Raw genomic sequence first — 72,089 nt, forward strand, 5'->3', positions numbered from 1 at the left:
AAAAAAACAACACTTTAAACGATTAAAAAGGGAAATAAATTATGACACTTTTATTAGATGAAATAATATGAAACACTTCCAAAATATAATGACATGATTAAATGCACAGGATATAATTATAAGTTTTAAAAAGTTAGAAAGCACTGCATAAGCAATATAAAATCAACTTTGTGTCTCTCTCCCCTCCTCTCTCTCTGTATATATATATATGACAGGAATTTGAATAGGACTCTTCCTGTTGTCTTAGAATTTTGGCTGAAGCCCCAAAACTTAGAACAATGGGTTATAAATAACTGCACATTCTAAAGAGAGATGCTAGACCCATCCATGGAGGTTCAGCGAAAAGAGTAGAACAGGTCCAGCAGCTAACTATTAACGCCCTCCACCACCACCTCTAACCTACTTAAGTGAAGTCAAAAGTGGATTAAAGAGCAACTTTGAGGAAAAAAAAAAAAAAGAGCAACTTTGAGACGATTAGTCAAACTCACATAGGGTATAATGGCATTTTCCCTTCCCTTCAAACTGTCTCTCAAATGCTCCAAAAAGAAACAACCATAGAGGAATAGGACAAAATAGAGAGATTGGCATCACTCATGAGCCCCACCCCGTGGAACGGTAGGTCCTATTGTTGCACAGAACTGAAATAAAGTGAGAGTTTTGACTGAGCTTGATGGGTATCTCTTGGAATTTGGGGAGACTGCAAACTGCTTCTCAATCTGAAAGAAGACAATGGATTGGAGTCATCTCAGTTAGCAAGGTAAGGACATAGTACAGTTGTATGGGGTACGTCAACCATTTAGCAAAGCAAGTACGCACAAGATTCCTGAGGGCTAAGTGGTATGAGGGATGTGACCCATCCGAGAGGGACAGTGGGAGCTTTTGGTGCAGTGAGGAAGGACATGTTAAGAAGTTAGAAATGTCTGTGGAAACAGTGTAGAGCACAACTTTGTATGTGTGTGTGCGCGCACATGTACATGTGTACATGCAAGTGCAAACTGCCTCTAAAGAGCTAGAAATCCATTCCAATCACTGCAAATATTTGGACACTTTTTAAAACGACGGACATGGCTAACGAGCAATATTAGGCAAGGGAGAACTAAACTAGTACTAAGACTTTGTCTCTTTTTCTCTAATTTCCCCTCCCTTGTTCAAACAGTGGAGAGTCCAAGCGCAGGCTGAGGAGGGAAGTTTGATAAAAAATCGTACTCACCTTCCTCGCTGTGGGCCCTTGCGCCACGTGGGTCAGAAATAGGTTGAATGGACGGGTGGCCTTGGCACATGCGCGAAGGAGACGAACCGCAGGAGGCGAACCGCAGGAGGCAGACAGGCGGCGAGGCGAGGGCTGAGCTCCAGGGCCCTTGGTCTTGACCCGTTGGACCGGGTTGCGCCGGGCGTCGGGTCCAGTCGGCTGTCTGGACGTGACAGTGCTCCGACCGGCTGGCTGACTCGTCGCCAGGAAATCCGGAGTTCCCTGACGTCAGCACATGGGCGGGCTATGGGGGGCGGAAATCGCCATCCCGGGCCGCTGATTGGCTGCCTCCACTCCCTTTCACCTTCCAGGCAGCAGAGTTCAGGTGTGAAGTGACTCCCTTGTAACACTTAACGTCTTTCTGGTGAAAGAAAAGAGCCATAGAATTCATCCATATTTTTCTTCTGCTGAATGGAACTTCTTGAGCAATGAAGCTATAGTATCCCTATATATTGAACTGAAAGCTCCTACATGGTAGATATAAATCTTGTTTTGTTTAAATCAGTATAGAGACTAAAAGTGATACAATTTTAAAATGGTTCTCAGTTGTGACAGAGAAATGCCACTGTGCCATCAATGCAAATGTTGTGTCTGTTTTAAGTATTTTAAACAGATGTGTGTGGAAGCCTGAATAAGTGTAGTGTCCTGGACTTACCCCATTACTTGATATTTATAATTATGAAGAGCATGGAGTTTGATTCCTGGTGATCCAGGAGGTCTACTCCACGTTTGTTCTTCCTCAGGGTAAGTAATGAAAACACAAGTAAATGTCTTTTTCACATGACCATTAGAATACTTGAAAACAAATTATTTTTAAGTAAAAGCAAAAGAGATATGTTTTCTATTTTAAAAATGCACACCCTGGGACTTCCTTGGTGATCCAGTGGTTAAGAATCCACCTTCCAATGCAGGGGACACGGGTTCAGTCCCTGGTCTGGGAACTAAGATCACACACACCGTGGGGCAACTAAGCCAAAAAAAAATACTGTGTGTCTGGGCTTCACCCAAAGATTCTGATTTACCTGGTAAGGGGTATAGCCTGGGTTTGGGGATTTTTTAAAGCTCTGGCTGCCCCTTAGAATCACATAAGGAGTTTTTAAAAACATGGTTGCCAAGGCCCCTCTCCAGACCAGGTAAATCAGAATGTCTGAAAGTGAGACCCATGCATGGGTTATTTTTAGGAAGCTCTCTGGGAGAGTCTAATGTTTAAACAGGTTGAGAACTACTAAATAAGAATATCCCTCTACAAATGTCAAATAATTATGTTGTACACCTGAAACAAATGTATGTCAATTATAGTTCAATTAAAAAAGATAAAGAAAAAAAGATAGGTTGAATGGAGAGAAGCAGCTTTGATTTGAATGGGAAATTGAGGTTTTGATTTAAATATTACTCAACTTTTAGGACCTGAATGTGAATTATTTTTCAAAAAGGAATATATTATTTTAATGTGCATAAAGATGTGGACTAGCCAAGAATATGCTTTGTATTCTTTTAATTTTATTCATTTAACAAAATGGTTGTATATGTGTTTGTGCATGTGCTCATGCACTGTATATTCATGTTGAGGAACAGACAGATGAATAGATGACAAATAGACAGGTAAAGGTAGAAAAGGCACATAGATCTCTACATCTTCAAAAAATAATTTGAAAGCAATATGTCACAACTTTAACAATTGTTGTCTGCAAGAGATGGGAATAAGAGATAACACTTTTTCATCTATCCTGTCCATCCTTATCTTTTCCTGTATTGTGCATTAACACTATGCATTAATTTTATACATAGTATAAAAACTTATCTAAAAAATTCTGATAAGGGGACATTGTACTGCTCTACCAAAGTCCACTACACTGAAAACTCCATAATGACAGGGACCACTATTGTCTTATTCACCACTCTATCTCCAGTACAGTATCTGGTACAGAACGTGCACTCAGTAAATGTACAATGAACCCATTAATGAATTAACTAAGTAGTTAGGTTCAAACACCTACCATTAAATTAAAATGGAAGAAATGCCTTTGACAAAGATTGTCAAAAGGAATGCTAAATATACTTTGAACCCAAGCCATGCATTTAACACAGCCCAGGGATTTTTTTTTTTTTTTTTCCCAGTACGAGGGCCTCTCACTGCTGTGGCCTCTCCCGTTGCAGAGCACAGGCTCCGGACGCGCAGGCTCAGCGGCCATGGCTCACGGGCCTAGCCGCTCCACGGCATGTGGGATCTTCGCGGACGGAGGCACGAACTCGTGTCCCCTGCATCGGCAGGCGGACTCTCAACCACTGCGCCACCAGGAAAGCCCCGCCCAAGGATATTTTTAATGGTTTCCTAACAATCAAACTTTCTGTACAGAAGCACGGATAATTATTTAAACAGCCATTATTCTCAATAAGAAAAATCATTTCCGTAAACTTAGAATCTGCATCATAAATATTTGCATCTCAATTTGTTTAAGATTCCAATTTTATTTTCATATTGGCTGATATGGCTTTTAATATTGCATTTTACCCAGTTCCAGAAGAGAAGCTTTCTAGCCACATTCTATCCCAAAATGTACTTTTACCACTATTGAGCTGATCAACATATTTAATCACCATACACCTTACCACCCCTTGTGTTTCTATCCATAGAGATTGCCTTGTTGACCTGTTTCAGTGCTGTTTCTGAGAAAAGGCTTTCTCTTCCCAAGGGAAAACTACGAACCGGATATAGTAGAAAAGGCTGTAGACAGACCCAGGAAGTTGCTCTTGATGTATCAAGAAATGAAACAAGACATGAAGCAAGGGCTTCCCTGGTGGTGCAGTGGTTGAGAGTCCGCCTGCCGATGCAGGGGACACAGGTTCGTGCCCCGGTCTGGGAAGATCCCACATGCCGCGAAGCGGCTGGGCCCGTGAGCCGTGGCCGCTAAGCCTGCGCGTCCGGAGCCTGTGTTCCGCAACAGGAGAGGCCACAAGAGTGAGAGGCCCGCATACCGCAAAAAAAAAAAAAAAAAAAAAAAAAAAAAAGACATGAAGCAAGAGCTGGGCTCTTGTTTCATGATGTCCCTTGTTCTCAGTTTCTTCATCTGAGTCTCCATTTCATTCTTTCACACACTCATCCCCTGAAATCCCACATTAGTAATATTACCCAGACATGCATTTTTGCTTGCTAAGCTTTCAATTTCCTCCATTTTATTGAGGCCTTTCCTCAGTGGACCTCCTCCCACCTTAGAATTTTACAGTAAACTTCAGTGCTGCCTCTCTGGCTGCAATTTCCATAGATGCTGACATTTCAACAGCAGGTTGAAAATGTAGGTCTTCTGGAGTCAACAGGCTTGTCCCTTTGGTCTCAGTCTGCTCTTGACACACTAATCTGTCTCCCAACGTGTTGCTAGACCCACTGTCCACTGGCAGAGCTCTTCATTGAATTACAAAATGGGATATCAGGTTTCATAAATAGAATCAATTTGAAGTTTAATCTATCAGCAGTAACTGGTGGCAATGCAATTGGTACACTTTTCATCAGTTTTCTCCAACCATAAAAGAAGAAACGTTTCGCCTTCCTCTAACATCAAATAACCTAGAACATTTTCCCCTTTTTCAAGTTCTTCACCTCTCTTTCACCAAAAATTAGAAAGGTCTCAACAGTTTCACACTGGGTATTATAAATTCCCAATTTAAGTTTGCATTATTTCTCAAGTGAAAACCTTGACTTTCTGGAATATTAATGGTGTCAAAAAACAAGTACCATCATTTGTATTCATCTGACAAACCTGTGCTTCCACCAAGTAGTGAAAACGTGATAGGCATTCCAGTGGCTACAAGTAAGATACAGGATTCCTTGAAAAGGACTTGTTGAAGTTGCTTCTTCCTAACCCAATGAAAACACGTATAACAGGTAATATGTGAAGGACATTTTTCACTTCAGGAAGATTTTTTAGAGCTAGCAGAACATGAAACACTCTAGAAACAGATCCTCTACCAATTTTCACTTAATTTTTTCTTCCCCGATTTTCAAGCTCTTTAAGGTTATCTCAAAAGAAATAGAAACGCACTCTCTTAGCCCAAGTCTTCACTATGTAAGAATTGTGTTTACACCTAAACAAATGTCATTGTTAGAACCTGTATACCTACTATGGGTGAAACCACTGTCGGCATAGTATACCTACACATTTACTGTAACAATAGCTAACATTTTATACTGCTTTTATTCCTGCAAAGTTATTTCATATGTACACTTAATTCCTAATGATCAGTCAGGGTTTCCTTAAAATGGCTGCATGGAATTCTATAGGACTTACAAACAGAGCATTTCATACAGGAATAACCCCAAATGAGAAAGAAAGAATCTTGAATCTTTGTAATTGTTTTAAAAATTCCTTAGGCTGTAATTTTTAAAATAAATTCAAATAATACAAAAGTATGTAGGTTGCAAAGTAAATACCATCTTTCACTTCGCCTGAGGCGCTTCTCTCCCTGCCTCTGAAAGGACATCAGTAACTTTTATCCATGCTTTAGCATATGCGTTTAAGTATAGAATTTGTATGTATACAACAAACTTTTTCGTAAAGAAAATTATACCATACACATTGTTCTGAAAACATCATTTTTTCTCACTCAAAAGTATGTCTTATAGATATTTTCTAAGTCTTTTTAACTGTGGCAGAATATCTGTTTCATAAAGCTGATGTTTAACCATTCCATTATTGATTTACATTTAGGCTAGTCTCAATTGTTTTTTTAAACACTCAACAATACATTTTATTTTATTTTTTAATTTATTTTATTTTTTGGCCGCGGTGCGACATGCAGAATCTTAGTTCCCCAACCAGGGTTGGAACCCTTGCCCCATGCAGTAGAAGCGTGGAGTCTTAACTGCTGGACCGCAAGGGAAATCCCTCAATTATTCTTAATTACAAACTCTGCTTAGGTGAATATCTAAGTACATAAATCTTTACCTATATGTATAAAGTTTAAACTTTAGCTCAAGTGTTAAATTTTTTTTTTAATTTTGATAAAGATGTTCAGAGGGTCTTCAAAGAGGCTTAACCAATTTGTATTGCCACAAATAGTATATTCAGTCACCATTTCCCAACAAATTCACCAAACCTGAATATTATCACTCTTTTTCACTTTTTTCTCATTTTAGGGAGATATATGTATATCATATATATATCTCATAATTGTTCTAATTTCATTTCCCTAATTTTCATGGAAGAGTTAGAATTACTTCAAAAGTTCATGCATTTATTTGTAATATTTCATATGCTTAGCCCTTCTTTTTATTGGGTGATTTAAATTCTTATTGGTTTTTATATATTCTTTGTTATATACACATATATACATTTTTTTGCTAAAGCAATAATTTTTATTATATACACATATATACATATTTTTATACTAGTCAAATACTTGCCTTTTAAATTTGTTTACCTTTTAACATACTCAGTGTTTTTGTTTGTTTCATTAGTTTATAAAAATCAAATCTCTCTGGTTTCTTTCCTTTTTAGATTCTAGATTTTCTGCCTTATTTAGGAAGGCATTTCTCAAATGAACTCGAAGGCCACCTTAATTATTATATTAAATTCTTACATATACATGAATTTATTTGGAGATTCTGTTTGAGTCCCATCAGTCTATTTGATTTTTTTTGCATCAATGGCATTATATTTATATTTATTATATATATGATATTTATATTATATATAATGATTTATATATTATTTATATTATCATGTGTTATATAAGTAATATGAAAATTATCACATCATATATAACAGCGGTCCCCAAACTTTTTGGCATCAGGGACTGGTTTCGTGGAAGACGATTTTTCCACAGACCTGGGGGGTTGGTTTCAGGATGATTCAAGCGCATTACACTTATTGTGCACTTTATTTCTATTATTATTATATTGTAATATATAATGAAATAATTATACAACTCACCATAGTGCAGAATCAGTGGGAGACCTGAGCTTGTTTTCCTGCAACTAGATGGTCCCATCTGGGGGTGATGGGAGACAGTGATATACAAAGCATGTTGCTTATGTCCAGTCTACTCTGTAATAGTGTTTTGGTTGCTGTCACTGCAGAAAACCCTGCTTCACAAAGATAGGATGTTGGAAATGGAAGCAGGCTTTTCAGTGCTTTTGTGGCAGTCTCAGGCTATTCCGCCTTTACTTTAACCCAGAATGTATGGAGATTTGAAGTTGTCTCAGACATACTTTTAAGGCCACAGTCATTTGCAATCTCAAGTGGTTGATCCTCTTCTAGCACAGGCAAAGTCTATTCAGCTGGGTTATTCACAAATGGGTTGTGGATCCATTCCTTCCCAGTTCGGGGGTCTTTTTTGGTTGGGAAGCAATGCTCAAACTCTCTTGAAAGCTGATATAGGTAATCATGCACCAGCTGGGAGAAAGAAGGCCCTGGCTCAGTCTCTTTCAAATCTCTGCTAATGTTTGAAACATGTCAAAAATCCCAATGTTCACTCGTCACCCCTATAATTCCAGTTTGGCTTTGAATGAAGGTACTTTAACTGCTGACTTGAACACAGTTGTTGTTCTCCCCTGAAGTGACACACTGAGCTCATTGAGCAGGTTGAATATGTCACACAAGTAAGCAAGTTTTGCAACCCATTCTGTGTCACTGAAATGTGCTGCCAGTGGTGACTGTTTTTCTAAAAGAAATCTCTGGAGCGTCTCTCTTGACTCAAAAACTCTGGCCAGTGATCTACCTTTAGAAAGCCATCTCACTCTGTGTATAAAAGAAGACGTGTGTGCTCTGCATCCCTCTCCTCACAGAGCTGCATGAACAGACATAAGTTAAGGGCATGTACTTTAATGGGGTTGATAATTTTAATTACATCCTCCAAAATGTTGTTGAGTTCAGGTGACATTTTTTGGCTAGCCAGCATTTCTCTATGGATGACATAGGGCATAGACACATTCAGATGTGACCTCTTTGACCCGAGTAGTGAGACCAGAAAGCCGTCCAGTCATGGCAGCCTCTCCGACTGTAATATACCTACACAAAATAACCAATTCAGTTTTCCTGATGTGTAATCATTCAAAGACTTGAATAGTTCTGCAGCTGTGCTTTTGGTTGGCAACAAAAGTGCACATAACATATCGTCATGCACATCCTCCTGAAAAATATATCGCACAAAAACAAGCATTGTTGGGCTTCCCTGGTGGCGCAGTGGTTGAGAGTCCGCCTGCCGATGCAGGGGACATGGGTTTGTGCCCCGGTCCGGGAAGATTCCACATGCCGCAGAGCGGCTAGGCCCGTGAGCCATGGCCGCTGAGCCTGCACGTCTGGAGCCTGTGCTCTGCAACAGGAGAGGCCACAACAGTGAGAGGCCCGCGTACCACACACAAAAAAACAAACAAACAAAAAAACAAGCATTGTTGCCTTGTTGTCAACATTGGTAGACTCGTCAACCTGGATTGCATACCACGGGGACTCATTAATCCTCTATAACAATTGTGCCTTAATATCCTCTGCTATTTCATCAATTTTTCTAGTTATGGTGCTAGATGACAGAGGAACACGTGCCACCTTTTGAACTGCAGCCTCTCCTAAAAGTTCACAACAAATGTCCTTAGCAGCAGGAAGGATCAACTCTTCACAAATAGTAAAGGGCTTCTTAGCTTTAGCAATGCAGTTAGCCACTAAGAATGTTGCTCTCAGTACAGACATATTTGATGAAGTTGTGGCCTTCAGTAATTGCCTCTGCTCTTCGTGTTCACGTTTTTTTCTTTTGAAAAACTCCAAAGGTTTGTGTTTTAATGCAGGGTGCTTGGTCTCCATGTGGCGAAGCAGTTTTGAAGGTTTCATGGCTTCATTGGATAGCCGGTCACCACATATTATACAAAGCATCTTGGAGAATGTGAATCACCTGTTGCAATGAACCCATAATTTAAGTAGCAGTCTTGGTATTTTCCTTTAAATGCAGCTTTCTTTCTGTTGGCAGTCTTAGAGTCTTCTGCTGTCTCATCATTGTGTCTTTCCCACTTTTCCAAGAAGCTCTCCAGCGACGTTTGTTTTTTACTCATTTTGGCTAGGGTTAGCTTGTAGGCTTACCAAAACTGTGACTGAGACAACTGCACAGTGCAGGAAAGAGGCACGGTTGGAAGTGGTAAATAAAATAATGGGCGGGCCATGTGCAGACTAAAATATGTGTTGGATTCTGACTTAAAACCTGCCACCAGATGCAGTTGTACAATTGAAGTACATCAACTCACTTGCCACTATAAAGCCTGCCACCAGATGCAACTTAACTGTCACTTGCCACTCACTGATAGGGTTTTGATATGAGTCTGCAAGCAATTGATTTATTATGGTCTCTGTGCAGTCAAACCTCTCTGCTAATGATAATCTGTATTTGCAGCTGCTCCCCAGCGCTAGCATCACAGCCTCAGCTCCACCTCAGATCATCAGGCATTAGATTATCATAAGGAGCACGCAACCTAGATCCCTCGCATGCACAGTTCACAGCAGGGTTTGTGCTCCTATGAGAACCTAATGCTGCCGCTGATCAGACAGGAGGCACAGCTCAGGTGGTAATGTGAACGATGGGGAGTGGCTGTAAATACAGATGAAGCTTCGCTCACTCGCCCACCGCTCACCTCCTGCTGTGTGGCCTGGTTCCAAACAGGCCACGGAGCAGTACCAGTCCATGACCCAGGGTTTGGGGACCCCTGATATATAGTATAATATAAACAGTATGATAAAAGGCTAACCTTATATGATTTCTACATAATATATATTTTTTTAATTTATTGAATTAAACAGGATTTCTCATCTAATGTGGAGTACTACCAGTTGTAGTGAACGTTCTTGCTTTGTGCTTGGCTCTAATGTGAATATTTCCAGTATTTTACTATTAAGTAAAGTTTGTGCTTAAGGTCTTTTATAAATACACTATGTTTGGTTAAAGGATTTTCTCTTTATTTCTATATTGCTAAGAGATTTTATCAAGAGTAGGAATTTTTCCGTATCTATTGAGTGGTCTCCTTCATACACACACTTTTAATTTATTGATAGAATGAATCACGCTGGTAACTTTCCTAATGTTGAACGATAGTTGCAAACCTGGAAATAAACCTTCTTGGTTATGAAGTATGGTTACTGCTTCAATTTGCTATTATTTTACTTAGGACTTTTGCATCTTTATCCATAAGTGAATTTGCCTTTAGTTATCATTTTGGGGTTTTCTTTTTTCTGGAATCAATAGTAGGATTTTGCTATCCTGTCTACATTGTAATGAGTTGGAAGGCTAACCAATTCTAAGCCCTGGAATAGATATTATAGAATAATAAAACTCAAAACATACTGAAAGCTGTAGAGTTCACTATGCATTTAATTTAAACACATAAAACAGATATTATATATTTAGGTTATGCTATTTACCATCCAATCCCACCTCTAAGGATTGACAAAAAGCATTAATTGGTGTGACTAGATGTTATGTCATGGATCCCAGATATTTATAAACAAATCCCTGACTACATAGTTTCTGGAATTAAGTGTTTACTCACTAGATTAGTGAAGATAATGTTCAGATGCGAACAACAGAAACCTAAAATAATAGTGGCTTAAATAAGTAAGAAGTTTATTTGTCTCTCAGGTAAAAAGAGGCAAACAATCCAGAGAGGGAGTAGGGCATCCCTGTTTCACAAAGTCCACAGGGATCCAAGTTCTTTCTAACTTTCCACTCTGCCATCCTCTGGGCATGGTCTTCATGCATGGACTGAGACAGAATTACAGCCATCACATATATCCTAAGCAGCATTTTAAGGCAAAGAGATAAGAAAGCTCACTGTGTCCATGCCAGTTGTCTCACATGGAAGGGTCCTAGAGGCTGCCACAGGGTATTTCTCCTTATGTCCCTTTGACCAGAACATAGCTATATTTCACGCTTCTCTACAAAGGAAGCTGGCTAATATATTCTATTATTCTAGGAAGCCATGTATCTAGCTAAAAACCCTACTGTAACAGGAGAAAAGTAGAAGTAGATATTGAAAGAAAACTAAACATCTCTCTCACTACCATTTCACACACACTTGCAAGAAGTCTGCGTGCTATTCCCTAATCTCCTCTGTCTCATGAATGCAAGCCCCTGGGGACAAATGTTTCTGCCCAGAGAGTAGAGAAAGATCAGTACAAATTAATCAGTACTGATGGAGAAAAGAACTTAAAGAGCATGACTTACTGCCAGTGGATCAGTGGTGCCATACTGATAAATAAAAAAAACAGAATATTCCTTGAAGGGAGAAATTGTACCCTAGTCTTTCAATCAGCCAGTATATTCTGGGCACCCGTTACGTTAACCCTGTTCAGGTGCCATGCAGATCACAGCAAAGTTGTTTTAGGGAGTTTATAATATAGTTGGAATGATGGCATATGCAAATAAAATGTTATACAACCCAATAATTATTAATAACAAAGTAAGAATTGTGACGTTTCCGTGTGATTGAGTGAAAGCCGTGATTCGAATAGACAAAAATGGGGATTTCTGCTTCAGGTATTATGGTGGCTAGGAATTTGGATGGATTGATTATCTTTCCAAAAACAACTAAAAATACTGGATTAAATATAAAAATGTCAGGTTAAAAATATTTATGATATAACAAAGTAGTAAATTACTGCCAATCAAAAGCTAAGTGGAAAAGAGAATCCAAAGAGTAAGCAGAGGACTAAACTGCTTTTGCCATGGGGGCATTTTCTAAACCCAGAAACTTGAATTTCATTTTTGCAGCCTCAGAGAGTCATGGGATTGAAAACAAAAACAAGGTTACCCCACGTTAGAAAGTCTATAAGAGACTTTTGCCAACCAATTATCCAGGACTTCAGGTGGCCACATGCTCAGTGAGAGTGAATCAGAAGTAATCTCATCCCTCCCTCCCCACCTCCAGGAGGCTACAAGAAAATTTGCCTTGGTATTAAAGAGAGCAAAGAGGATATATTTTCCCTGAGAAGTCATAATCTTAAACAAGTTTTGTATAGATTTGTAGCTCAAATCCATATTATTTGTGTGGTCAGTCCAAAAGACTTCAGACCATAAGTTTAGTTTGAAGCTGTCCCAGACATAATTCTTTCAAATATATGGCAGAAACAAACAAAAATACTCTCCAGGGCTTCCCTGGTGGTGCAGTGGTTGAGAGTCCACCTGCCGATGCAGGGGACACAGGTTCGTGCCCCGGTCCGGGAAGATCCCACATGCCGCGGAGCGGCTGGGCCCATGAACCATGGCCATTGAGCCTGCGCATCTGCAGCCTGTGCTCCGCAATGGGAGAGGCCACAGCACTGAGAGGCCCGCGTACCGCAAAACAAAAAAACAAAACAAACAAACAAAAATACTCTCCAGATATTTAGAGAAATTCATATTCACCCAGGGACTCAAAAATTCCCATAAATAATTTCCCAAAGAAAATAAGCAACTTAGGATTAAAACTTACTATGTACACATCAAATCAAGCATTATAAGAAGAACAGTAACGAAAAAGCCAAAACAGAATGAGAGTTCAGATATTTGAATAAATATCTCTAAGTTATAAAATGCCTAATAAAGAGAAGAACTAACTTATCAGTGGGCACTATGAAAAGTGACCCACAGGGCTTCCCTGGTGGCGCAGTGGTTGAGAGTCCGCCTGCCGATGCAGGGGACACGGGTTCGTGCCCGGGTCCAGGAAGATCCCACATGCCGCCGAGCGGCTGGGCCCGTGAGCCATGGCCGCTGAGCCTGCGCGTCCGGAGCCTGTGCTCTGCAATGGCAGAGGCCACAGCAGTGAGAGGCCCGCGTACCGCAAAAAAAAAAAAAAAAAAAAAAAAAAGAAAAGTGACCCACAGACCTAAAAAAGAATAAAAGAGATATTTTAGAAATAAAAAATCATTTACTTAAATTTAAGAACTCAGTTGATATGTTTGTGAGCAACTTAAACACAGCTGAAGAAAAAAATTAAGAACTGGAAGATAGGTCAGAAAAAAACTACCTACAATGCAATACTAAGAAATAAAGAAGTGGGGGGAAAATGAAAGGAAATTTAAGAGAGATTGAGGATAGAGTTAGCATGTTAACATATTTTCTATCAAAGCTTCAGAAGGAAGGAAAGCGAGAATGAGGCAGGTAAAATATTTGGGAAGATAATGGCCAAAAATATTCCAGAAATGATGAGACATCAATCCACAGATTTAAGAAGCCAAATACATCCCCATCAGAAGAAATTTCACATTATAGTAAAGCAGCACAACACCAAAGACAAAGACATGGTGTTAAAAGAAGCCGGGACGGTGGGGGGAATCTTTCAATAAAGCAACAGACTGACATCTCATTTCTCAACAGCTTCATTAAGACCAAAGCCAGTGAAATGATACATTCAATGGTCTGAAAACAAGTGACTGTCAATCTAGAATTCTATATCCAGGGAAAATATCATTTTTAAAATATGCATTTAAAAATAATTGCATTTTTCTTATAAACAAAAACTGAGAAAATTTGTCACTAGCAGACCTTCACTCATAAAATTCTAGAGGATATTCCTCATATATAAGGAAAGTGATCCCAAATGGATACACTTGGGATCAAGGTACAAGAAAGAATAAATAGCAAAGAAACTAGCAGGTGTTTGTGTAACTCCAAGTGAGCTTTGATTATATAAAATCAATAATAGTAACAATGTATTGTGGAGTATAAAAAATGATGTAATTAAATTTCCTAACAAAGTAATACAAATCAAAAGGAGAGTAAATGGAATTAAAGGTTTTTAAGATTTGTATTGTGTAGGAGAAAGGTAAAGGTTTTGTTTGACATTAGAACTTGATGTGTTAATTATTTACATTATAATTTCTAGGGAAACCACTAAAAGAAAGGAAACATAATACAGTATACAACTTCCAAAGTAGGAGAAGAGAATGATAAAAAATAATCAATTCTAAAAAAGCAAGAAAGGAGAGAAAACACAGGACAATTTGAAATGTTAGTAATTACACTAAATGCACTACATGTTCTAGTTAAAGGACAAAAGATTTTAGACTACTTTTTTTTAAATTCCAACTGTTTATTAAATATAAGAGATATAACATAACAGAAAAAACAGAAAGGTTGAAAACGAAAGCATGGATAAACATATATCATACAATGCTAATCAAAACAAAGTTGGTATATTTTCATCCATTATCTTCCCAAATACTGCCTCTGCCTCATTATCTCTTCTTTCTTCCTAAGAGCACTGATAAAAAAATAAATATATAATATAGAAACAAACAAAAAAGTAGAAATATACAGAAGACTTGAACAAAATGGACAAAAAATGGGGGATTCCCCCTTTTTACCTCCATGCACCACTATTGTTTCATTTTAAAATAAGCATATTTTATTCTTATAATTTGATTTTTGTTTAATTAAAAGAGCTGTCACCCGCTACTCAAGTACTTATTTGTTCAAGCAAATATTTAGTTCCTCCCTGTGTTGGAATACATAAGAAATGCTCTTATTCACACTTTACAGGTTCAAGAGCAGGCTCTAAGACCCCCTAAGCCAAATATAAGGGACACCCAGCCTCATCAGTGACAGCAGAGGCAAAGCCTTGAGGGGCACAAGAAGCCGGTAGCAACTCTAAGTTCGGTGGAGTTTGGACTGGACTTACTGTGGGCACTATAAAAAGCCAGGAAAATTTCATGAATACAGGTCAACATTCCTGAAAATTTCTGGAAGTCAGAAAAGGAACTCAAGGAAAGGAACTTCCTGGTTTAAGGAAATGTATATTAGGATTTATCAAGATTTGGCTAAATATGTTAATGAAATAACATCTGTGTTCACCAGCTGCCTTCACCAACTTCCCTAGAATGTATTTGGAGAAATCCCAAATTATAAAACTTAAAACTATGGGATGAAAATGTAGCTCAGTCGGCTTGAGCAATTAGGGTGAAACATATTTGATTTCATTTTGTAATTGGGATAAAACATTTGCAATAGCAAATTAATGCATTTTAAGGGTTTTTTTTTTTCCTTAATACATATTCCCCTCACATCCTTTCACCTCCAAGCTGGTGCAAAGAGGCTGATCTTGAATACCAAAAGTACAGATTAGGACTAGCCAGGCAGAGTGAGAAGCTGTAACCCCTGTAGGGAGGCAAGAAATGACATAGGACATTTAGGATAATATAGAGTTTTGAGGGCTTACAACACATGGCAAAGCAGGACTAGAAAGAAATAGAGCTGCAAACATAGGAAAAATAGCCTAGTGCAGTAGTTTTTAAAGTGGACTTTGCTAAACCATTAGGTTTTTGTCGTAAGAGAACCACTGCAGAAAGTGAAACTGGTCCCCACCCCCATTTCAACCAAACAAATGACCCACCTAGGTGGGATTTCATTTAAAGAAAGCTTGCACTGCTTTTTAAATGGTACTTTAAAAATTTTAAACCACTTGTAAAAAGTAAATAGATCTAGATAATTTTTAATTGCCCCACCGACTGTGGAACCTAAATAAAATCACATTGAACCCTCAGCATCACTATCTTTTACACCCTAGAAAATGTAATTCCCGTGATCATGATCTCAGAAAAATGTTGGTTCTCTTACTATGTACTAGAGCCCTTTCAAGTACTTTATGTGCATAACTGCAGCTAATACTCACAATAGCCTTTGGATATCAAGACCACTTTTATACTCACTTTATAGATAATGAAACTTAGGCTTAGAGTGTTTTCAAAAATTACCTGAAGTAAAAAAATAGTAACTGTCAGATTTAGAAAGAGTCCAGGTTTTCTCTCTTCAAAGCCCATGTTCGTCACAAAGTCACAATACTTGAAAGCAATTAATAGTTGGTTTATCACATTTCAAGCATCTGGGCTACATAAGAATTCTGTTATCCATCCTGTCATTTATACCAGATCATGAGCTTAAATCACACTGAAAGAAAAGTAATCCTATGGGGTCAATAGAAATTGGAGCTAAAAATAAAAATAAAAATCTTCACCAAAATTCTAGATTGCTTACTAGTATTACTAGTTTGTTTTTTTGAAGATTACCATGTCCTTATGTAAGTAACTATTTTTCCTTGAAATTAAGGGTTTATTTTTTCTTTTTACACTTTCAAAACACTGAAAAAAACAAACAACCTGAAAAAAAAAAATGGCCAAAAGAATGGAAGAAAGAAAACTGGAGAGAGCACCAAATGAAAACCCAGCAGGAAACTTGAACACTGTGGTTTATTGTCTTCGGAGGGAAAAGGAAGGGCCTTCCAAAATGCTAATATTGGTACAGCTTTCTGACTCATGCCTTTATCCCCCACAGCACCTGGCATATTGCTTTGCATAATCAATATTAAATGAATGGATGGGTGCATATGAAGCTCCAAGCTCCAAAATGCTATATTTCAATTCCCCCCTTCAAATCTAACACCATACACTCACTATATTTCTTGAAGCCTCATTACACTGAAATCAAAAACAGGATTTAGGCCTTAGTAAGGGCACAAATTGCTTAATATTTTGAGGTTTAACGTAACAGATACCCCATCTTTATATGAACATGTTTGTTTGAGTACCATGTTTTTGCTTATAACGCTGCTCTGGTTCTCTATATTTTTGTTATATAACAAAGTACCCAGAACTTGGTGGCTTAAAACAACAATTTATTATTTTCTCTTGTGGTTCTATAGGTTGATTGGTTCTAACTTGGGCTTTTTTATGTGGTTGCAGTCCAATGGCTACTTGGACTAGAGTCATGTGAATCCTTCACTGGGCTAGACGTCCAAGATGGCTCATTCTCATGGCTGGTCACTAATAATGGCTAACAACTGGGGCTAAGCTGGAGTCCCTACAAGTCTTCTCCATGTGTCTTGGACTTCTCACAGCAAGTCAGATTGATTCTGAGAGGAAACATCCCAAAAGATCAACCAAGAAGATATGAAACTTCTTATAGCCTTGGCTCAGAGGCTGCAGAGCATCATTCCTGACCCATTTTATTGGTCACACTAGTCACTAAGACCAGCCCAGACTCAAGGGGATGGAAATTAGACTCCATCTCTTGACATGAGGGGCAGCATACAAGAGCAGAGAAGGAAGAAACTGGTAGTGGCCATCACTGGATACTATCTACACAAATGCCTAAAAGTTACAGAATTTTTAAAAGGTTAGATGTAAACTACTACATCTGAGAGTTGTGGTGTGTTAAAACTCATCAGGAAGTCCTTCTGGCATAACTGTGAACTGAATTTCATGGTGAAAAAAAGGGTTTGGGCTGTATACAAGCTTTCCAAAAAACCACAAAATTTCAAAACTTCATTCATTGAAATAATTTGGCAAACTATAGCATAGTTTCCATGGTTAATAAAATTTCAAATGAGTATATTTCAGTTCCTTCTAAGAAAACACATGAAACAATACCATTATTGTTTATCTCCTAGTACTAAATTATCTCCTAGTACTAAATCCTATGTCTTCTGATTGGCAACTTTATACATTGTGAAAAGTAAAATATAGTCTTACCATGTCTCCTGGATCTTAGTGGAAAAAAAGTAAAGAATGGCTTGCTTTACCCTGCTAACGTATTCAACAATTAGCAATAAGAAGAAAAGAGATACTTTTTTATTGCCCGTAATTTGTCAGGATCTATTTGTTTTGCATATTCATTTAATCTTCATAAAACCCCCAAAAGGTGGGTATGATTAATTCCACTTTGCAAATAAAGAAACTGAAGTTCTTTGAGGTTTAGAAACTTACCCAAGTTAATGGAAAGAATAGTGTTAGGGTCTTGAATTTTTTTTCTCACACTATTTCTTCTCATGAGGCAAAGTGAGTATACGTGTGTGTGTGTGTGTGTGTGTGTGTATGTGTGTAAAGAGAGCATTTATGTATATATACCTTCATAAAGATGGAGGCAGTTTGGTAACAATATATTCCAATATAAAGTAGGGAAAAAATTGAAAGGAAAATGTATTTACCCTCCACTGGTTCATCTGATATATGAAAACTGAAAAAGAACTACCTACATTTGTATAGAATTCCTAGAAGGACTGCTTCATCTTCAGTGATTTAGGGAATGAAGTAATTCAAATCAGTGAGGAATGACATGAACAAATTTCTTTATAGGCACTTATTTGATGATGTGGTCATTCTATACTTCTATCAAATATACTGAAAGAATGTTACGGCTAATATTGCTTTATATTATTTGCCTTTGTGACTAAGTCTTGATCTAACCTGGTAAAATAAATAACTAAGTGGATGAATCTGAAGTAAGATTTGCACAATTTTTTTAGTTGAACAAGGTTTACAGCAATACTCTCACCTTTCTGGAAAAGAGGAAGATTAAATAAATTTAGAGCTTTCAACAAACGCCTAAAACCAAAGAAGACCAAGACATGGAATCTGAGTCTGAAAGATAGATGTATTGTGTTATTTAAATATTAGCACAGATGCACTCTTGAATGTGAAGCATTAAAATTTAAGTTGTTTATCTCTCAGACTGATTTAATTTAATATCATGCAAGGCAAATAGACCTTTGCTTATTCTGGTAAAGTAGTGCTGAATCAATTGTAGCCACTGCCTGTTAAAAGAGGAAAAAAAGAAGACATGTAGCAGCAGTCATTTGTGTATGTCTGAAGAACAAAGATTTTAAGTGTTTATGAAACAGTTTTTTTAATTTCTTAATTTCTTATTATAACCTAAAAATATGCAGATCTCTTGGGTCTTTGCTATGATGGACCAATATCTTCTAGAATAGGCAATGATGGCTGACATGACAACCAAGGTCAAATAATACCTATTTTGTGTGGCACAATCTGTCACAATAGCAATGTTGGATTTAGTAAATATTCTTCATTTATTAGTAAGATTGTTTTCCCCATATCTAATCCATAGTCACATCTGCAATGCCTGATGTAACTCGGAAGATATCTTAGGAGTAAATTGAATGTATCTTTTTCTGTATTATAGGGAGGCCAACATTAGACCACATCCAAGGCTTCATACTAATTTCTGAATGCTCTGTGAATTGTACGTATACTTACAATCCCTAGATATATCAACATAGGTAATTTACACAAATACTTTGGCCATTTTGACTTATGGGCTCAATCAAATCCTTCAAAACCAACTGGCTCATTTATGAACAATGCAGTCTTACAGATTATTTTAACACTGCTATTTCCCTTAACAAGTCTCATAGATATGTCATCTTTACTACAACTGTTCATAAGGTTTTTGCTGGAAAGCTGGCTTATAGATAAAAATCACAAAGTGTGTGGAAGAATACATCCTCCTCTTCCTATGTTTCAAACTCATACAGCTCTACTTGATTGTCATGTTTTATGAGGAGACAGCAGTTTTAGAAACAAGTCTTGTCTTTCACATAAATCTCTTATCTTGGTCTATGTTCAAGGCTCAGGTCTGCTGCAAAGGCTGATGTCTAATGCACAGCATCACAATCTGTAAAATTGGAGTCATTTAAAGGTTTGCCCATGCCCCCTGTGAAATGAGAGATTGGCAGTGTTAAATTTGTAGATAACCATTAAGGTAGTAATCCCAAAACACTATGTTTCTTAGCAACCTCTATTCATGTAGGGTGGCATTTGCTGTACATGCTCTAGTCCATCTAATCAAATGTCCTGCCCCTAATAGGAATCAACAAACAGGCATTTCAGAGGAAGAGACCTTTCTTTTTTTCTTTTATCTTTTAAAAAAATAATATAGCATAAGAAAAAGCACTACATGGAAAAGCCTCTCAATCCTAATTCCCATGGGCAATAAATTCATATTGAGAAGCATTAAATAACCTTTCTCTTCTATCTCCACTGATCAGGCTACAAGTGCCTGGTGGTGATCATAAAATTTTCCAGCATTTTTGAAAACCCAGACACAATAATTACCTCCATAAATCCCACTCAGGTCACACAGCTTGCTCTCTCAGCACATTGCTGTCTTTTTTAAATCCACTTTTGCTTTCTAAAATATATTCTGGGCTACAAGATGTGGCTTCTCAGGCTAATAGGGTGCCCATTCCATTCTTCATCTTGGCTCATGCCTTGTTCATGTGCAAACCCAAACACCACGTTTTTTAAAGAGTGTCTGTCGACCGCATATGCCCTTATTCAGTCTCTGTAAGTAGATACTAGTGACGATGAAAATTCCATCATCTCAGAAGTTGCAGACACTCTTTGGCTTTGGCCTTGTAACTCCACAAAAGTGTTCTAGAGTGTTGAAGATTGAAGGTATCTAAAGTTGGAGAGCAGCATATCGTTGATAGGATTGACTGTTTGCCAATCTCAACTACTGAAGGAGCATTTAAGACTTCTACTCAAAATGCTTTCCTTTTACCATCTGGTAATATCCTCACAGCATTACAGCGAAAGCTTCATAGTGACAGTCTTACCCATCCTCGCACAATACTGTACACAAGGAATCTACTCGGTAAGTTTTTTTTTTTTTCCAATTGAGTTCAATTGTGTGGGCATTAACATCCTACAGGGAGCCCAAACAACAGGGCACCAATTAAACTATCTAATGGTAAAATGAAGCAGTGTTTACCACGTTTTGTTTTCAAAAGAAAGCCAGAATAATCTCCTGAAAGTCTTCCATTAAACTTTCCCACGTATGGAATTTTAAAAAGTATTGGTAAAACTAGCAGAAAAAGTACAGGTGATGTGGTTTACATGGAATTGATATATTTATGTATTTATTCTTCCCTAGCAGGAGACATTTTAAAAGGAAGAACTTAGTGACACTGAACAGTATTCAAATCCTACCTTTTCCACAGACAAAGAATATTTCCTAGTGTTTATTGAAATGACAGTACCTTGCATCAGGACTATAGGATTAAATGACAAAATGTGTTAAAAGCCCCTAGTAAAATGCCTAGCACGTAGCAGATCTCAATGTTTATTGGCCTGTACTTAACCAAATGTGAAGATGGAAGAGAGTCTTCATTCCACCCAGGTGCAAGGCCTTCGAGAGCTTGCCAAAAGATTTGCACCACGTGGGATTTGCCAGAAGCATTTCCACCATAGAATGAGATCTAGGTGGGCATAAACCCTATTCATCCTGAAGAAATAGCTTTAGATTTACGTCACTCTGAGGAAACATATTAAAATTTCGTTTTTCTTTCTGAAGTCTTATTCCTACTGAGTTAGCGAGCTTGTCATCTGTATATAAAGAAGACTCACTTTCAAGGAGAAGGAAATACAGTTCTCTTCTGAATCAGGGACTCACCTCTGTATCCTCCCTAGTAACATCAGCCATCGTGACTCTGGCTCCCTAGCAACCACGTCTTTCTGTATCAGACAGCTTTATTTGAAACAATCTTCACTGGAGAAACAGGAGGGGAAGAGTCCACGTAAATTTTTTTTTTAATGAAATATCCATGAGAATCAGTACAGTCAATGCTCCCTTGGGATGTTAAGCAATTTTCCTTGTATGATTTTAATAAAAAATTAAAAGAGCTCAGATTTGTCAGAGACCTGAATATATATATTTCATCAGGTAAGTACTTTGTCCCAAACGTATACTAAAAGAGCAGTAATATAAGAAGTGGCAATTCTGTTCAAACTAGAAAGTTCTAAAGAGCAACACACCAAATATTTCATGAGAGCTTTGTGTTTCTAAACACAATTTTGATGCAACAGTCTGTACTTTGAGTCTTTCTGTCCTCCGGCCTCTGGGTGAGCTAATTTCTATATTGAGTTGGTTCTCAGTGCCAAAGATCTGACAGAACATAGGAAAGTTTAACCAAATAATTCACTTTATTTGAAACAGATTTACTACTGTCATCAGGAACACTGTGTCCCTCCTGGCCTCATTTTATGGCCCAAGCACCTAATGGGCTTGATCCTGACACACTCAGTCCTCGTCAGTCCTCACGACCTGCCTCAGTCCTCCTCACTGACCCTCTGTACAAACTCCACTTCAGGTCCACTATTTTCCTAGCCAAAAGCAGTGATCACAGATAGCCAAACTTCATTTTCTCATTGCCAACAGAGTAACGTATGTTCTTATCCGAGTGAAGAAGATACCAAAAAAAACATCATGCTTTACAAAAATGATTGATATTCTAAACCCAGAAGTATCTGATACAGATATTAAGCAAATAGTACCACCTAAAAAATTATATATTATTCTTTTAAATCTTATTCTATGCATAGATATATGATATCTTAATTAAAGTATTTTTTTAAAAACCTTCAATAATAATGATAATGATAATAATAATGTGTTTATAAATATATAGCATCTTAAACTTTTCAAACTATTTTAACATTTTTTATACAGGGTTATCTTGAAAAACAGTGAAACAAAAAAGGCAAACTCTTATTATCCCCATGTTATAGACAATGAAACTAAGACAGTGACTTGTTCAATGTCATATAGTAAATTAGTGACAGAACAGATCTAGAACCAAGGTCTCCTAAGTATGAGTTTAAGACACTGAGGGAAATCCTGGGCCTCTTTGAGTCAGAACAGACTAGAGCAGAAAAGTCTCTTCATTGTGCTTCTATCTTTCCAGGTCCCAAGGTCAGTCCCACCTTAACTGATGTTCTTTCTCTCCTTTCAGGCCAATGCCTATTTTTCTTTTTTAAATAAATAAATTTATTTATATATGGCTGCATTGGGTCTTTGTTGCTGCACATGAGCTTTCTCTAGTTGTGGTGAGCGGGGACAACTCTTCATTGTGGTGTGTGGGCTTCTTATTGATGTGGCTTCTCTTGTTGTGGAGCACGGGCTCTAGCTGTGTGGACTTGGTAGTAGTTGTGACACATGGTCTCAGTAGTTGTAGCACAGGGGCTTAGTTGCTCTGCAGCATGTGGGATCTTCCCAGACCAGAGCTCGAACCTGTGTCCCGTGAATTGGCAGGTGGATTCTTAACCACTGCGCCACCAGGGAAGTCCCAGGCCAATGCCTATTGTAATTGCTCCCAACTCAGAAAAACAAGAGAGACTGTGTTGATTTAAATATCTGGCTTTGCAGCTCTACTTACAAGAGAAGGAGAATAGCATAAACATAAGATATATGCCACCAACCAAGATATTTAACAAGGGACCCAACAATTTAGACAACACTCAGTTACTTAATACTTCCTACCCCCCAGGCACTTTTCTAGGCCTTTGGGGGAAAAAAAACAACAACAATGAAGAGAAGAGACAACAATCCATCCTCATGGGACTTACATTCTAGGAAGAGGAGACAGACAATAACAAACATAATATATAGGTGAATTATACAGCATACAAGATTATGATAAATCCAAGGGGCTCAAAATAGGGCAGGGTAGAGAGTTTGGGAATGCTGGATCATGGGTGGGAGCAGGGCTGCAATTGTCAGTGGTATGATCAGGGTATAAAACAATGGACAGTACATAGTCCCTCCTCCAAAGAATCTAGCAGAACCTTGTGAAGAGAAGAGGAACAGAGCAGGAAGGATGACCATAGACAGAGCATTAACAAATATGACGCCACCATGAACATGTTTTAATACTCACTACATAGACTATGTCTAAACAGGATAAGTCCAGGGATTACCTAACATATACAATTCAATTTACATCCCCTACAACCTCTGGGGTTACGTCCCTCCAGGGACTAACCTATGAGATCTTAATTTATGTTTGCTCCTGTGTTCAGGCTGAATAGATTCCCAGGTTTCTTCATACTCCATATGTATCATATCCTGACTCCTCCTCAAGACAAATTCTGGATGCAAGAAATTCCCTTTTTAAGGAATGTCCTTGTTAGCGCCCACTGAGTTCTGGAGCCAACGTCAACTTGATTCCAGATAAACTGCCATCTGTCCTCTCCATGTCCGCTGGACTCATCAATGAGGTGCTCCTGGGCTGATGGGCTTGAATTCCACCTACTTTCCATCCAAGGCTATTTTACCCCAAATCACACTCCCTTCAAGAGGGAGCAGGACACCTTATCAGTTTAGTGCATTTTTCTCTCTTCCTACTGTACCTCCAGGGTATCCCACACTGTCTTATCCAGAATATCAATTCCTTCCTCTTTTGGTCTTCTTTCTTTCCTCCGACCAATCTGTAGATTCTATATCTCATAATAATTTACAAATTTCTGTTTTCTCTTCCTGATGTATACAAATAGATCAGCACTGATAAATGCTTCTACTAAGGGCATTTGAAACATGATAGTTCTTGGATACAAATTCCTGCCTGGTAGGAATTATCTCTCCATAATAAGAATTCTCTCCTCAGCCAAGTGAAAGTAGAAGGTCAGGTTCCAAGGTAGCCAGCTAATTTAAGCTCAAAATTCAGCTTCTGGAAAATTAAAATGAAAACCACCAGAGAACTCAAATATAGTTTAAACCCCTACTGTCCTTTGATTGTACAGATGCTATCAAGAAAGGTGGAGCCTGACTGGGTAAGTCAAGTGTAACTACCAGAGATGAAAAGAGAAATTTACCCACAGATGGAAAAAGAAATACAATAAACTGTTACATATATGTAATTCTTGAAAGGTTTGGTTTTCAATATATGAAGAGCAAGAGAATATATTTAGGTAAGGACTCTTTTTACAAAAGGAATCAGAAAAAGAAAGGACGCGTATTCGTAAAGCTTATTTTAGTATACTTTTTTTTCTAAACATCAAAATTAACAAATGACATTCTAAACATGACATAATTTATTCCTTAAAGAGAAAAATATAGAATCTACTTTTGTCTATATTAGTATATTTATTGTATATTTTTTATTTATTATTATGTATGATGAATATTTTTCTTTACTAATGTTTTCTAAAATTAAGTTTTTATTGTAAAATAGTATATGTAAAAATTATAAAAAATTTTGAAGATGCAGAAAATCATATATCACATATGACATATATAAAACATTGCTTAGGTTAAAATAAATAAAATACAAGTTTATGCCCCAGGGCAGAATGTATGCCATTCCACACTAGCCTGGTTCCTTGGTTACCTTTTGGTCTTAAATACAAGAGAATTTATATTTCAATGATAACAGCAATAATAAAATTAAACTGAAATTAAGAAGGAAAGCAATATGCCAGGCAAACTATATATATATTGGGATAAAATTCTTCCCTGGCCATCCTCACTCCTGGGTCCTACTGCTGGCTCTGCCATTAACTAGCCATGTGATGGGGAATCTTTGGATAAATCACTTGATGTCGCCTAGTCAAAGTTCCATCAAATTGATATTTCTCAAAGCTAAGTATCTAGGAATCAGATATTTTAATCAAGTACATTAAACAAAAGCCAGTCCTTCTGGAAAAAATAAAATAGTAATAACTCAACCATGAAATTCAACTTTTACATCTTACAAATTACCTATACAATTTATCTCCTAAACAGTAGCCTTTTATCTTAATTATCTGAGAATAAAATGAAATATCTTATGAAATTTTTCTTCTTATTTTGCTTTTTACCCATATTCTGAGACATTTTTGAAGGAAAACTAAGTAAATGTATTTCCTTGCTTGAGGACAGAAATAAGTACAAAACTATCTAATCCTAGTTCCTATAGCTAGGTTGAGTAAGTTTAAGCAGAAAAAATTTAATCATCTAAATTTACCGAGAGTGTTGTCAGGATTAAAGCTAGGCTCTTTGAATAAAGCAATCATGCTGAATTACAAGAACAGCAAAATAAAAACTGGATTTTTCTCAGGAGTATAGTGAATGTCTTTGCCTACACCCTTCAGTTCTAAAAATGTTACATACAAAAGATCTATCAAAGATTAGGTATCAATAAGATTAGAGATCATTCTTCTAGTCTTTCAAATTCATTTCACTTTCAGGATATCTCTAGAAACCAACCTAACCCAGCTCACTCTTACTTTGAAAGCCAGATCCCAGCAATTCTGGGACTCTTCTAAATTGGATAATCAGCAAGAGATTCCTTGATATTGGGTACTTTTAGCTACATCTAGGAAATAAAAATAGCTAACTCAAGAATCTCTTATGGAATTTGTTCATAGCTTATTTTATCACTTATTCACAAATATTTCTTGAGTGTCATCTATGGAGGCACTACTTTAGGCCCTTAGGTCAAAGATCCTTGTCCTCGTGCCTTTGAGAATCTTATATTCTAATCTGCAGAGACAGACAATAGATGATACACACTACAAATGAGTAAATAACATAGTGTATTAAAATGGTAAGTGCTGTGAGAAAAAGAAAAAGTAGAATATGGTAAGAGGGATAAAGTAGACCAGGATGGGATGGTTCAAAGTGGGGTTGGGATTGCACCAAGATTTTTGTATTGAGTATTAAGTACCTTGAAGGATGGTGTGGCCATCAAATGACACTAGGAATATGGAAGGAAGAGCAGGTTGCAGAGGGGAGGGTCATGGGGCATGTGGGCTGAAGTTTGGAGATTTGGGGCTTAGTTTGGGATACGCCAAGAATGAGATCTCTATTAGAAATGAGCGTCTGATGATACACTTGATTCTACATTATATTAAGATGCAGTGGGAGACTGATTTTTGTCATACTCATTCAGAGGTCGAGGGGGAAATTGGAAACGTCTGAAGAAAAACAAAGATACAGATGTCCTACTGAACCATTAGCCTTCTAAGGAAGAGCTTAAGTTTTGATATAAACGAAGTTAAAATCTTTCTGTCTCGTCAAGACATGTCCATATAAGAATGGTTGTATTTTACTTTCAGAGATGTAATAAACTTCATAGGAAATAGACACTTGGATCTTAAAAGAGAATGACATAAATTATAAGCCACATGGAGAGGTTTCACAAAGGGAAGAAATGAACTTCCTTGGGGATAGGGAACTCTGAAACAAGCTACTTTTCCTTCTCTTGTTGCCCAAATTCCCATTGCCCTGAGACCCAGATTCTGAAAGAAAGAAGCTGTAACTAAAGGATGTTGGCAGTGGACAGTGACATCTCCTGCTACAGAACAGATGGCATTGAACTTAGTTGGAGAAAGTTGTTAAATGCTTCATAAGAATCTCTGATTTTATGAAACCCACATAATATCTAGAAAAAAAATGGTTATGTAATATTTTAACTAAATGTTTTTAATTTTCCTAATTGACTATATATTGACACTTAAAAAAATGATCTCCCAGTAAGCTGAGTTGGAGACTTTCAAGTAGTGAAGGAGTAAGGAGTTGCAGCTCCCACTGAATCCACTACACCTTTGTTTAGCTAGAGCATCTCTTCCTTTGTGTCACTTTCGGAACTTCCCAACTTGTATCTCATTCATCTCCATCTCAGTCTTTGTCCCAAACCAAGTATCTGAAGGTCACACAACACAAAATAATCCTCTCACATCATCTCTGGATTTTATGCTTCTAAAGTCCTAGATCCATATTAAGCAGGTTATAAAATCACAATGGGTGTGTGTGTATATATATATTTTGATACATACCCATTACAGATCCTTAGCATCCTTATCTAGAGGCATTAGTAGAGATTCAGCAAAAGTTGCCTATCTATTGATTGTCCCCCAGTGTGTCTGAAATTCAGCTTAAATATTGAGACAACATTTGAGATCATTTAATCCCCATTTCACTTTTCTCCACAGGACAATGACCAAAATGTTGAAGGTGATGGAAGAGATTAATTTTAAAGTATTTTAAAAACTATTTCTGTCTGTTCCTCAATAATCATAAATGTATTTTTAAAAGATTAAAAAATGTAATTAGAAGAGAAAATTCCATTTCCTTCATATCTATTGCAGAACTGAATCAAATTACTTGGATTTGGTCAAGATTTCTGCTTGATTAGCATTTTATGATTCATTTAAAGCATCATGTGAATTGTAGAGCATTGCTGAGCCAAGCCAGATTTGATCTGTGAGCACTTTATTAAATCTGACAAACCCTAATTTGGTTTGTTTTCATTTCTGTAGTGTTTAACTAATGCAAAAAAACAAATTACATGTAAATGATGATTAAAAATTTGTTATCAAAAGAGGTACCATTACGTTGCTTTAAGCCTGTTTATTGGAGTATAATCCTATTCTCTAGCTTTTAAGGAAAAGAGGCAAATATCTCAGTTAATCACTGCTTCATTGCTAGTACCCCAGAACAAGCACAGTTAAGTGTTCAAAGTTCCAAAGTAATTGGCAAGGACTTAGAAGAACCAGGACATATAAATTTGCGCTAACAACTTAAGCTAATTGGCAAAATGGAAATAAATACAAGAATGTAGTGATTATCTGGCACTGAAATAAAAAGAACGGCTGACGGTGAGCGCAAGCCAAGAACACAAGTTCAACTAAACCTGTGATAGTTGCAAGACACCTTAATTGGGATTTCGAATGAAATAGTGTGCTCAGAGCACCTCTGTTTGATCACTGTGCACGTACCTGAGAGGGAAATGTCTATACCGACAAAGGGCCACAGTAAGTAACAGCTCTTTATGTCTACACTTTCTCTACAATATACACTAGTAAAGCAGAGGAATCTCTTTGTGAATGCAGAAAAATGCCTCAAAACATTATTTGTCATACAAATTGGAAAAACTGTCTCTATGGCATTGAAAAAGCCCCCAAACGCAGCACATTCCCTGAGTGATGTGCGTTATAGGGAGATGTTTCCACCTGGGTGGCATAAGCCAACCAAAGGAAAGAAAACCCTAGATCACTGGTGCTCCTCTAAACATCACCTGTTATTATTATTCTGTTCTTAGCTTGATTGTCTGAAGTCCTTGAACAGAGCATATACTCTCCAGAGCACAGCTAAGGGAGGGGGATTTTTTTTCTACCTTGCAAAGTTCAACCGCAGCAAATCGTTAAAAAAAAAAAAAAAAATACTGGTTGAAGCCTTTGAGGTGGAGTCCAGCCATAAAATGAAACAGATGCTTTGCAGTGAGGGAAGGACAGTGTGGTGAGGCAATACACTTTTACAGGGCAAACACGGCATCAGGATGGTAGGTGCAGCCGGCTTCTTTGACAGTAGCTTTATGGTACTATTATACACGTGGCAAACAGGAGCAGGGAATTCATACACAATGCCAGTATCTTAACTTTATATTTTCCTTATTGAAATACACATCAGTTTTATACTTTATTCCTCACCTCCATCCCATCCTCAACCACTTTACTTCTCTCCAATCCTGAGGATGTGCTGGAGCTGACCAGTAGCAGAGACAGTGGTGGCTGTGACATTCTCAGGACCGGTCCCCATTCTACCTTTCCAGACTCATCTTCTACTCTTTACCCACTGTGCTTCCACAGTTTCTATGTTCCCATCGCAGCAAGCAGTTCCCCACTCCTGGATCCTCTGCATGCTCTGATGACATCTTCTCTATCCCAAGAACATCCCTGACTGGCTACCATCCACCCACCCTAGACCCAGCTCAGTTGTGGACTCCTATGTGAAGTTCTCCCAATTTCTCCTAAAAGGGAGGGGTTCAGAGTCAGAGATATGCTTGAAAAAGCCAGTTCTGCCACTTACTATGGGTATATCTCCTGCTCATGTGATGAATCCTGTTTTCTCATTTGTGAAACAAGCATATTAACAGGTGTCTTCCCTGGCAGTCCAGTGGTTAAGACTTCACCTTCCAATGCAGGGGCTGCAGGCTCAGTCCTTGATTGAGGAGCTGAGATCCCACATGCCTAGTGGCCGAAAAACCAAAACAGAAGCAATATTGTAACAAATTCAATAAACACTTTAAAATTGGTGCACATCAAAAAAAATCTTTAAAAACAAAAACATGTGTCTATCACTGTCAGCTGCCTCTCAGGGTTATTATCAAAATTAAATCTTTAGCACAGTGCCTGGCGCAAAGTATCCATCAGTGGTTGCTGTAATTATTATCACCTGTTCTGCCAGAACACTTTGTCATGATTCTATAACGCTGTTTATCAGATCATATAATAATTGTTTGCTTGTCAATCTCCTAACTAAAAAAGCTCTGCTCAGCTCTGTGCCTCCAATAACCAGAAGGAGCCTGACACCTAATATCTAATAAATACATGTGTGCTTAATTAATATCCATCATCAATGCTCTTTATGATAGTGTTTTAAAGGGTTCTTAACGAAAGCTTTCACATACGGCTTTTTCTTATCCACAGCTCTATGGATGAAATGCAAATAGAAGAATACAGCTCGATAGTACAGTCGTTCAGAAACCAGTGGTAGCAGGCATTTCTGGAAGTAGAGGAGAAGGCAGATCGGAAGATAGGAAAGTACGAGAGAGTCTGCCTCGGGGAAACTGGGTCCCACTGAATGTTGAGTCCCTTGGCCAGGGCATGTGGTGGAGTTTGCATGGAAGAGGAAGTCACAGTCAAAAATTACAAACAGGGCTTCCCTGGTGGCGCAGTGGTTGAGAGTCTGCCTGCCGATGCAGGGGACACGGGTTCGTGCCCAGGTCCGGGAAGATCCCACATGCCGCAGAGCGGCTGCGCCCGTGAGCCATGGCCGCTGAGCCTGCGTGTCCGGAGCCTGTGCTCCGCAACGGGAGAGGCCACAACGGTGAGAGGCCCACGTACCGCAAAAAAAAAAAAAAATTACAAACAGAAGGGAACAAACCATCACAGAAAAGAATCTCAACAAACAGCATAATTTGCAACCTAAGAGTTACATGTAAAAAGCAACCTGAGTGGTTTTCAATGTTAAAAGTAACAAAGACAAGACAGGCAGATTTGAAAAACAATTAAACAAAAATATTAAATAATTCGTTCAATGAAAACCTTAAATGGATGGATTAAAGAACAGGTAGGGAAAGAATAAGTGCACTGGAAGAGAGATGTAAGAAAGAAGATAGCCTAAACTATATCTGGAATCCCTGGGCTTAAAAATCATTGTGTAAGTTCAATAGTTAGGAAGGCAGCTGGATACACAGATACTGAAAGTAAATTAAATGTGTACTAAATTCTTCAGTCAGATTAACTGTTTTCTAATACCATGTAACACTATGTATTCAACAGCTATCAAGTTATTTATTGTATCTTGGATGGCACTATATGAATTGATGCTCGTGACTAATATTTATATGAAATAGTTGTCCATGTTTCGCCTAATATTAAAAATAATGAACTTTCATAGTGGTGAATAATGATTCCAGAATTACTTCAGAATCTAGGGAGGATACGTAGTTAAGTCAGATTCTCCCCTCAAAAATACACTGAACAACACTTGGAAACTTTAGTCAGCCATACAGGTAATCTCTAACTTTGTAATTTATGGTTTAAATTGTGAATAAAACATGATTAGACATAAACCCAACCTTTCATACTAGAGCAGTTTTCAAACCTACATGTTAAAGGAAGGATTTTCGTGTATCTTCTTAGACATACAACCAATAAAATGTGGGAGTAATCATAAAGTGACACCTATGATTTTCTTCACTGGTGAGCAGAAGGTAGGCAACCTAAGAGCAGTGATTTTGTCTTTCAGTCTAGGAGGTAGAGGTTCTCCAGTAATTTCCCGGTTGCAGCCCCAGGCTGCACATACAGCCTGTGGGATAGTGGTGCCGCTTATAGAACTAAAAGAAGCTGACAGCAGATCCAGGAGGAGTACCCGTTTCAGGAGCAATTTGTCAGGAACACAGGATGAACCAAATCGCCAACACGGCCAACACAGGGACAGAAAGATCCATCTCAAAGTTAAAAATGAAGGAAGGTATGATTCCAGTTCTTTATCCAGAGATATCATATGAATGTGAAGTTAGAACACAGACATTTGATATCATCTACCAAGAACTGTGGGAAAGGCTCTACTTCCCAGAAACTACTGGGAAAGGCTCTCAAGACCTAATCGGATGAAATAGTAACTCCTTGCCTCTAGGTAGTGTGATGACAATTAGGGTTCCACTTTAAATTCCTTCTCAGACTTCCCTGTGAGTAGGTGGGGCTTGTTAGTTGTCAACATTTTACAGGGAAAGAAGCTAAGAAAGCTCGTGGTTAAGAGACTTGCCTCAAGCTGCCCCATGAGTAGATCTAACAGCTTCTTTTCATTTCACCGTTAATGTGGTTGTTTTGAAATAGCCCTTCTCTTAGGGAGGACTGGAGGCAGAGAAGGAAAACACAAGAGAGTTTTAGAGAGAGTTCTTGAAGAATTAAGAATAGTTTTACTCCCTTCCCGCCAGCCTTTGCCATCTATCTGGCTGCTCAGTCTTGACCTCTCCTTCTCCCCCACTTCCAATCTAGCACCAAAGCTTGGCAAGTCTGCCTCCTTAAATGCTTCTCAATCCTCATTTCCATGCCGCCCCCAACCACCATCAGAGCTAGACCTCCAATATCTCTTGCCTTGATTACAGGCATCCTAGCCCACAGACTTGCCTGCTTTAATCTGTTCCTTGTCCTTCAGTGACAGTAATTTTTTTTAAACTAAGTCCGATCAGGACTCTGCCATGTCCCCTTCATTGATTTTCAGTGACCTCAGCATAAAATATAGTCCAACTCCTGACATGGTTTATTAAGATCTTTCTGACCTGGCCCCCCAGCTTATCTGTATAGTCTCATCCTGCATCACTTGCCCCTCACTCACCATACCCCCATCCTGCCAAATCATTCTGTTCCTCCAACCCGCCATGCTCGTTCATCCTCTGAGCCATGTTCATGCAGTGTCTGCTACCGTGAACACCCTCCCTTCTCTCACCACTTATATTAGCCAACTCCTATTCACACTTCAAATCCCTTAGCTGTCATTTTTCTCCCAGAAATCTTGTAAATTGTGTTTGCTCTCACTTTCCTGCATTCCCTACATGACGGCAAATACTAGGAGGGCAGGGTACCTGACTTAATTACCACTGAATCCCCAGTGTCTTGCAGTGCCCGTGAAATTAAATATTTCTTCTTTACATTGTTTTTAAGCTTCTTTGGAATATAAAATAGTTACAAAAACATGTCCAAATCATAGCTTAAAAGCTCAATAAACTATCACAAATCAAACACACCGAGATTAAGAGATAGAACATGACTTACCCCCCAGAAGGCCCCCATTGTGCCCCTTCCGGTGAATACATCCTGGTGGGTGATTATAATCCTGGATTATAAGAGCATAGATTAATTTTGTGTTTGCTTTTACTTTACATAAATCATACAGTACATTTGCTTTTGTGTCTGATTCTTCTGTTCAACATTATGTTAGGAAGAATCATCCATATCGTTGCATATGGTTATAGATCATTCTCATCACGGTAGTGCCTGCATCCAATAAACATTTGTAAATGAAGATAATGAGTGAAACAATGATCACTAACATCCAGAAGAGGAAGTAAATCTCCACATGTCATGGAATGAAGGAAATGGACCAACCTTTGTCTTCAACCTGAGTCTCCAAAGGTTACAGGAAATATAACATATGGTCCATTGATATGTGTCCCAGCACCCTTCCCCATGTCATAACAGCAAATGGAAACATCGGCAGCAATAGGATCAATCATTCCTTTTCTGTGGTTTTATTTTTAAGGTACGTCACCTCCATAATCAAAGCCAGGTGCAAAGGGCATCATTTGAATTATAAGACAGTGTCTAGAACACAACCTTCCTGGAGGTTACAAGCAGGCAATACAGATGTTAAATACTGGGTGACTTCCTCTTTTTCGTGTTTACAGTTTCCTTTTTCATAGGCCAAATGGTCTGTGTGATCTGTCAGGAATGAGGGGTGTACAAGTAAAGGAAGCAGCAAATTGGAAAGTGATGGAAGAGGGCACAGTGCTGGGAGAGAGGGGGGTGTGTGAGAGCCTCAGGTGGGGAGCCCAGAAGTAGTGCCACGGTTCTCAACTCTGACTACAAGTGAAAATTCCTTGGAGAAAATACTGATGGCTGGGCTCCATCCCAAGCCAATTATTTCAGGATCATTAGGGGTGCAGCTTTGACATCAGTATTTTTTCAAGGCTTCCCAGGTAGATCTTACAGGCAACCAGGTTTGAGAACCACTGTTTTAAAACAGGTACCGGAGTGAGACAATAAACAGACACACCTGAAGTTGTTCTCAAACTTTATTATGGGGGAATTTCACCTGGAGAGCTTGTTTAAATTGTGGATTCTCTCAGACCCACCCTGCACCTCCCCCAGAAGATCAGATTCAGTTGGTCTGGATGAGCCCTAAGAATCTACATTTGTAACAAGCCCCCAGTGATCTGGAAGCAGTAGAAACTCTGGGGAAGAGATGGCGGATGAAGAGCTGCCGAGGTGGAATTATGACCGTGAGGATAACTCTTCCTAACCTTGGTCCAGAGTGAGTACACTAAAACGCAGTCCTGAAAGAAGTAACAATTTTTTTTTCTTAAAATGAAATTTGGTATAGGATAACAGAAAGTATGACTACTTATTAAAATTTTGTTTGCCCTTAACTTTAAATATTTCTGAAAGTACTTGAATATTACTGAATGGGCACCAGTTAACCTCTCCACCTTCCTTTACTTTACACAGAAGCAAACCTACCATGCTAGTCTGAAGAGGACACTCTATTTAAATTGGCTCTATAATGCATGATTTTCTAAAATGGAGAGCTCTATCATCCTGAGTGTGCTTTGATATGATGATTATCTGATAATTAATAAGCATCCTTTAAAATTAACACCATACAGCTTTTAAGAAAGCCAGTGCATAGAAAGACTTTATTTGAATGACCAAATGGGGAAGATGAATTAAATGGTCTCTGAGGTTTCTTTCATTATAAGAGATGAAAAATTCAGGTTGAGAGTATCAGTTTTTATCCCCCTAAACACCTGCTAGATCATCTTTGTTATTGTCGTCTGCTTCCACATTCAAAGAGATTGCAATGTACAAAATACCACAGAAAGCAATTGTTGCACAAGATATCATTCAACAAAATGTAAGTGAAGGGCACATCCTTGAGCATGCTCAGAAAGCCCCAGGCAGCCGAATCAGGGCCTGTGGATGAATTAGATTGCCCACAACTGTGTGACCTTCAGCACGCAGCTCAGCCTTCCTGGACCATAGTTTTCTTGCTTATAAAAGGAAGCTGCTGATAATAGCTCTGTTTACTGAGCTCCTGTGTGTTAGGATTTTCATGCGTACCTTTATACAATAACTCTATGAAATAGTATCCCATTGTACAATAAGGAAATTGAAACTCCAAGAGATTAGGTAACTGACCCAAGGTCACGCTCCTAAATGGCAGGACAAGAAACCAATTTTACTATCCTTGAAGTTCCTGGAGTTGAGGGCCCATGTCGTGCTCGCCATTGAGTCACGTGGTCCTAGCACAGTGCTTGGCACATAATGGGAGTTCAGTAAACATTTCTTAAGTCCCTGAATTAACATGGCTCTTAAAACCATGTTCTTTATCCTCCTAATTATTGTATTATATATGCATCAAAAAGTGGGTGCTGGGATTAATATCCCAAAATAAATTTTTGGACCCAAGTTTAGAAATATTTGAAAAGCTCAGAATTTTGTTTCCAGGGAATTAAAAGGAGGGACTACAAAGTTGTTCGGTGGCAGTTTGCCATGGTAACCAGAAAATAAGATAGGGCAAGAGTCTTGGTGTACTCCCCACCTTCTTACTTTTGTGATTTTAAGGCCAGTTAGCTAATCTCAGTTTTCTCATCTGTGAGAGCCAATGTGAATCCAATGATCTCTGTGCTCCATTCAAATACAGGCTTCTATTGTACACACATTTTTAAATAAAAAGGCAGTCCACCACCCCAATTTTAAATATCACCCAACATTCACTCACCTAGGGGAAAATCCAACTGTCTAATTTGCACAGGAGTATCTGTAAATAGGGGACAATTGGCTCTTTTGCAGATCATATTTACCCAAGAATCTGCAGTCCTTCTCCACTCTATTTATCTTTAGTCTATAGATAGTCTCTTTTTCAGATGACAAGGAGGGGAAAATCTAATATTATATTCAGAATGAGCAAAAATATTTCCATTTCACTCAACAGTCCTTGAGTTTTCTCTTACCAAGATCAGCCCACAAAGCATTTAGAAACTATAGAAAACTCTATGCAAATAAAAGTTTTGTTAAACAGACAGCATATTCAAGAATTGGGGAGGGCCAGTGAGTCAAAAATTATTCTAGATTTAGAATCTTACACTTAACAATTATGGTCATGGGGTAGCTGCACAATAATTCTTAGCCCAGTCAGATAATAGAAATGGGAATCTGGAAATGCCTACAAATTACCCAGGAGAGGGAATAGAAAACCTACCTTAGGTCCCATGTAATTCCTTTGCAATCTGACTTCACAAGGCACCAGTTACTTCTCTATCATCTGTTCCAACAGCCTGTTCTTTTTCATTCCACTTCTCTCTCACTTGTTCATTTAATCTGCATTATATTCTTATCATGTGCATGAGGTGGTGAAGATCAAAGAAGTAGTAGAAAAATGGAGGGAGGCCCACAGACAAAAACTCAAGTGCCATAAATGAACACTGGTTCTAAACACTCAGACTTTGGATGCAAACAGACCTGAGTTTTAATCCCAGCTCTACTGGCCGTGTAAACTCAAACAGTTTATTTCACCTTTCTGAGTTTAGTTTCCTTATCTGCAATCAATCAATAAATAGTGATGTTGATGATATTTACTTCATAAACCTGCTCTAATCACTTAAATAGGTAATATGTGTAAAGAAGTTCATGGTGCCAATTATTTTTCTGATCCCCCCAAAACAGTAGCTGTACAGGATGAGCAGAGATGAGGGAGCAATTAATTTTAACCAGGTTTCCTAAATGTTTAACAGGCTCACTGCCATCTGTACCAAAGAACATTCCTTTGTTCTTAAAACTTACTTAGTCTTGGGCTTCCCTGGTGGCGCAGTGGTTGAGAGTCCGCCTACCGATGCAGGGGATACCGGTTCGTGCCCCGGTCCGGGAGGATCCCGCATGCCGCAGAGCGGCTGGGCCCGTGAGCCATGGCCGCTGGGCCTGCGCGTCCGGAGCCTGTGCTCCGCAACGGGAGGGGCCGCAGCAGTGAGAGGCCCGCGTACCGCAAAAAAAAAAAAAAAAAAAAAAAAAAAAAAAAAAAACTTACTTAGTCTTGTTGGTATTAGTAGCCTGATTCAGTGTTCATCTCAAGATCTTGTTACAAAACTCTCTGGTCCTTCACTGACTCCTTTCTCTCTTTCCCTCCCCAAGTTCTAGTCCTTGAGTCCTGAATCTCCCATTTGAACATATTCCCTCTCATGGGTCAACTGCCACATCTGTGCTTCTGACACCTGCATCCCCACCTTCAGAGTTGAGTGGACCTCCAAACTGAAAGGGCAGAGGACACAGCAGAAAAAGTCAGACACAGCAGGGCTATAACATGCTCCAGAGACCACAGTGCTGGGGATCAAAGGGGAACTTCTGAGCTCATCTCAAACACAAGAGCTCTTTGCTAAGGTCCACCTCTCATGTCAACCTCCCTGGACTGGGGGAAACACTGATGTGCAAATTTCCTAAAGCACTGCTTTTATTAGTTTTCTTTCCCACTTCAAGGTCTCCTATTACCTTCTGCTTCAAATATAAGTTTCTCAGCAAGGACGCCTTCTCTGTACTCAGCTGTACACTGACCACCTCTCCCCAAAGCTACTTTCATCAAACCATCTCCTTGCTGACAAATTTGGCAGCCTGTTGATTTCAAAGTTATCATAGATGGAAAAGTGCCTAGCGCTTTGCCAGACACATAGACTGTTCAATAGCAACTCGTGTTTTTAGATACCACAGGGAACAGTTCTGTGGGTTGCATGATCATGGACATGTGTGTGGGTCTGGTTTTGCCATTTCCATGTGGTGACTCCACATGTTTGATGTTTCCTTGCCACGGAGGCCCCAGGAGATGGAGCCCTCTTTGCTTTCCCCTTTACAGGGAAGACTTCTAACTTGCCTCTGCACAGTCCCCAAAATTTCTAGACACAGGGGAGAACTGTCAGAGCCAGAGGGGAAAACAGCTGTAGCTATATTGCGGGTCTAGATACAGGATATTTATAGAGTGTTATATACTGCCTCAATGGAAACTTGTGAGAAGAACAAGCAATGCTCTAAACAGCAACTTGCTTCTTTCTGTAGAACAGAGAGAGTATGTTTTTTATTACTCAGTTAAATCTGGACCTTTTGGTTGGAAAGACAGTGAGATTTATGCTTCCCTAAGAGTTACAGCTTCTCAAACTGCACATCTGAAGACTCAACTGACATTCACAGAGAGGGCAAATTCATGCTTTCATTCATTCAACAAATATTTCTTGAGAGCATGGTATGGTCACAGCCCTGTGCTATATCCTTTATGGGGAAAAACACTCAGGAAACCTCTAAGCTATTAAAGAACACTAGACAAGTATGCAAATTATGCAAAGAATCACATTCTGGTAAAATATAAAGAGAAAAGTATATGTGCTATAAGGATTGAAGAAATCAGGAGACTGAATGTGTTTGGAGAGATCCCAATATCTTTACGAATATCCTGTTATTTGAACTGGAAGAGTAGGTAAGATTTTTGACAGGTAGAGATGAGGAGGGAGTTTTACAGTCAGAATGGCATGAATAGCGAAGGACATGGGGGTCTATGTGGGGCACAGTGAATAGCCTAGTCTGACTAGTGTGTACAATATGTTTGCAGAAGTAAAATATGACAGGGTTAAAAAGAGAGGCAAAGGTCTGGACATGAATTCCCTTAATTTCCAAGTTAAGGCATTTGGTTTTAGTTTAAAAGCAAATGCCAATCCACTGAAGCATTTTTGAACAGCCATGATCTGTGCTGTGCTTTCTGAAGCTAAATTCCCAGATGACCTTAAAGGCTTTGTCTATGAGTTGGTCAAGGTCCTTACTATTGTTTGCTGGAAATATTGGCATAGTAACCAGTCTTCCATCCAAAACTAACTACCTGGGAGTATTCACAAGCAATTATATGGTTATTGTGTGATATCTCTATTCTGAGCTACCAAATTCTGTTTTGATCTGGTCATCACCTAATTTTCTCTCCTATTATATGGTGATATAATATTACAATATGATATTGTTGATGACACGACCATATCTCACTGATCTGTGTGTCACTGCTGATCGGCGTAATGTTCACACATGGCAGGTTTGTCATAACCTTGTACTGTATTCGTGGAGTGAATGAATGAGAGTGTGCAGGCAGGAATGCCATTCAGCCGATTATTGGAGTGAACCAAGTGACACTGAGGCTTGAACTGAGGTTGCAGCATTGGGAATGGACATGAAAGAGGTTGCAAAAATAGGTTAAGTCCTGGAACGTTTTCCAAAATAACCAAAAAGCACTATCTTGTTCCTCTTTTGTGAGTTACAGACCACTGTAGTAAATAATGATCTAGGCTGATTCGTCTACATATCCAACAAAGAAAGCATGGATCTGGACAGTGCTCATAGAAAATACAGGAAATATCTTTTGTTCTCCTGTCTTATGTGTGGATGTGTAGGTGCACACCGCAACACACAAGCAAATGCACACACACACACACACATACCATCCTTGATTTCTGGTTTTATTACCAATTAAGAAATAAAATACAAGAATAACAGTGACCAAAAAAAGCAATGGGAACCAAAAGAAGCAAATACATAAGTTTTTAAAAACAGGTAAGTCCTTAAGAAATAGTTACGATTAGCAACATGTCTTACCTATAGTCATGATTCAGCCACTGATCTAACCTTTGTTTACCAGAGAAGAAAAAGATTGGGTTATCATCAATAGCAGGGAAAAAATGCTATTAAAATGGCTAAAATCCGAAACACTGAAATGCTGGCAAGGATGTAGAGCCAGAGGAGCTCTCAGTCATCACTGGTGGGAGTGCAAAATGGACAGCAACTTAGGAAGACAGCCCGACAGTTTCTTACAAAACTAAACATAGTCTTACCACATGATCCAGTGATTGGATACCCAAGTGAGTCGAAAATTTACATCCACACAAAAGCCTGCACACAAATGTTTATAACAGCTTTATTTTATAAGTGCCCAAACTTGAAAGCAACCAAGATGTCTTTCAATATGCAAACAGATAAACTGTGGTATATCCATATAAGGGGATGTTATTCAGCAATAAAAAAATTTAGCTATCAAGCTACGAAAATATATGGAGGAAACTTAAATGCATATTACTAAGTAAAAGAAGCCAATCTGAAAAGGCTGTACAATTCCAACTATATGACACTCTGAAAAGGCAAATTATAAAGATAGTAAAAGACCAGGAGCTGCCAGGAGGAGGGAGAATGGAGGAAGGAGTGAAGGATAAATAGGTAGAACAGAGAGGAATTTTTTTTTTTTTTTTTTTTTTTTTTTTTTTTTGCGGTACGCAGGCCTCTCACTGTTGTGGCCTCTCCCGTTGCGGAGCACAGGCTCCGGACGCGCAGGCTCAGCGGCCATGGCTCACGGGTCCAGCCCCTCTGTGGCATGTGGGATCTTCCCAGACCGGGGCACGAACCCGTGTCCCCTGCATCGGCAGGCAGACTCTCAACCACTGCGCCACCAGGGAAGCCCCAGAGAGGATTTTTAAAGCAGCAAAACTGTTCTCTATGATACTATATTTGTGGATACATATCATTATGTATTTATCAAAACACATAGAATGTGTAATACCAGGGTGAACCCTAATGTTAACTATGGACTTTAGTTAATAATAATGTATCACTACTTGTTCACAGTCTCATCAAATGTACCACATTAATGCAAACTGTTAATAACAGAGACCTGATACCTGGGAGTGGGAGGGAATATATAAGGAATTCTGTACTGTCTGCCTAGTTTTTCTGTAAACTTAAAACTGCTCTAAAAAATAGTCAATTATTAATATGAAAATACATAGTATAGAATTTCTATATATAGTTTACGTATTTCTATACATTGTATAGAAAATTACATAGTATGGAATTAGCTCCATTCTATCATAACACACTTTGTCCAAACACTGTCTTAACTGATAGCAATCTATCAACCTGTATCAATCTTGGTCCAAACAGGAAAACAGAAACTGCTGTTAAGTATTTAAAGCCAAAGGGATTTAATAACAAGGACTGGTTACACAGGTGAGGTGGGAGATGAGAATCAGAGGAGGTGCAGACAGTGAGATCAACTTGATTTGTAATAGCAGGAAACAACTTCTACCCCTAAGCTGAAAAGGCAAAGGGCGGGAGACCTTATGACAGCCAGGGGCTGGAGGAGAGAGGAAGCTGGGACCATGATGGCCCGTGGGAGCTGGGGCCACATAGGAGGCACTGACACCAACAAAAATGGTATCTGAAGTGAACTAATCTAGTTTTTAAAATGCTTTGACATTGAAAGTACATTAGCAAAAAAAATAGCAGTAGTCATTTACCAGAAATATTGTCACTTCTGCCCAGTTCCCATGCCTCTTCTTATACCGTGCTCCTTGCCAACCCCCAGCTCTAGGAAGGATGACTCGATTACGTGATACCTGAGCCAATCAGATTCTTCTGGGAAATGACAGCCAGAGACACTAGCTGAAGACATTACATCCATAGTGACAAGATGAGGGGAAAAGAGGGAAAAATCTGACTTTCTAGCTCCCAGTGAAAGGTCATGAGACAACCCCTTTATTCATGCTGGCTTGAGTGAGCTTGTTTTTGCTAATATCATCCCTAAGATAGTCAGCTATAAAAAGTAATATTTCAAAATTTCAGATTGAAGCATTTCTTTATGATTCTTGTGATAACGTATATGAGATACATGAATGGGACATTTTATCATGACTTAGTATTGATTAGGCCCTCGAAACTCAGCAGAGGACCCATGGTACATATCTGTACCAGATTCAGATTAGTGGCGTCATCAAAACACGAGCTCAGGAGAACATAATGCGGTAAAAGTTAAGCTTACCAGCTGTCACACAACCAAAGGAAAACATTTTCTAAGCCAGTTGTAAGAGAAAACACAGGTGCAAGGAAGATGTCCAGGCTGCAGGAGGAAACGTAGAAGACATGCAAAGGCAACTTTTTAAAAATATTGACTGAAAGTCCTCCATCAGTCTTTTTCCCATACACTAGGTCTTAAAGAGGGCTATCGATTTATAATAAATTCTTTCAACAGCAGCTTTTTATACTCCACATTTTTCTATTTTACTCCCTTGAAATGTTTTTCTCCTTTGTCTACAAAGAAATTCTGGAGTTGAGGAGGAATAACTCAGCCCTTGGCACCTATCACGTGGTGTCGGTGGGGAGCTGTACAGAAATACACACTTGCATGTGTGTAAAGCAGTATGCGCTCAGGAACGCCAGGCATATTGACTAAATTCATGAAAGGATTTTCATTTGATTCTATTTGAGGATATATAATAATATGACCTGACTTCTTTGTATACTTTTTAAAATATTAAATTCTTCATGGCTATAAAACCGTAAGAAAGCCTATATTTTGTAAAGATTCAATAGAACTCGTTGGAAAGAGAAACTTGGCACAATGATGTGATGGAAGTTCAGATTTCTCTCGCAGCAAGTGGTACTCTATATATATTGCAGCAAGGTATGCTGTATTTTGCTTCAGAAACACCCACAGTTAAAATGTCAGTCATCCCAATGCTACTCTTCAGTAGGTCTGAGAGGAGCCTGGGTCGAACTAAGGCTTAGCATATCTTCCGGTTGTAGGCTAATTAATAGTGGCTGTTAAATGAGGAAATTCTACAGAATCATCAGAAATATCAGCTGCTGCAAAAATAAAAGTTGAATACTGTAAGACAAACAATAACCTCACCTTCTTATCCAGATGGTTTGAGGTAACTTATCCCCTCCAGAGTGCTGTTTACAAACTGCAAAACTTATGCTTAGGTTGAGGGACCTGGAGACGTTCTGGTTGCTAGTTTTTAAGTTTTTGGCTGTGAGGCATGTGGGATCTCAGTTCCCCCACCAGGGATGAACCTGAGGCCCCTGCAGTGGAAGCGGGGAGTCTTAACCACTGGACCACCAGGAAATTCCCTGGTTGCTTGTTTTATGAATGAGGGAATACAGTTCCAGAGACTTTGAAATGAACAAGTGTTTTGAGTATCAAACGGAACGTAATATATCCCAGAGCTGAACTTCTTCAAATAGGCACAAGTCTGTTTTCATCCAAAGAAAAGAATGTTCTTTATATGAAGTGAAAATTAGCCATAGACCCTTGACCTCTTGTCAAATTGAAGATCTGTTTGAAATGAGCATCAATTTAATAGAGAAAATCTCCTTTATATCCCTCTGTTACATAGAAATTCCTATAAGAACACTTGTAAAAAGAAGTACTATTCTTTTAAGAACTGTATTGCTTTAATCAATCAGATTGCATATTTGTCACTTTTTTTTTGTTGTTGTTAACAGAAAAAAACACCACCCAAATAGAGTTGTTCTTTCTAGAAGATCTTCATATAGCAGTTTTTGAATTAAAGCCTCCTTCTTACACTATCTGGATTACATTTTTACATGAAGCTATTTTTAATAGAGTATAGTAGTCTATAGTCTGTCAGGTAGTTAAATCATCTTTCAACAGATATCATTTTAAAAATCATAATTTTGTACACATTATCTCATCAGATTCTCACCAAAAAAAAAAAAAAAAACCCTTTGGGGTAGGATAGTATTTTAATATTTATAGTTGCAGATGAGCCAAGTGAAATTTCACGAAGCTGAAGTAACAGACCAAGAGACCCTCGGAAATCCCGACCCACATCAGGATCACTTGGTGAGGGAGAGACATAAAAAATTCAGATTCTTAGGCACTGCCCCCAATGGTTCTGAACCAGAATCTTTGGGAGCTGAGCCCAGGAGCCACTGAGATAATCTGACCATATCAGTTTTCTGAGTTCTAGGGCTCTGCAGAGGCGGTTCAGGGACTGTTATAGGAGTGAAGAGAAAGCTTAGTGAGCATCCCCACTTAGCTTTAAATCTTGTATACATTAGGTTTCTGTTTACAATTTCATTTGAAGCAAAAGTGGGGTGCGTGTTCCACTGTTTAAAAGAAAAGCACCTGCATTTTTCAGATGGAGAATTCAGTCCCGTAAGGGCCCAAGGTCAAACAGCTCATGAGGACAAATCCAGGTTCTGATGCTTTGATGCTTGTTCCAGGGATTTTTTCCATTACACCACAGTGAATCTTCCTGCTGTAGAAATGTGCTCCAGCCAGAGCCTGTGCTGTTGCAGATTTACAAATACCAGATGCATTCACATAAATACAAAATCAACACTTTAATGGAGCTTTTTCAAACCAGACTATTATGGTTTTCACATGAACCACTTGGTTAATCAGGCAAGCTGCAGGAACTTGAAAGCAAATAGAGTGGGACTTGATGGTCTGGATCCCTGACCTCCAGCCCTCCATCCATAGATTCCCCTGCTCCAGAGGGAGCTTGGCCTCCTGCTGTATCTTTCTACTTGTCCTACTTCTCCTGAAGTTTTGGGCCTTTGAAGGCACAGAGTGATGGATGCAGACCTCCTTTTTTTTAAAAAAAAATTTTTATTGAAATATAGTTGATTTATAATATTGTGTTAGTTTCAGGTATACAGCACGGTGGTTCAATTATATATATTTCTTTTCAGATTCTTTTCCCTTATAGATTATTCAAATATTGAGCATAGTTCCCTGCGCTATACAGTACGTCTTGTTGTTTATTTTATATATAGTAGTATGTATTTGGTGTTTTGTGGGGGTTTGTTTTGTTTTGTTTTTAATTAATTTTTATTGGAGTATGGTTGCTACACAATGTTGTGTTAGCCTCCACTGCACAACAAAATGTATCAGCCATACACATACAGACATCCCCTCCCTTTTGGATTTCCCTCCCATTTAGGTTACCACAGTGCACTAGATGAGTTCCCTGTGCTATGCAGCATGTTCCCATCAGTTGTCCATTTTACACATAGTATCAATAGTATATATGTGTCAATCGCAGTCGCCCAATCCCTCCCACCACCCCCTATTCCTCCTTGGTATCCATACACTTGTTCTCTACGACTGTGTCTCTATTTCTGCTTTGCAACTAAGATCACCTATACCATTTTTCTAGATTCCACATATATGTGTTATTATACAATATTTGCTTCTGTCTTTCTGACTTACTTCACTCTCTATGACACTCTCTAGGTACATCCATGTCTCTACAAATGATCCAATTTCATTCCTATTTATGGCTAAGTAATATTATATTGAATATATGTACCACATCTTCTTTATCCATTCCTCTGTCAATGGACATTTAGGTTGCTTCCATCTCCTGGCTATTGTAAATAGTGCTGCTGTGAACATTGGGATGCATGTGTTTTCTCGAATTATGGTTTACTCAGGGTAAATGCCCAGTAGTGGGAATGCTGGATCGTATGGTAGTTCTATTTTTAGTTTCTTAAGGAACCTCCATACTGTTCTCCATAGTGACTGTATCAATTTACATTCCCACCAACAGTGTATGAGTGTTCCCTTTTCTCCACGCCCTCTCCGGCATTCATTCTTTATAGATTTTTTTGATGATGGCCACTCTGACCAGTGTGAGGTGATACCTCATTATAGTTTTAATTTTCATTTCTCTAATAATTAGTGATGTTGAAGATCTTTTCATGTGTTTGTTGGTCATCTATATGTCTTCTTTGGAGAAATGTCCATTTGTCTTCTGCCCATTTTTTGATTGGGTTATTTGTTTTTTTGATACTGAGCTGTATGAGCTGCTTGTATATTTTGGAGATTAATCCTTTGTCACTTGCTTGGTTTGCAAATATTTTCTCCCATTCTTAGGGTTGTCTTTACGTCTTGTTTATGGTCTCGTTTGCTGTGCAAAAGCTTGTAAGTTTCATTAGGTCCCATTTGTTTATCTTTGCTTTAATTTTTGTTATTCTAGGAGGTGGGTCAAAAAAGATGTTGCTGTGGTTTATGTCAGACAGTGTTCTGCCTATGTTTTCCTCTAAGAGGTTTATAGTGTCTGGCCTTACATTTAGGTCTTTAATCCACTTTGAGTTTATTTTTCTGTGTGGTGTTAGGGAGTGTTCTAATTTCATTCTTTTACATGGAGCTGTTCCAGTTTTCCCAGCACCACTTATTGAAGAGGTTGTCTTTTCTCCATTGTACATCTTTGCCTCCTTTGTCATAGATTAGGTGACCATAGGGGTTTACCTCTGGACTTTCTTTCCTGTTCCATTGCTCTATATTTCTGTTTTTGTGCCAGTGCCATATTGTATTGATTACTGTAGCTTTGTAGTATAGTCTGAAGTCAGGGAGCCTGATTCCTCCAGTTCCATTTTTCTTTCTCAAGATTGCTTTGGCTAGTCGCAGTCTTTTGTGTTTCCATACAAATTGTAAAAAATTTTGTTCGACTTCTGTGAAAAATGCCATTGGTAATTAGATGGGGATTGCATTGAATCTGTAGATTGCTTTGTGTAGTATAGACATTTTCACAATATTGATTCTTCCATTCCAAGAACATGGTATATCTCCGACAGTTTATGTCATCTTTGATTTCTTTCATCAGTGTTTTTACAGTTTTTTTGTTTGTTTTTATTTATTTTTTAACATCTTTATTGGAGTATAATTGCTTTACAATGGTGTGTTAGTTTCTGCTTTATAACAAAGTGAATCAGTTATACATATACATATGTTCCCATATCTCTTCCCTCTTGCTTCTCCCTCCCTCCCACCCTCCCTATCTCACCCCTCTAGGTGGTCACAAAGCCCTTAGCTGATCTCCCTGTGCTATGCAGCTGCTTCCCACTAGCAATCAATTTTACGTTTGGTACTATATATATGTCCATGCCACTCTCTCACTTTGTCACAGCTTACTCTTCCCCTTCCCCATATCCTCAAGTCCATTCTCTAGTAGGTCTGTGTATTTATTCCCATCTTGTCCCTAGGTTCTTCATGACTTTTTTTTTTTCTTAGATTCCATATATATGTGTTAGCATGCAGTATTTGTCTTTCTCTGTCTGGCTTACTTCACTCTGTATGACAGACTCTAGGTCCATCCACCTCACTACAAATAACTCAATTTTATTTCTTTTTATGGCTGAGTAATATTCCCTTGTATATATGTGCCACATCTTTATCCATTCAACTGTTGATGGACACTTAGGTTGCTTCCATGTCCTAGCTATGGTAAATACAGCTGCAATGAACATTTTGGTACATGACTCTTCTTGAATTATGGTTTTCTCAGGGTATATATCCAAGAGTGGGATTGCTCAGTCGTATGGTAGTTCCATTTTTAGTTTTTTAAGGAACCTCCATACTGTTCTCCATAGTGACTGTATCAATTTACATTCCCACCAACAGTGCAAGAGGGTTCCCTTTTCTCCACACCCACTCCAGCATTTGCTCTTTGTAAATTTTTTCATGATGGCCATTCTGACTGGTGTGAGATGATATCTCATTGTAGTTTTCTTTTGCATTTCTCTAATGATTAATGATGTTGAGCATTCTTTCATGTGTTTGTTGGTAGTCTGTTTATCTTATTTGGAGAAATGTCTATTTAGGTCTTCTGCCCATTTAGGGATTGGGTTTTTTTTTTTTTTTTTTTTTTTTTTTTTTATATTGAGCTGTATGAGCTGCTTGTAAATTTTGGAGATTAATCCTTTGTCAGTTGCTTCATTTGAAAATATTTTCTCCCTTTCTGAGGGTTGTCTTTTGGTCTTGTTTATGGTTTCCATTACTGTGCAAAAGCTTTTAAGTTTCATTAGGTCCAATTTGTTTATATTTGGTTTTATTTCCATTTCTCTAGGAGGTGGGTCAAAAAGGATCTTGCTGTGACTTATGTCACAGAGTGTTCTGGCTATGTTTTCCTCTTAGAGTTTGATAGTGTCTGGCCTTATATTTAGGTCATTAATCCATTATGAGTTTATTTTGTTTATGGTGTTAGGGAGTGTTCTAATCTCATACTTTTACATGTACCTGTCCAGTTTTCTCAGAACCACTTATTGAAGAGGCTATCTTTTCTCCACTGTATATTCTTGCCTCCTTTATCAAAATAAGGTGACCATATGTGCGTGGGTTTACCTCTGGGCTTTCTATCCTGTTCCATTGATCTATATTTCTGTTTTTGTGCCAGTATCATACTGTCTTGATTACTGTAGCTTTGTAGTATAGTCTGAAGTCAGGGAGCCTGATTCCTCCAGCTCCATTTTCCATTCTCAAGATTGCTTTGGCTATTTGGGGTGTTTTGTGTTTCCATACAAATTGTGAAATTTTTTGTTCTAGTTCTGTGAAAAATGCCAGTGGTAGTTTGATAGGGATTGCATTGAATCTGTAGATTGCTTTGGGTAGTAGACTCACTTTCACAACATTGATTCGTCCAATCCAAAAACATGGTACAACTCTCCATGTATTTGTCTCATCTTTAATTTCTTTCATCAGTGTCTTATAATTTTCTGCAAACAGGCCTTTTGTTTCCTTAGGTAGGTTTATTCCCAGATATTTTATTCTTTTTGTTGCACTGGTAAATGGGAGTGTTTTCTTCATTTCACTTTCAGATTTTTTATCATTAGTGTATAGGAATGCCAGAGATTTCTGTGCATTAATTTTCTATCCTGCTACTTTACCAAATTCATTGATTAGCTCTAGTAGTTTTCTGGTAGCATCTGTAGGATTCTCTATGTAGAATATCATGTCATCTGCAAACGGTGACAGTTTTACTTCTTCTTTTCCAATTTGAATTCATTTTTTTCTTTTTCTTCTCTGATTGCTGTAGCTAAAACTTCCAAAACTATGTTGAATAATAGTGGTGAAAGTGAGCAACCTTGTCTTGTTCCTGATCTTAGTGGAAATGGTTTCAGTTTTTCACCATTAAGGACGATGTTGGCTGTGGGTTTCTTATATATGGCCTTTATTATGTTGAGGAAAGTTCCCTCTAAGCCTACTTTCTGCAGGGTTTTTTATCATAAATGGGTGTTGAATTTTGTCAAAAGCTTTCTCTGCATCGATGGAGATTATCATATGGTTTTTCTTCTTCAATTTATTAATATGGTGTATCACACTGATTGATTTGCATATTTGAAGAATCCTTGTATTGCTGGGATAAACCCCACTTGATCATGGTGTATGAGGCTTTTAATGTGTTATTGGATTCTGTTTGCTAGTATTTTGTTGAGGATTTTTGCATCTATGCTCATCAGCGATATTGGCCTGTAGTTTTCTTTCTTTGTGACATCTTTGTCTGGTTTTGGTATCAGGGTGATGGTGGCCTCGTAGAATGAGTTTGGGAGTGTTCCTCCCTCTGCTATATTTTGGAAAAGTTTGAGAAGGATAGGTGTTAGCTCTTCTCTAAATGTTTGATAGAATTCGCCTGTGAAGCCATCTGGTCCTGGGCTTTTGTTTGTTGGAAGATTTTTAATCACAGTTTCAGCTTCACTGCTTGTGATTCGTCTGTTCATATTTTCTATTTCTTCCTGGTTCAGTCTCAGAAGGTTGTGCATTTCTAAGAATTTGTCCATTTCTTCCAGGTTGTCCATTTTATTGGCATAGAGTTGCTTGTAGTAATCTCTCATGATCTTTTGTATTTCTGCAGTGTCAGTTGTTACTTCTCCTTTTTCATTTCTAGTTCTATTGATTTGAGTCTTCTCCCTTTTTTTCTTGATGAGTCTGGCTAATGGTTTATCAATTTTGTTTATCTTCTCAAGGAACCAGCTTGTAGTTTTATTGATCTTTGCTACAGCTTCCTTCATTTCTTTTTCATTTATTTCTGATTTGATCTTTATGATTTCTTTCCTTCTGCTAACTTTAGAGTTTTTTTGTTCTTTTTTCTCTAAATGCTGCAGGTGTAAGGTTAGGTTGTTTATTTGAGATGTTTCTTGTTTGTTAAGGTAGGATTGTATTCCTATAAACTTCCCTCTTAGAACTGCTTCTGCTGCATCCCGTAGGTTTTCGGTTGTCGTGTTTTTATTGCCATTTGTTTCTAGGTATTTTTTAATTTCCTCTTTGATTTCTTCAGTGATCTCTTGGTTATTAAGTAGTGTATCATTTAGCCTCCATGTGTTTGTATTTTTTACAGATTATTAAGTAGTGTATTGTTTAGCCTCCATGTGTTTGTATTTTTTACAGATTTTTTCCTGTAATTGATATCTAGTCTCATAGCGTTGTGGTCAGAAAAGATACTTGATATGTTTTCAATTTTCTTACATTTGCCAAGGCTTGATTTGTGACCCAAGATATGATTTACCCTGGAGCATGTCCCATGAGCACTTTAGAAGAATGTGTATTCTGTTGTTGTTGGATAGAATGCCCTATGAATGCCAATTAAGTCCATCTTGTTTAATGTATCATTTAAAGCTTGTGTGTCCTTATTTATTTTCATTTTGGATGATCTGTCCCTTCATGAAAGTGGGGTGTTAAAGTCCCCTACTATGATTGTGTTACGGTCGACTTCCCATTTTATGGCTGTTAGGAATTGCCTTATGTATTGTGGTGCTCCTATGTTGGGTGTATAAATATTTACAATAGTTATATCTTCTTCTTGGATTGATCCCTCGATTATTATGTAGTGTCCTTCTTTGTCTCTTGTAATAGTCTTTATTTTAAAGTTTATTTTGTCTGATGTGAGAATTGCTACTCCAGCTTTCTTTTGATTTCCATTGGCATGGAATATCTTTTCCCATCCCCTCACTTTCAGTCTGTATGTGTCCCTAGGTCTGAAGTGGGTCTCCTGTAGACAGCATATATACAGGTCCTGTTTTTGTATCCATTCAGCCAGTCTATGTCTTTTGGTGGGAGCATTTAATCCATTTACATTTAAGGTAATTATTAATATGTATGTTCCTATTCCCATTTTCTTAATTGTTTTGGGTTTGTTATTGTAGGTCTTTTCCTTCTCTTGTGTTTCCTGCCTAGAGAAGTTCCTTTAGCATTTGTTGTAAAGCTGGTTTGGTGGTGCTGAACTCTCTCAGTTTTTGCTTGTCTGTAAAGGTTTTAATTTCTCCATCAAATCTGAATGAGATCTTTGCTGGGTGGAGTAATATTGGTTGTAGGTTTTTCTCCTTCATCACTTTAACTATGTCCTGCCACTCCCTTCTGGCTTGCAGAGTTTCTGCTGAGGTATCAGTTGTTAACCTTACAGGGATTTCCTTGTGTGTTATTTGTTGTTCTTCCCTTGCTTCTTTTAATCTGTTTTTTTTTTTTTGTATTTAATTTTCTGTAGTTTGATTAATATATGTCTCGGCATGTTCCTCCTTGGATTTATTCTGTATGGGACTCTCTGTGCTTCCTGAACTTGATTAACTCTTTCCTTTCCCATATTAGGTAAGTTTTCAACTATAATCTCTTCAAATATTTTCTCAGTCCCTTTCTTTTTCTCTTCTTCTTCTGGGACCCTTATAATTCGAATGTTGGTGCATTTAATGTTGTCCCAGAGGTCTCTAAGACTGTCCTCAGTCCTTTTCATTCTTTTTTCTTTATTCTGCACTGCAGTAGTTATTTCCACTCTTTTATCTTCCAGGTCCCTTAGCTGTTCTTCTGCCTCAGTTATTCTGCTATTGATCCTTTCTAGAGTATTTTTAATTTCATTTATTGTGTTGTTCATCATTGTTTGTCCTTTAGTTCTTCTAGGTCCTTGTTAAACATTTCTTGTATTTTCTCTATTCTATTTCCAAGACTTTGGATCATCTTTACTATCATTCTGAATTTTTTTTCAGGTAGACTGCCTTTTTCCTCTTCATTTGTTAGGTCTGGTGGGTTTTTACCTTTCTACTTCATCTGCTGTGTGTTTCTCTGTCTTCTCATTTTGCTTATCTTACTGTGTTTGGGGTCTCCTTTTTTCAGGCTGCAGGTTAGTAGTTCCCATTGTTTTTGGTGTCTGTCCCCAGTGGCTTAGGTTTGTTCAGTGGGTTGTGTAGGCTTCCTGGTGGAGGGGACTAATGCCTGTTTTCTGGTGTATTAGGTTGGATCTTGTCTTTCTGGTGGGCAGGTCCACGTCTGGTGGTGTGTTTTGGGGTGTCTGTGGACTTATTATGATTTTAGACAGCCTCTCTGATAATGGATGGGGTTGTGTTCCTCTCTTGCTAGTTGTTTGGCATAGGGTGTGTAGCACTGTATCTTGCTGGTCATTGAGTGGAGCTGGGTGTTGGTGTTGAGATGGAGATCTCTGGGAGATTTTCGCCATTTGATATCACGTGCAGCTGGGAGGCCTCTTGTGGACCAGTGTCCTGAAGTTGGCTCTCCCACCTCAGAGGCACAGTCCTGACGCCTGGCTGGAGCACCAAGAGTCTTTCATCCACACGGCTCAGAATAAAAGGGAGAAAAAATAGAAAGAAAGAAAGAAAGAGGATGAAATTAAATTAAATTAAATTAAAAATAATTATTATGAAAAATATTTTTTTAATTAAAAAAAAACAACAGACGGACAGAACCCTAGGACAAATGGTAAAAGCAAAGCTATGCAGACAAAATCACACACAGAAGCATAGATATGCACACTCACAAAAAGAGAAAAAGGGGAAAATTATATATCTTTGCTCCCAAAGTCCACCTCCTCAAATTGGGATGATCTCTGTCTATTCATATATTCCACAGATGCAGGGTACATCAAGTTGATTGTGGAGCTTTAATCCGCTGCTCCTGAGGCTCCTGGGAGAAATTTCCCTTTCTCTTCTTTGTTGGCACAGCTCCAGGAGTTCAGCTTTGGATCTGGTCCCGCCTCTGCGTGTAGGTCGCCTGAGGGCCTCTGCTCTTCGCTCAGACAGGACGGGGTTAAAGGAGCAGCTGATTCGGGGGCTCTCGCTCACTCAGGCCGGGAAGAGGGAGGGGTACGGATGCGGGGTGAGCCTGCTGCAGCAGAGGGCAGCGTGACGTTGCACCAGCCTGAGGAGCACCGTGCGTTCTCCCGGGGAAATTGTCCCTGGATCCCGGGACCCTGGCAGTCTCTTGCCTCTTCGTCAGGTCCAGACATTTTCCTGGACTCCCTCCCGGCTAGCCGTGGCACAAGCCCCTTCAGGCTGTGTTCACGCAGCCAACCCCAGTCCTCTCCCTGGGATCCGACCGAAGCCTGGGCCTCAGCTCCCAGCCCCCGTCCACCTCGGCGGGTGAGCAGACAAGCCTCTCGGGCTGGTGAGTGCTGATCGGCACCAATCCTCTGTGCAGGAATCTCTCCACTTTGCCCTCCGCACACCTGTTGCTGTTCTCTCCTCCATGGCTCCGAAGCTTCTCCCTCCGCCACCCGCAGTCTCTGCCCGCGAAGGGGCTTCTTAGTGTGTGGACACCTTTCCTCCTTCACAGCTCCCTCCCACTGGTGCAGGTCCCGTCCCTATTCTTTTATCTCTGTTTTTTCTTTTTTCTTTTGCCCTACCCAGGTAGGTGGGGAGTTTATTGCCTTTTGGGAGGTCTGAGGTGTTCTGCCAGCGTTCAGTAGGTGTTCTGTAGGAGTTGTTCCACATGTAGATATATTTCTCATGTATCTGTGGGGAGGAAGATGATCTCCGTGTCTTACTCTTCTGCCATCTTCTCAAGGTTCTTCTACAGTTTTCTGATTACAGGTCTTTTGCCTCCTTACGTAGGTTTATTCTTAGATATTTTATTCTTTTTGTTGAAATGATAAATGGGATTGTTTCCTTAATTTCTCTTTCTGTCCTTTCATTGCTAGTATATAGAAATGCAAGAGATTTCTGTGGAGACTTCTCGAGTGGCACAAAGGTTAAGAATCCTCCTGTCAATGCAGGGGACACATGTTCAAGCCCTTGTCCAGGAAGATCTCACATGCTTGGAGCAATTAAGCCCATGCACCACAACTACTGAGCCTGTGCTCTAAAGCCCACAAGCCACAACTTCTGAGCTTGCATGCCACAACTACTGAAGCCCACACACCTAGAGCCCAAGCTCCACAACAAAGAGAATCCACCACAGTGAGAAGCCCATGCACTGCAAGGAAGAGTAGCCCCCACTTGCCATGACCAGAGAAAGCCCATGCACAGCAGTGAAGACCCAACACAGCCAAAAGTAAATAAATAAACTTATTTTTTAAAAAAGAGAGATTTCTGTGTATTAATTTTGTATCCTGCAACTTTACTAAATTCATTGATTAGCTCTAGTAGTTTTCTGGTGGCATCTTTAGGATTTTCAATGAATAGTATCATGTCATCTGCAAACAGTGACAGTTTTACTTCTTCTTTTCCAATTTGGATTCCTTTTATTTCTCTTATTTCAGTGGCTAGGACTTCCAAAACTATGTTGAATAATAGTGGCAAGAGTGGACACAATTTTGTTCTTAGGGAAATGCTTTCAGTTTTTCACAATTGAGTGTAATGTTTTCTGTGGGTTTGTCATATATGGCCTTTATTATGTTGCAGTAGGTTCCCTCTATGCCCACTTCTGGAGAGTTTTTATCATAAATGGGTGTTGAATTTTGTTGAAAGCTTTTTCTGCATCTATTGAGATGATCATATGGTTTTTATAGTAGTGTGTAGTTTTTAATCCCAACCTTCTAACTTATCCCTACCCCCACCCCCTTTCCACTTTGGTGACCATAAATATGTTTTTTATATCTGTGAGTCTCTGTTTTGTAAATAAGTTCATTTGTACTGATAACATTTTTTTTTTAGATACCACATATAAGCAATATCATATGATATTTGTCTTTTTCTGTCTGGCTTACTTCAGTTAGTATGATAATCTCTAGGTCCATCCATGTTCCTGTAAATGGCATTATTTCATTCTTTTTTTATGGCTGAGTAACATTCCATTGTATATGTATGTGTGTGTGTGTAAATATATATCACATCTTCTTTATCCATTCATCTTTCCATGGACATTTAGGTTGCTTCCATGTCTGAGCTATTGTAAACAGTGTTGCAGTGAACATTGGGGTGCATGTACATTTTTGAATTATGGTTTTTTCCAGATATATGCCCAGGAGTGGGATTGTGGGATCATATGGTAGCTCTATTTTTAGTTTTTAAGGAACCTCCATGCTGTTCTCCATAGTGGCCATACCAATTTACATTCCCACCAACAGTGTAGGAGCGTTCCCTTTTCTCCACACCCTCTCCCATTTATTCTTTGTAGACTTTTTGATGATGGCCATTTTGACTGGTGTGAGGTGATATCTCATTGTAATTTTGATTTGCATTTCTCTAATAATTAGTGATGTTGAGCATCTTTTCATGTGTTTGTTGGCCATCTGTAGGTCTTCTTTGGAGACATGTCCATTTGTCTTCTGCCCATTTTTTGATTGGGTTGTTTGTTTTTTCGATACTGAGCTGTAAGAGCTGCTTGTATATTTTGGAGATTAACCTCTTGTCTGTTGCATTGTTTGCAAATACTTTCTCCCATTCTGTAGGTTGTCTTTTTTTGTTTGTTTATGGTTGACTTTGCCTTGCAAAACCTTTTAAGTTTAATTAGTTCCCATTTGTTTTTTGTTGTTGTTGTTCTTATTTCCATTACTTTAGGAGATAGATCCAGAAAGATATTGTTACCATTTATGTCAAAGAGTGTCCTGCCTATGTTTTCCTCTAGGAGTTTTATAGTATCCGGTCTTACATTTAGGTCTTTAATCCATTTTGAGTTTATTTTTGCACATGGTGTTAGAGAATGTTCTAATTTCATTCTTTTATATATAGCTGTACAGTTTTCCCAGAACCACTTATTGAAGAGACTGTCTTTTCTCCATTGTATATTCTTGCCTCCTTTTTCATAGATTAATTAACCATAGGTGCATGGGTTTATTTCTAGGCTTTCTATCCTGTTCCATTGATCTATATTTCTATTTTTGTGCCAGTATCATACTATTTTGATTGCTGTAGCTTTGTAGTATAGTCTGAAGGCAGGGAGCCTGATTCCTCCACTCTGTTTTTCTTTCTCAAGCTTGTTTTGTCTATTCAGTGTCTTTCATGTTTTCATGCAAATTTTAAAATTTTTTGATCATGTTTTGTGAAAAATGCCATGGGTAATTTGATAGGGATTGCATTGAATCTGTAGATTGCCTTGGGTAATATAGTCATTTTGACAATATTGATTCTTTCAATCCACGAACACAAAATATCTTTCCATCTGTGTCATCTTTAATTTCTTTCATCAGTGTCTTATAGTTTTCAGAGTGCAGGTCTTTTGCTTCCTTTGGTAGGTTTGCCTCCTTAGGTATTTTATTCTTTTGATGTGATGATAGATGGGATTGCTTCCTTAATTTTGCTTTCTAATCTTCCATCATTAGTGTATAGAAATGCAACAGATTTCTGTGTATTAATTTTGTATCCTGCAACTTTACCAAATTCATTGATGAGCTCTAGTAGTTTTCTGGTAACTTCTTTAGGATTTTCTATGAATACTGTCATGTCATCTGCAAACAGTGACAGCTTTACTTTTTCTTTTCCAATTTGGATCTCTTTTATTTCTTTTTCTTCTCTTATTCCTGTGGCTAGGACTTCCAAAACTATGTTGAATAAAAGTGACAAGAGATGGACATCCTAGTCTTGTTCCTGATCTTAGAGGAAATGATTTCCGCTTTTCACCATTGAGTATGATGTTAGCTGTGGCTTTGTCAAATATGGCCTTTATTATGGTGATGTAGGTTCCCTCTATTCTCACTTTCTGGAGAGTTTTTATCATAAATGAATGTTGAGTTTTATCAAAACCTTTTTCAGTATCTGTTGAGATGATCACATGGTTTTTATTCTTTAATTTGTTAATGTGGTATATCACACTGATTGATTTGTGGCTATTAAAAATATCCTTGCATCCATGGATAAATCTCACTTGATCATGGTGTACAATCCTTTTAATGTATTGTATTGTGTGTAATGTGTTGCATTCAGTTTGTTAGTATTTTGTTGGGGGTTTTTGTGTCTATGTTCATCAGTGATGTTGGCCTGTAATTTTCTTTTTTTGTGGTACCTTTAGTTTTGGTATCAAGGTGATGGTAGCCTCATAGAATGAGTTTGGAAGTGTTCCTTCGTCTGCAATTTTTTGGAATAGTTTCAGAAAGATAGGTGTTAATTCTTCTCTAAATGTTTGATTGAATTCATCTGTGAAGCCATCTGCTCCTGGACTTTTGTTTGTTGGAAGCTGATAAATCACAGGTTCAATTTCATTATCTATAATTGGTCTGTTCATATTTTCTATTTCTCCCTGGTTCGTTCTTGGGAGATTGAACCTTTCTAAGAATTTTTCCATTTCTTCTAGGTTGTACATTTTGTTCGCATAGTTGCTTGTAGTAGTCTCTTATGATCCTTTGTATTTCTGTGGTGTAAATTGTAACTTCTTTTTCATTTGTAATTTTATTGATTTGGGCCCTCTCCCATTTTTTCTTGATGAGCCTGGCTAAAGGTTTATCAATTTTTTTATGTTTTCAAAGAACCAGCTTTTAGATAGCATTTTTTTTTCATTTTCTACAGCCTGTTTGGAACTGCATGATACATGAATTGCAGTGAAAGGTCATAATTGTACCAGGGATAATTTCAGTGTTCAGGCTGCCACTTCCTAGGATTCAAATCTAGGCAACTGAAAATAGTTAGGAAAGAGGAGGATATCCCAAGGAAAAATCTGCTAAAAATAGTCAGTGGAGGTACCACTGGCTTCATTGGTAATCTGATAATACCCACCAAATATTTCTACCTTTGTATATATATATTGATCAAATCAAACATTTGACAATTTCAGTTCCTTTTTCCTCTTTTTTAAAAAAATGATCCATGTATTCCCTACCCCACCCCCTCACTCACCCCAGTGAAACTCTATATAGAAATGCCTTAGATATGGTGATGTGTAGCAACTGTATATGTTGAGACTCATGCAATGTGTCTGGATTACAGAAATATACTGTATAATATCCAGCTAAGAGATTCATAATAAATACTTTGGGAAACTATCTTAGACAGTTGTACCCTATATATACTATCACTTTGGACATCTTGGGGTTATCCAGTGAGGTCCCCAGTAACTATTATTTATAATGACAAGATGAACTTGATAATGTATATGTATCCATTTGTCATTCCTGGTTAAATATGTACATATGTACATATTTGTGCTAGGAACTCTGCAGTCATAGCTGGTACTACATGACCTCACTGCACCTACATGAAACCAGGTGCATCAAGTGGACATCACTATGACCTGTGGGTGGATGTTTTCTGTTCTCCAAGGATAAGGTGGAGATGAATATTCATGACATATAGGGAGGCCAGAGAGACTGCAGTGACACAATGAAGTCTGGAGGGAGCATAAGATTTAAATAAACAAAAGAATCTGCTAGAAGGAAGAAAAGAGCCAAAAAGGACTCCCAGAGAGAAGCTCAAACTCCATGAGTGAGATCAAGAAAAAGCAGTTCAGTTTTCAGTGGGTTTTCTCTCCTAGTTCCAGACCTCATGCATTCTCCCAAAAAGCCTCCATTTCTTGGGTTGTTAGAACAGTTCTGTATTCCTTTCAATCAAAGTAAAAATGCCTAACTAAATATTCAGCAAGAAAAAGGAAATATCAGTAGTAAGAAATATTGAATTTGTGTTTTATTTCATAAAGGACCTTATATTTGAAAACTCCTGAATTTAAAGTTTTCAAACAATCTACATAAATACAAGTTTCTGTGTGTGGTTCTGTTATTGTATGTATTAATATTTGTTTTAGCTGGTGCCATTTTTTCTTTTAAAAACAAGAAAAATAAGGGTCATGATGTTTATTGGTATTTTCAATTAATTAAAAATTAAGTGCCCTAAAATTTTTAATTATTCAACTATTTTATGATTTTCTTCCAAATGAAGAATTTAAAGAAAGTTAACAATTCAGCAGTTGAGTGTTAAATAAAAGCTAAGAAGAAGTGAGTTTTTAATAATTCTTTTCTTCTTTAACTTTCCACTAATCTGATGTATCTCAAAAGAGTCTGCCCAAATTTTTCAAGTAAAATTACCTCTGGGCGTTGACCTTGCATTTTTCAAACATGGATAATTTAAATCTAAAAGAGATTATTTCAGAAAGCTTTGAACAATGGAAAGGAATGGCTTATAAGGAAAATGACTTTCTCCTTCTAATACAGCATTGTATTGTGATATGGAATTCTCGTGTACTCAAATGGAGCTATTTCCTCCTACTCTCCTACACAAAATAGAATCTAAATAGGAGCCATTACAGTTCCAGGGACTGGACACTGGAACAGGTGTCAGAACCCAGGATCCAGCCTTGGCTCTTCTTCTAACATGATACATGAGCTGGACCATAGTCACCTAAACCACCTAGTTCTATGTTTATTTCTCTGAAAAGCATGGAATTAGACTAAATCAGGTATCCCTTATTATATTGAAGTGATACTTGACTTTTATCTGAAATTTTCTGGAGGCTTATTAGAGATGGGAATGACACGAAATATACTGTGTAGAGTAGCTAAGCCTTATAATTAAGTATATTCCCTTTCTACAACATGGGCATGGTGGGAACCACCTGCTTAGAGAGCCATAAGAAAATGACTCTTTATCTACTAAATAAGGACTACTATACTAAATGTTCTCTAAGGTCAATTTCTGCATACAAATTTTATGATTCTCATTCAAAATAGGCAAAAGTGCATTATTGCTGCCCCTACCAAGTGGTACATGGAGTAGCAATTGGAGCTTTGACCCACCAAATGTTAGAGCAAAATTCTTCAGTACCTGATAAAATGGCCAGTAGCATGGTTGGTGCCTCTCTCACCCGAATTTAAACCTGGAGAAATACCAACCTATGAAGAGAGGGAGCATAGTACGTTGGTAATAATAAACCAGAGTAGTTGTAGGTGGGCAGAAGTACTCATTTAGTTCAGGAGGAAGATAGAATACAGAAACTTTAAAATGAATAAGGAAAATAAATTTAGGTATGATCCCTAACAGGTTAGGAGGAGTCTCTCAAAAAATAAAAGTATAACTTTAAAGTCAATAAAATGCAACAGATAGAAGACAGGAAAGGAAGCAAAAAAGAAGCAAACAAAAAATACAAAATAACATGAAAGAACATATATTTTAGCAGTAACTACAATACATGTAAATTTAAAATTCACAGAACGAAATAAGACATTTAGATTGCACTAAAAAGGACAAGATCCAGCAAGGCGTCCAACATAGGAAGCATGCTATGAGTAGGAGAATACAGAAAAGCTGAAAACAATAAAAAGGGTGGGGAGGAATGCATCAGATAAGATGTAAGCTGAACTTTGTTTCAGCTCCAATACACAAAGTCCTGTCCTGACGACAAAAGAAAGCTGAACGAACAGAAAATCAATAACCTTTCTTGAACAAATCAGAGAACTGAGTTTTCAGGGCACACTGCCATCTCAAAATCTAGAAAGCTGGGCAAACCCAGAGGGTCACAGCCAAGATCTGCTCATCTGGAACAGAAGCCATGCAAGCCACAAACTGGTAGGAACACCTAAGTGGCACCTTTGATTAATTTCTGGAACTTGAGTATGTTCTAGTTTAAGAATGAAGAAGTCCTAGGGCCACATGGTCTTTATTTCCTGCAACCCCACCAGGTTCTCAAGGTAAAGATCTAAGAAAAATCCGCTTGTGGCTCTAAGGGGAGTGGAAGAGTAATCCTTGGTAAATATGCCCGGAGACTTCTCTCTTTAAAATAAAGGCCTACTTTCCAGGGAGAAATTCTTTACCAGAGCCTGTGCAATAGTTGTAGGGGGAAGGATGTTCCTCCCACTCCAGTCCCCTCCAGTCTTCCTGTCTCCCCTAAGGGGAGAGGGGGAGCTATACAAGAAGAAATGCTTGTGAAGGTCACAAACCAGAGACACTGGCTCACTGAAAGACTGAGACTTACCTGGAGTATTATAGAACACTCTCCTCCTTGTACCTTACGACCATACCAATAGGGTTCCAGTATCATAACAGTAAATAACAGCTGAAAAAAACAGACTCTAAGGAGGAATACTCAGGGAAACCAGAAGTCAAGAAAAGAGACAAAAGGGAATTCCCTGGCAGTCCAGTGGTTAGGACTCCACGCTTCCCCTGCAGGGGGCATGGGTTCGATCCCTGGTCAGGGAACTAAGATCCTGCATGCCTCACAGTGCAGTCAAAATAAATAAATAAATATATAGATAAATGTGTTCAAAAAAATTTTTTTAAAAAGAAAAGAGACAAAAAACGATATATAGAGGGATTTGTAGTCTCTGGCACCTGTAGTTACAGAAGACATTAAATGAAGCCCAACTCCTAGCTAGATGAACATATATTCTTAAACTGGAGGCCTTTTTACCTCAGTTTCTGTAAATGATTACAACATGTCCAGGTTTCAACAAAAAAATTACAAAGCATACCAAAAAGCAAGAAAAAATACAGTCCAAAGACAGAAGCAATCATTAGAACAAGACAGATATGACACAGATTTTGGAATTATCTGAAAGGGAATTTGAAATAGCCATGATTATATGTGAAGGGCTCCTGTGGAAAAAGTAGGCAACATGCAATAACAGGTGGATAACACAAGCAGAGAGACGGAAACGCTCAGAAAAAATCAAAAGTAAATGGTAGACATCAAAAACACTGTAACAGAGATGAAGAATGCCTCCGATGGGTCCACTGAAGTCTACCCATAAGCAGACTGGACACAGCCAACAATCAGTGAGCTTGAATATATGCCAATAGAAATGTCACAAACTGAAATGCAAAGAGAAAGATAAATGTTAAAAAAAAAAGAAAATATCCAAGAACTTTGGAAAATTTTTAACAGAATTGAAGAACCAGAGAGAGAACAAAAAGAAAACAAAGTAAAAGGACTATTTGAAGTAATAATGGCTGAGGATGTTCCAAAATTAATGATAGACACCAAACCACAGATCTATGATGCTCAGAGAATGAAGAGCAGAAAAAATACCAAAATGATTTAAAATACATCTACATATATCACATTCAAGTACAGAAAAATAAAAATAGAGAAAAAATCTTGTAGTCAGGTTAAGAAAAACATGTTGTCTATGGAGCAGTAAAGATAAGAACTACAGCAGATTTCTTATCAGAAACCATATAAGATGGGCTTCCCTGGTGGCGCAGTGGTTGGGAGTCTGTCTGCCGATGCAGGGGACATGGGTTCGTGCCCCAGTCGGGGAAGATCCCACATGCCACGGAATGGCTAGGCCCGTGAGCCATGGCTGCTGAGCCTGCGCGTCCGGAGCCTGTGCTCCACAATATGAGAGACCACAGCAGTGAGAGGCCCGTGTACCGCAAAACAAATAATAATAAAAAATAAACATGAACTAATAAAAACACCACAGGAGCTAATAAATAATTCAGTACAATTACAAGTTGAAGATCAATTATAAAAGTGAAAAAGATTCTTCTATACCTCAAAATAAAATAGAAAACAAGAAAACATTTGCAATAGCTATAAAAACAATAATGCATTTAGGAATTATCCTGATACAAGATGAAAAAGACCTTTACAGAGGAAAAGTTTAAAATCTTTTAAGGATTAAAAAATGAGCAGAACTAAATAAATATACAATACAATGTAACATAATAAAGATATCAAATCTGCAAGGAATTTTTCCTTAATTAAATTCAATGCTTATAAAGATGTCAGTAGGAATTTTTTTGTAAACTTGACAAACTTTTTCTAATATTACATGGAAAAATAAAGCTTCATAAATTGTTGTCAATTTTATTTTGTAGTTGGCATTTTTATAAATTTCTTCCCACAATGAAAATATCTTTTTTTTTCTGATTATATAAATATACATATTCATTATAAAAACAATTAGAACAATATATAAAAATGTAAAGATATTTGGAATTTCACTACCATATGATAACCACCTTTAACATTTTGTAATCATTCATTGTTGTATTACTTTTGCATATATATATATATAATTTTATACAGGTGACATCATATCATGGATATCTTTTCTCCCCGTCATCCTCAATTCCATGCTAACATTCTATTTTCTCCATAACCACATATCCTACACATATATTGTTCTAATTCTCATGGCTGTAGAATATTATATAGAGTTTGAACCATAACTCAGTTCTATTCATCTCATTGGTCATATTCTTTACTTCTAGTTTTTGGTCAGTATAAACAGTGCTGCAGTAAATGTCCTTGTAAGTTGTAGGTTCATACAAATTTGTACTTTTATTTTTGTGGGCAATGTTTATACTTTTATTTCTATAATAGAGATTCTGGGAATAGAAGCACTGAGTAGAAGAGAATATCTATTTTTTCCAGTTTTACTGAGAAATAATTGACACATCATTATTTAAGTTTAAAATATACAGCATGATGGTTTGATTGACATATATTGTAAAATGATTACCACAATAGGTTTAGTGAACATCCATCATCTCATATAGATATAATAAAAGAAAAGAAAAAGATTCTCCTTGTGATGAGAACTCTGAGAGTTCTACTCTCTTAACAACTTTCCTATACATCATAACAGCAGTGTTAGCTATAGTCATCATGTTGAATGTTATATCCCTAGTACTTGTTTATCTTATACCTGGAAGTTTATACCTTTTGACCACCTTCAATTCCCCCTAACCCCACCCCCTGCTTCTGGTAAACACAGATCTGATCTCTTTTTTTTGAGTTTGGTGTTCTTGAGTTTCAGGTTGGTTTGTTTGTTAGATCCCACATAAAAGTGAGATCATACAGTATTTGTCTCTCTGTCTTTTAGCATAATGTCTTCGAGGTCCATCCACGTTGTCACAAATAATAGAATTTTCTCTTTTTAATGGCTGAATAATATTCCATTGTATGTATATACCACAAGTTCTTTAACCAATCATCCATCAACAGATAGGTTGTTGTCATGTCTTTGCTGTTTTCAATACTTGTAATGCTTCTATGAACACAGAGGTACAGATATTTTTCTGACTTGGAGTCTTTCTTCTTTTATATTTCCTCAGAAGTAAAATTGCTGTACCACATGATACTATTTTTAATTTTTTAGGATCCTCTATATTATTTTCCAAGGAGGCTGTGCCAATTTACAATCCCACCAACAACGCACAGGGTTCCCTTTTCTCTACTTCCACCCAACATTTGCTATCTCTTGTCATTTTGATAATAGCCATTCTAACAGACGTGAAGTGATACTCGCTGTATTAATTTGCAATTCCCTAATGATTAGTGATGCTGAAAATCTTTTCATGTACTTATTGGCCATTCATATATCTTCTTTGGAAAAATGTCTATTCAGAGTCTTTGCTCATTTTTTAATTGGATTACTTGGGGAATATTTTGCTATTAAGTTGTATGAGTTCTTTATATATTCTGGATATTAACCCCTTATCAGACACATGGTTTGCAAATACTTTTTCCCATTCTGCAGGTTGCATTTTCACTTTATTGATTTCTTTTTCTGTGCAAAAACTTTTTAGTTTGATGTAGTCCTACTTGTTTATTTTTTATTGTGTTTTCCAAAAATTCACTACCAAGACTGTGTCAAGGAGATTTTTTTCTTGTGTTTTCTTCTAATAGTTCCATGGTTTCAGATCTTATGTTTAAGTCTTTAATTGACTCTGATTTTATTTCTGTGAGTGATGTATGATAGGGGTCAAGTTTCATTCTTTTACATGCAAATATGCAATTTTCCCAGAACCATTTATTGAAGACTGCCTTGTCTGCGTTGGATATTCTTGGCTCCTTTGTCAAATATTAGTTGACCAAGAGAAGATGTTCTTTTAGCTTCCATAGATATTGCCATATTTCTTTCCCCAAATTCTATACATCTTAACATTCCCACCACCAATATGTATCATACTACCCTTTCCTCTATATCCTTGTCCAATGAGTATGAAGTATATTTCATTGTTTCTTTAATGTGGATTTCTCTGTCTTCTTTTGAATGCGTACTTCTGTTCACATTTGTTGGCTATGTAAATTGTCATTTTCTGAATTATCTATTCATATTTTATATCCATTCTCAATTGAGTTGTTTATCTTTGAATAACATAGAAATTGATACTTTTTCATCTGAGTTACAAATGTGTTTTTCTTGTTCCATCATTGCCTATTGATATTTTATGGAATATTTTGCCGTATAAAAGTTTTAAGTTTCTACATAGTCAATTATTTCTAAAATTTTAAAATTTCTACATAGTCAATTATTTCTATCTCCTGTTTTATAGCCTCTGGATTTCCAGTTTTGCTAGGAATATCTCAGTAATCCATCTGTTCTGCATTTATTCTCATAGATATTTAGCCAAGTTTTTAAAAATTATTATTTCTAAGCCCTTATTTGTCTGGAGTTTATTTCTGTATAATAGGTCATATTTTTCTTTCTTTCCATATGAATAGCTAGTTGGCCATTAGACCAGTTTTGGAAAAAAGGAAAACAAAGAGCAGGGACTTAACCTCTCAGATATTAAGGCATGCCACAAGCTACAATAATTTGAAGCAGTGTGATGTAAGTACAAAAACAAACAGACTGATCAATGGAACAAAATAGAGTGCTTGAAGTAGGCCAATATTTATATGTGATTTGCTATACTATAATGCTGACACAAAAATATGTGAGAAAAAATGAAAGATGGCTTATTTAGAAGATGCTTTTGAAAAACTTAGTTTACATGGAGAAAGACAAAATGAAAAAAAAAGAGTTATTTCAAATGGACTGAAAACTTGAATATGAAAGTTTAAAACATAAAGCAAATAGAAGAAAGTATAGGTGAATATCTTGGTGATCAGGGACAAAAAATACATAAATATAAACATGTATATAAATGTACATTGATATTTCTATATGTCTGTGTATTTAGAAGTTTTGAAGAGAATATAGACAAATAAGAACTTTTGTGCCAAGCAGGTAGAAGCAGTAAGTATAAGATCTTTCTGGAAAGTAGTTTTACTGTACTTTGTAAAATTATAAATTTCATATCTTAACCTCACTATAACAGGAATATCTCAAAGAAACTCTTGAAAGTCCTACAAAATACATGTACAAGCAAGCAATTTGGTAGTATTGGTGAGATTTGGCACTGCTTTATGTATTTATCAATAGATAAATACATTAATAGTGGCGCATATAATGAAATGCTACAAAGCAGTTGGAAACAATGTATTAGATATACATGGGCCAATGTGGATAACCCTTAAAAACATGATGTTGTATGAAAACAATTTAAAAAAACAGAATGAGATTAGTAGCTAGTTAGTAATACTAGTACAAACAGCTAATACTATTTACAAATAGCTTAAATATATATATAATAAATTTGTATATGTAACATACACAAATACATACTGAAAATACTATATATTTTACATATATAAGAACATGTATTGAAAGTATTAAATTGGTTGTGTATGGAGTGAAAAGAATGGTGATTAAGGATAAAGTAGAAAATAAAGTAAAACCAGAAAGGCACCTTGCTTAGAAGAATGTGATGGGGTACTATATACTGAGGCATATAATTAATAATTCTGTTTGATGACAAAAGCAAAAATAAATGGATAAAATGATAGATCTATAAATCACCTCATTTTTAACCCTGGAAACTGAGACCCTGAGAGATTAAGGTTGCTGCCCAGTTTATACTGCTAACTAGTGGCCATACCAAAGCAAACCCACATATGCAGACCACTTCACCCCATTATATCTTTACGTAAGTTTAAGCATTGTATACAACCATATCATAAAAGTTGTCAGGAGTCCAATACACTATAAAATGTACCTACCACCAACATGAATTGTTATACATACACATATACCCACTCTTTTTTAGATTCTTTTCCCATATAGGCCATTACAGAGTATTCAGTAGAGTTCCCTATGCTATACAGTAGGTCCTTATTAGTTATCTATTTTATATATAATAGTGTATATATTCATCTACATATGTATAACTGAATCACTTTGCTGTACACCTTCAACTAACACAACATTGTAAATCAACTATATTTCAATAAAAATTTTAAAAAAGAAAACATGTCAAACCACACAAAAAATAAAAATAAAATAAAATATACCGACCGCCTATATTCAGAAATCAACTTAGTATATAGTAGAGTTTTGAAGTAGTAGATGTCTTTGGTTTTGGTCCACCAACCTCTTTTCCTTTGGGGAAAGGTCCATGTGTTTTGGTGGGGCTGCCAATGCCCTGAACCCCTTCACAGCCACCACCACCAAGATGGGCACCAGATCCAAACTAATTCAATTTTACCCTCTCACAAGGAGTTGAGTCTTGAGCAGAACACAGACACTGATTTGGGCGATGGCCCCAACCAAAGGAGAGAGCACTGAATTCCTGCTCTTCAAATGGCAGAAGCAGATATTCCTACCTTCCTCAAAGTCTGCTCGTTTAGCTCTTTCTTAGATTGTGTGGGTCACCCGGCCTCCCACCCCCCACAAATATTTTGTTAATCAAATTAGTCTGTGTTGTTTTCTGTTAGCCTGTCCAAAAGTAATATGCTAGTTACAGTAAACTTTAAACATGCAATAAACAAACATTTTTCCATGGTGCTTTGGAATGCAAATGAGCCATGGAGGGCGTTGATCTGGACAACCAATGTTTCTTAAAATAGATGTCCATGAAAATATGGTTTTAAAAAAAAGCTTTTTATCCTGTAGCAAACAGAGAAATTCAAGTCCATTCCACTGGTCAGTCATTCTCAAAGAGAGATTTCAGTGTCTTAATGCTTAGAGGCTCTTTCAGCTTGCTGAGCGTTAGGAGACCTGGAATCACTTGAATATAAGCCTCTCTGACCTTATCCTCTCTTCGCTCTCTCCCTTCATCACCATCCCTCCCACCTCACTCTTCACTGGAAGGAAAATATAAATCACAATAGACAACCTGGTGGTGGTACGTAGACAGGACCTTCAATATTTATTGGATGACTGTATATTTCCTTGGGAATTTTTTTAAACACAGCCTCTTTTTTCCACTGTTGAATCACTGTCCGTGTGGAGTCTGCTACAGAATTAATAAAGAAGTGAATAAACATATTAAGTAAAATACTGCCATAGCTACATAAAACATAAATCATAGCAGTTCAAATGCATATGCTACTTGTGTTCATGGAACCCAAAATATTTCACATATGATCTCACTTAGTTTTATAACATCCCCATGAGACAGGCAGATAACCTGTGGTATGAAGTACCTTTTCCCTGGATGTCTAGAACATTCTGTGCACACTTTCTTCTTCCTCCTCCTTAAATTCTTATGAGGCAAGGAAGACAAGGACCAGCCTCCTTGCTTTCCAGTGATGAAAATGGATGCTCAAAAGGGACAGTGATTTGCTCTCAAACTGCAATTTGGCCACAGATGTAGATATTGCGGGACCCAAAGCATGTCCCATCAAAATACCACAAAGAAATGAGAAGATGCTGAGATCAAAAGGAATGAAGAGTGAGACAGAAGAGGGGAGGAAAGGGATGGTCACTTCAGCCTGACTTCCTACGCACCATGGTTTCAGAGGACAGACTAGCTGCTGTCACCTCTAACACCATTTTCACTCCACACTGAAAGCACAATATTAATAAATACAGTGGTCCAGGGGTAGGGCAGGGTGTGGTGTCTAAGTCCATTTCCATTACTCCACACATTCTTCAGTTGTTACATCACTTTTGGATCTCATTTTTCCAGTGGTTAGTTTCACATGGAATGTCGTTCTCTGAAATTTGTGATTTCTGATTGGAATTTGGAAAGAAAAGATCCGAATTGGTAGGGATAAACTAAACCAAGTTCCTTTCAGCTTGTGTCCTATTCTTCTGGGTCAAAGTGATCTGAGATTGATGGCAAAGGAAGAGAGAAATCAAATATGCTTTCTTTCACCTTAACTGATAACAAATTTGAAGTTAAGTGATTTGTCCCAGTGTAGGTAAACCACTCATTTCAAATATCTGGGACATTTTCTCTCTGCTTCTTTGCAATCGTCTCCATTCTGCCCTATCCCTATATACCTTACTCTGCACCTACATTTTTGGCAATAGGAAGGGTATGAGTTTGAATGTTTCTTAGAGTCATTTTTGCTAACATTTGAGGATGAGGAAAAAATAATAAACCAGCAAGAAGAAAACCTTATTTCTTCAAGTAAGTGCTTAAACTACCTGCACAAAACAAACCAGAAAAGTCCTCTTAGAAGCTAAGACAAGGTCGTGTTTTTGGGAGAAGAAATGAATCCATTTTACTTTCTTCTCTTCCCTCCTTCTCACACTGGAAAACTATGGGAAGGAGTGAGGGTGGGGGGAAGGGAAGAATGACAGACAGATTGTACAATTACCCTAAGAGGTAAATCAGGCCTGATTTTAGGTTTGTTTTATGTAATAAAAGGCAGGAGAAATGACCAGTCCTTTCAGTGATGGAAATGACTTCGTGTCTCCAAAATGGATTGCCTAGGTTTTTCTTTTTCCTTTGTTTTTTGTTTGTTTGTTTTTAAATTTTATTGAAGTATACTTGATGTACAATGTTGTGTTTAACTTTTGCTGTACAGCAAAGTGACTCAGTTATAACATATATATATTGTTTTTCATATTCTTTTCCATTATGGTTTATCACAGGGTATTATATAGTTCCTTGTGCTATACAGTAGAAACTTGTTGTTTATCCATCCTATATATAATAGTTTGCATCTGCTAATCCTAAACTCCCAATCCTTCCCTACCCTACTTACCCTCCCCCTTGACAACCACAACTCCATTCTCTATATCTGTGAGTCTGTTTTCATTTTATAGATATGTTCATATGTGTTGTATTTTAGATTCCACACTTAAGTGATATCATATGTTATCTGTCTTTCTCTTTCTGACTTACTTCGCTTAAGTAATAATAATAATATTACTCTCTAGGTCCATCCATGTTACTGCAAATGGCATTATTTCATTCTTTTTTATGATTAATATTCCACTGTATATGTATATATATATTATATATATATACATACCATATCTTCTTTATCCATTCATCTGTCGATGGACATTTGTTTCCATGTCATGGCTATTGTAAATAGTGCTGCTATGAACATAGGGGTGCATGTATCTTTTTGAATTATAATTTTGTTTGGGTATATGTCCAGGAGTGGGATTACTGAATCATATGGCAACTCTATTTATAGTTTTTTGAGGAACCTCCACACTGTTTTCCATAGTGACTGCACCAATTTACATTCCCACCAACAGTGTAAGAGGGTTCTCTTTTCTCCACACCCTCTCCAGCATATATTATTTGTAGGCTTTTTAATGATGGCCATTATGACTGGTGTGAGGTGGTAGCTCATTGTTGTTTTGATTTGCATTTCTCTAATAATTAGTGATGATAAGCATCTTTTCATGTGCCTGTTGGCCATCTATGTCTTCTTTGGAGAAATGTCTATTTAGGTCTTCTGCCCATTAATTTTTTTTATTTTTGATATTGAATTTTATTAGCTCTCTGAGATAGGTAGGTAATGATTAATATTTTGGGAATTAATCCTTGTCAGTTGCATCATTTGCAAATTTTTCTCCCGCAGTCTGTAAGTTGTCTTTTTGTCTTGTTTATGGTTCCTTTCACTGTGCAAAAGCTTATAAGTTTCATTAGGTCTCATTTGTTTATTTTTTATTTTATTTTTATTGCCTTGGGAGATTGACCTAAGAAAACATTGGTATGATTTATGTCAGAAAATGTTTTTCCTATGTTCTCTTCTAGGAGTTTTATGATGATTTGTCTTATATTTATAAGTCTTTAAGCCATTTTGAGTTTATTTTTGTGTATGGTGTGTGGGTGTGTTGTTTTAGTTTCATTGATTTTCATGCAGCTGTCCAGCTTTCCCAACACAAATTGCTAAATAGATTGTCTTTTCCTCATTGTATATTTTTGCCTCTTTGTTGAAGATTATTTTTCCATAGGTGTGTGGGTTTATTTCTGGGCTCTCTATTCTGTTCCATTCATCTGTATTTATGTTTTGTGCCAATACCACGCTGTTTTGATTACTGTAGCTTTGCAGTATTGTCTGAGGTCTGGGAGATTATGCCTCCTGCTTTGTTCTTTCTTCTCAGAATTGCTTGGGCAATTCTGGGTCTTTTATGCTTTCATATAAATTTTAGGATTATTTATTCTAGTTCTGTGAAAAATGTCATGGGTATTTTGATAGGTATTGCATTAAATCTGTAGATTGCTCTGGGTAGTATGGCCATTTTAACAATATTAATTCTTCCAGTCCAAGAGCATGGAATATCTTTCCATTTTTTTGAATCATATTCAATTTCTGTTATGAATACTTTATAGTTCTCAGCATATGTATTTCACCTCCTTGATGAGGTTTATTCCCAAGTATTTTATCTTTTTTGATGTGATTTTAAAAAAGGACTTTTTTGTTTGCATTCATTTTTCTAATATTTCATTGTTAGTGTAAAGGAATGCAACTGATCTCTGTATGCAACCTCTTTCCTACCAATTTGAATACTTTTATTTGTTTTCCTTGTCAGATTGTTGTGGCCAAGACTTCCAATACTATGTTGAATAGAAGTCATGAGAGTGGTCATCCTTTGTCCCTTTCTTTTTCTTTTTCCTTTTGTGGTTTAAAGATTTTCTTTTGCATTATGCTTATGTTCTCTTCTTTTTGGTTTCTGTGAATCTATTGTATGTTTTTGATTTGTGGTTACCCTATTTTTCAAATATGTAAACCCCTTCCTATATCTACTTGCTTTAGACTGGTAGTCATATAGGCTCAAACACATTCTAGAAAAAGAATATATATTTTCTTTCTCCTCCCCCACATTTTATTATTTTGATGTCCTATTTTACATCTTCATGTTCATCCTTTTGCTGTTCATGTGGCTATCATCACTTTCACAGAAATTTTTGATTTTTTTAAATCTGTGTACTGGCTTATTTACGTGATTTACTTTCCAATTGTGATTTTCTATTTCCTATACAGTCTTACTTTTTTTTTTTCTAGTTAGAGAAGACCTTTCAATATTTACTTTAGGATAAGCTTAGTAGTGCTGTATTCTTTTAGTTTTTGCTTGTCTGAGAAATTCATTATCTCTCCTTCTATTCTAAATCTTGCTGGGTAGAGTATCCTAGATTGCAGGTTTTTCCCTTTCAGGGATTTGAACATATCTTGCCACTCCCTTATGGCCTGTAACATTTTTGTAGAGAAATCAGCTGATAACCTTATGGGGGTTCCCTTGTAATTAACTCTTTGTTTTTCTCTTGCTGCTTTTATTGCCATTTTTATTATAATATGTCTTGGT

The sequence above is a fragment of the Stenella coeruleoalba genome, assembly GCF_951394435.1.
Source record: "Stenella coeruleoalba genome assembly, chromosome: 4".
Taxonomy (NCBI): domain Eukaryota; kingdom Metazoa; phylum Chordata; class Mammalia; order Artiodactyla; family Delphinidae; genus Stenella; species Stenella coeruleoalba.